The following is a 72,089-nucleotide window of genomic DNA, read 5'->3' on the forward strand; positions in this document are numbered from 1 at the left end:
TGTTCCTCTTCTGTTCTTCTTTAATACGTACTCTCTCCGTTCCTAAATACAAGTCTTTGTATAGATTCCACCATGGACTACATATGGAGCAAAATGAGTGAATCTACACTCTAAAATGTATCTGGATACATCTGTATGTGATTCATAGTGGAAATCTCTACCAAGACTTATATTTTGGAACGGAGGGAGTATGATAGTAGTACAATATGTTCCTTGTACTGAAGATGAGCAGGGACATTGGCAGTGTAGAGGTCTATACGGTCGGTTGTAATGGACACTTTGAGCCTCTTTGATTCGTAGGATTTTGTAAACATAGGAATAGGACTTGTAGTGGCCTGCCCGCTTGAATCCTATAAGAATAACAAGGAAATGCGGGGAGCTGTGTCGCCTTTGAGAGTTACACTGATATTAACAGTGCCACACCTTCACTTGAAGAGAGTTGGTATCCGAAGCATTTCTAGCCGTACCGGCAATACTTGCACATATATTCCAGCAAGTTCCATTTTGCTGATTTTACTCTGATGCGCAAGGTTTTCTGTTATATATATTCTATGATCTGTGTAGCTGCTTTATGTCGCACTAGCAACAGTCCACTCTTGAAGCTAAACACTACAATGACTTACAAAATTGGCACCAAGGCATTGAGTGCCATTCTGGATGTAATGAAACTCATACGCTCCCCACCTGTTGACTCTTGTTCAGAATATGATCCTAATGACTCTTGTTCAAAATTGCCACATATAGAGAGACAACATGGAATTGCATTTCTTTGGGCGCTGTGATTCATCATGAGTGGGCAACCAACATTGTATGCAATGAAGTGGAACCTCAAGAATATGCTTCCTCTTCTGCTCTTTAACATGTTCCTCTTTGTTTATTCTGTATTTAGTACGTACAGTATGTTCCTTGTCAGGAAGGGGCGCAGGGACATCTATAGTCAACAACTGATAGAGCTGGCATGTACGTGATCGATATGCTTTCAATTACTAGCGGAAATATAACACCATATTTTCAAGCCAGTTCCACTTTTTTGATTTATATATCTTGGTTATGGTGTACCCCTGTTATGTACACTATGATCTGCCTAGTTGCTGTGTGCTCTTGTTATCATGGTTTGGCAATAAACTCTCTATACAGTATATTATGAACCTATCATCTGCCAACTATCCTTACTTCTAGAGCCTATTTTTTGTGTACTTGTGCCATATTATATAAATGCACGCACCATATTACACCACACATGAGCTCTCTCATCAGAATCTAGTGATAGCACACAAGTGTTTACAGGGGCACCCCTATATTAGAATATCATCTGCATTACAAAGATAATCTCACAACTATTTATGTTTTCATGGTTCTCAGATATTGTACGTAATTACAGTGAATATCAGAATCCGTGCATCAGAAGAATATTGTGGAACACTGCAATGACTTACAAAATTGGCACCAAGGCATTGAGTGCCATTCTGGATGCAATGAAACTTATACGCTCCCCACCTATAGATTCTTGCTCAGAATATGATCCTAATGACTATTCTAACCTCGAGGAGTCAAAGGCAGATGGCCTGTCATGTTCACCCATCAAGGTGCTTGTTATAATTTGGAAAGCTTCTATTGATTGCACGTATCTTGCATATGTTGTATTGCATTTCTTCTACTTTGTTGCACCACCATCTGCTTAGTTTACTCATTATATATGCCGAGATGCCATGCCCATCCATTATCAATACATATTCCATCTGTCATTATACCATGTTTTTCCACTCAAATGTTGTTCTTGTGCATCAGACATCAAAAAGGAAGAGGGTGATTGCCGAACCTGAAGGAGCACCAACAAAGTCCTTGAAAAACGTGGTTGTGCCAAAGAAATCAGACAACACCCCACTTATATTGGCTGTACAACCAGTGACACAAAACGTAGGACCGACTCCAGCAGACTGTACCCATACTTCACTGGCCACACCACTAGCCCCACCACACAAGACCCGCACTCCAGCAAAAGGTATGCCAATTTCAGTTGCCATAGCACCAGCCGTACCACAAAAAAATCCCACTCCAGCAAAAAGTACAGCAAGTCCACTGGCCGAAGACCTATCCCAAGTGTAGAGATGGCCAATTCCTGCAGATTGGAACCCCGTTCCAGTTATTCCCAGTTTAAAAGACACTCCTTTCGATGTTGTTAGGGACTACGTGCATATATTCCCATCATGGGAAGATTATAGTGAAGACAAACACCATTTTCACATCTTCCTGTCCCACTTACGTGTAAGTGCTATTATTCATGGTGATTATTTTCCTGTTTTCTGCTGATTGAACACATCAATGATTTACATTGCATTGTTGTAAGTAGGTGAGGGTCAATCTGGATGGTCATGACGAGCAAAGTTTGCTTGCGCTTTTCAAGGAAGCATTGCAGTAGTATCGGTGTTACCTGAGGAAATCACACTTTGATGGCAAGTCTATAAACGAATTTCCGGTGAAGTCTCCTGTGCTAAATTTAGAAGACATTGAATGGAAAAACCTTGTTATGCACTGGTCTCGTTCCGAGGATGAGGTACTGTCTATGATATCGCATGACAATTTGAACTTCTACTTTTCCGCATGTGCCTTATGGATCTTTTTTGCAGGAAATCTCCTCGAAAGAAAATTCCGGTTTGAAAAGAACGACATGATATCGCAAATATGCTGCCCGCGGCTTTGCTCTTTTTAGTACCTGTTGTCCTGTATCACTGTACTTGCATACATACCTGGTTCATTATGTGACAGCAGTATGCATGATAGCTTGCTTATCAATTGTTCGCTCAAAATTATCTGATCTGTATGAATGGTTACATTAGTGTAGAATATATCCAATGCCAATGAATTTTTTTAGCTCTGCATTGTTCTTGTAAGTACCTGCTGTCCTTTATCAGTGTACTTATATTGACAGGTAGTTGTTCATGTACCATCACTCTGCAGCTTATTTTCCTTTGCCCTCCATTTTCTACACATCATATCTATATTTACTCTTACCATAAGGTTGGATAACACCGATGGTACTGAAGAAGTTTTGCTCTGCATTGCTCTTGGCTATACCTTTTGCCTGTATGGATGTACTTACATTTATAGCTACTTGGTTATGTAGAATAACACTTCATCTTATCTTAAATATTCTCCATTTTTTCTTATATTGTCACATCTATATTTACTCTTAACAAAATGTAGAATAAAGGCAATGCTTATGAAGAAGATTTTGTAGTAAACTTCTTGAATTGCCCCCCCCCATCAGAATGGATAAAGGCTTTATAGAGCCTGCCTTCACCAATAATGTAAGTTTGTCCTTCTCAAGCCTTCAAACTTTGTTGTGTATATTTGGTTAGGCATGACTGCAACAACTGTTTATTTTTGGTGTTTGCATAAAATTGCATGTTTAAAGTTTATTATGTAGTTCATAAACAAAAGTTTGTCCTTCTCAATTTAAGTTTTTAGTTGTACAACCAAGTTCCTTCTTCATGCCATGTAAATTAAACTATACGGAGCAAGTGATCTTATTTTGCCAATCTGAAATGGGTAAATTGGCATCACACTTACCATTGATACTTATGAGTTCTTGATCTGTAATCCAGTGGTGTCGTGAAGCTGCCAACTCCTTCACAATGTCATTTCCTGCCATGTCTTGTCCTGAACAATACCATATTGTGTTAATGCTATTTTAAATTGTGTCACTTTATTCGTTAGTAAGAAATGTGATGAATTGTCAGCACTGATACTTATATGTGCAAAACATGTCATCTCTCTGCTTGTTTATCTTTCAGAGTGAGGAGGATATAAGTGTCAAACAAGTGCAGTCTCATCATCTTGCTCAGCTGCTTGCGCTGCAACTTCCGAGTAGGGCTAACCTTTCCTGAACTCTATTGAAGTGTTGTCGGTTTTGTATATTATTTTGTCGGCGTGTTTAATTGCACTGGTGGCGATCTTTGATGCCCAGTGTATGTAATCTGCTGTCTGCTTGTCCTTTATTATCATAGAGGTAAACTTTGATGCCCAGTGGAGTCAATATGCCGTAATTTCATTATTGTATAGTCTAGGGTTTTTTCTTATTCATGATGTTGCAGTTATTTTACTGTATATATATATCCTATCTTCGCAGTAAACCGGCCAAACCGTAAAATTACGGTACATAATCGGGCCGTCATGCAAATCACTATGTATGATCTGCATCATGGGCCCGTCATCTTGGTCCGTTAACAGGCCTAAATGTAAACTAGCCCACTAGTAGATTCAGGCCTTTAATAGGCCGAGTAAACCGCCGGCCCTATTTTCCCAGGAAAATTCAATGGGCTTTTAGGAGGCTGAAAAGTAGGTTGGGCCTGAAACGTGCCGAATAGCTCACAGGCCAGCAGCAGGCCGAAATAGACCCCGACCCATGATTGTGCCAATCAAATCATGGGCTTATAACAGGCCAAAATTGTCTCGGTCCTTGTTTGGCCCAATCCGATTATCGGCTGTGAGCAGGCCGGATGCAAATGGGGCCGTGGTTAGGCCCAACTATATGACGGGCTTTTAACAGGCCGAAATACATATAGGGACGAAATGTTAAACGGGCCTTTAACATGCCAAAACTAATATCATGCCGAATTACTAAATGGCCCTTTATCAAGTGGGCACAAAAGCATAGCGTCCAGTTGATGGGTCGAATCTGATATGGGCCATAATTTAGCCCAAAGCCTCTCAAAGGGCCGAAGCTGATCTAGGCCGTAATTTGGCCTAGAACGTGGGAGGCTTTTAACGGGCCGGATCTCATATGGGCCTCTATTAGGCCCGAAACGTGGCAGGCTGTTAATGGACCGGATCAAATATGGGCCGACATTTGGCCCAAAACATGGCAGCCTGTTAATGGGCCGGCCTACTAGTGTCATCAAAATCTTTTGGGCCTTCAGCTGGGCCGGCCCATTATGGGCGGAGGAATCTCGTGGGCCTTTACCTGGGCCGACCCATTATGGTCCGCAAAGTCTTGGGGGCCTTTAGCTGGGCCGACCCATTATGGCCCACAAAATCTCGCGGGCCTTTAGCTGGGCCGTCCCATTATGGCCCGCAAAAACTTGTGGGTCTTTAGTTGGGCCGCCCCATTATGGCCTGCAAAATCTCGTGGGCCTTTTGCTGGGCCGGCCCATTATGGACCGCAAAATCTTGTGGCCCTTTAGTTGGTCCGGCCCATTTAAACTTTATGGGCCACTTTTGGGCCGGTCCACGTGTCAACATTTCATAAGCGCATCTCGGCCATTGGATGAGTGACACATGTGCCAACGGGGAGCTGACACGTGTTTCCTCCAGCCAATGATGATTTTACACGTGGAAAATCCCCATTGGTCCAGGCTGTTAATGGGTTATCGGATCCAAAACGGGACCCGATAGCTTAACGGTGTTCTGTTATGGTGGATGCCACGTGTCGGTCACCCTTGTCGAAAGCACTTCTGTGACGCGCGATTTTTCGTCATGGAAGTGGACACTTCCGTGATGATAATTTTGGTAATGTCATGGAACACTTCTATGACAGCATAGGTATGACTATCTTGATTCTGTCATAAAATTGTCATGGATGTACATGCATGACAAAAAACGCGACCTACTGTGACAAACACGTATCATCACGGAAGTGTATTTTTTTGTAGTGGTGGTTGCTCCACTGGAACTTGAAATACTTGATGGTGTGGTTTCGCGTGCGTCGTTCTACTTCATCCAAAATTTGGATGGGCCTCTCATGGTAGGTCAAATCAGGCTCAAGGTCAATGGCTTGGTGATCGACATCCTTGTAGAGATCAGGCTTGTCTGGAACTTGGAGACACTTCCGGAGTTGTGACACGTGGAATACGTTGTGCACATCGGATAGTTCAGGTGGTAGTTCCAACTGATAAGCCACTTCTCCTCGTCATGCGATGATCTTAAAGGGGCCAATAAATCTTGGTGAGAGCTTCCCCTTAACATGGAAACACTTGGTTCCCTTAAGGGGGGTTACCCATAGGTACACATGGTCCCCGACTAGGAAGTTCACCTGTCGGCGATGAGTGTCAGCATAGCTCTTCTATCTTGACTTGGCGGTCTTCTGACGCTCTCTGACTAGCTGCACTTGCTCTTCTGCTTCGCGGAGAACATCTGGTCCAAAGACTAGCACTTCTCCGGTCTCTGACCAATTGAGGGGTGTGCGACACTTGCGTCCATACAACACTTCAAATGGTGCCACATGGAGACTTGATTGATAACTATTGTTATAGGAGAACTCAGCGAACGGAAGACAATCTTCCCACTTAGCTCCATATGCTAGGACACAGGCTCGGAGCATGTCTTCGAGAATCTGATTCACTCATTATGTCTGGCCTCCGGTCTGTGGGTGGAAAGTAGTGCTGAAAGACAACTTGGTTCCATGGCCTCTTGGAACTTCTTCCAGAACCTCGAGGTAAACTGGGTTCCTCGATCTTACACAATCTCCTTAGGAACACCATGAAGACTTACGATTCTGTCGATGTATAGAGTTTCCAGCTGGTTGCCATCATAACTAGTCTTGACAGGAATGAAATGGGCCACTTTGGTCAAATGGTCGACTATAACCCAGATGGAGTCATGACCCTTATTTGACCTGGGTAACCCAATGATGAAATCCATTCCGACTTTATCCATTTCCACTCGAGAACATTGAGTGGTTGGAGCAATCCAGCAGGTCGCTGATGTTCAGCCTTGACCCTTTGGCATACATCACACTTTGCAACATAGGTGGCAATCTCCCTTTTCATCCCGTGCCACCAGAATCTTTCCTTCAAGTCTTGATACATCGTGGTTCCTCCAGGATGGATGGAATACAGGGTGTCATGAGCTTCTTGCAAGATTAGATTCTTGAGCTCGATCTTGTTGGGCACGCAAATGTGATTCCCAAATCACACAATTCCTTGCTCATCCTCTGAGAAACTTGGGGATTTGCCTGCCTTGATCTTCCTCTTGATGCCTTCAATACTCTCGTGTCCCTTCTGAGCTTCCTTAACATCATCCATCAGGGTAGGCTTGACTTCAAGGTTGGCTAAGAATCTTGGTGCAACTAGTTCCAATCCAAAGCCTTCAAGTTCTTCATATAAGGCGGGTAGCCTTTCCTTAAGCATAGCATTCAAGGAACAAGCCTTTCTGCTTAAGGCATCTGCTATCACATTAGCCTTTCCAGGGTGATATTGGACATTGAGGTCATAGTCCTTGATCAACTCTAGCCACCTTCTTTGCCTCATGTTCAATTCCTTTTGAGTAAAGATATACTTCAAACTCTTGTGGTCGGTGTATATCTCACATCGCTTCCCTAGAAGGTAATGTCGACAGGTCTTTAAGGCGTGAACTACATCTGCCAACTCGCGATCATGAGCAGCATAGTTCTCTTCGTGAGGACGTAGCTGTCTGGATAGATATGCTACGACTCTGCCTTCTTGCATTAGGACTCCACCGAGTCCGGTTCTTGATGCATCACAATATATCACAAATTCCTTGTGAATATCAGGTGTGGCCAGAACTGGGGTGGTGGCTAATCTCTTCTTCAGCTCCTGGAAGCTCTCTTCACACTTTGGTGTCCACTCAAACTTCTTGTCCTTCTTCAAGAGCTGGGTCATAGGTCGGGCAATGCTTGAGAATCCTTCAACGAACTTACGGTAATATCCCGCGAGTCCAAGGAAGCTTCTGACTTCCTTCACATTGCTCGGGGTTTTCCATTCAGTCACGGCTTGGATATTGGTGGGATCCTCTGACAACCCTTCGATATTCAATACATGACCCAAGAATCCAACCTCATGCAGCCAAAATTAGCACTTGCTGAACTTGGCATATAGTTGGTGCTCTAGAAGCTTGTCTAGGACCATCCTCAAGTGTTGCTCGTGCTCTTCTTCCATCTTCGAGAAGACAAGAATGTCATCAATGAAGACGACAACAAACTTGTACAAATATTCCATGAAGACCTTATTCATGAGGTACATGAAGTAAACTGGGGCATTGGTCAATCCAAAGGACATGACCGTGCACTCATACATGCCATATCTAGTTACAAATGTCGTCTGCGGAATATCTTGGGGTCTGATTTTCAGCTGGTAGTACCTAGATCTGAGGTCGATCATGGTGAACACCTTGGCCCCATTGAGTTGATCAAACAGATCTTCAATCTTGGGAAGTGGGTACTTGTTCTTGATTGTAACTTCATTGAGGGAGCGATAGTCAATGCACAAGCGGATGGTACCGTCCTTCTTTTCCACAAACAGAACATGTGATCCCCAAGGGGAGGCACTAGGGTAGATAAATCCCTTCCTCAACTGCTCTTCCAGTTGCTTCTTCAACTCTGCTAACTCTCCTGACCCCATTCTATAAGGCTTCTTATAGATGGGTCCTGCTCCGGGCATGAGCTCGATGATGAACTCAATGTCTCGGTCAGGAGGCATTCCCAATAGCTCATCAGGAAAGGCACCAAGGTATTCGCATACTACCGACACTTGCTCCAATCCAACTTTAGTCAGCCAGTTGACTTGGGTGGCTTGTGTAGAGGAGGGGTTGGAAGCAAATTTAACTTCGACTCCTTGGTCATTGATCACAGTGACAGTTCGGTTGGCACAATCTAACAAGCCTTGGTGCTTGCTGAGCCAATCCATTCCAAGATCACATCCAAGCCTTGTGATCTTAGGATGATAAGGTCTGCTAGGAAATCTACCCCATTAATGACAATCCCAACTCCTTTACATCCTATCTTTGCTCTCATCTCTGCTCTGGGGGTTTGTACCACCATAGGGTTATTCAGGGGTGTAGGGGTCATGCCACTTTTTAATGCAAACCTTTGGGTGACAAATGAATGTGTGGCTCCATAATCAAACAAGACAGTTGCAGGTGCTGAGTTGACAAGGAACATACCCAGCACGACATGCGGGTCTTCCTGAGCTTCTTCTGCAGTGACGTGGTTCACACGGCCCTTGACATTGTTGGGCGGGTTGCGGGGAGCTTGGTTCCTTGTGGGCATTGCACAAACTTGTCCTGGGTTCTATGCATTGGGGCATGGAGCATCGGGCTTCTTGTTGGGGCACACCCTTGAGATGTGTCATGACTAACCACATACAAAGCAAGTGACTTGGTTTGGGTTGTTGATCTTGTTTCCACCACTGTTATTAGGGTTGTTGAAAGCTGGCCTGGGGTTGGCATACTGCTGAGGCTGATAGTTGGTGCGGGGCAGAGGAGCTCTTGGCTGTTGATAGGTTGGCCTGACTGGGGCTGGCTGCCATTAGCGAGGCTTCTGGTTGCTGGAGCTACCCTTGCTGATCATCTTGCGCTTACGGGTATCATCCAAAGCACATCGCTTGTCTTCAAGCATGAGTGCCTTGTTCCAGGTCAGGAAAGGTTGGGCAGTCACACACGACAAGCGAGTACTGCAGGGTCTGATTGAGGCCTTCCATGAAGAGCTCTCTTTTGGCAGCATCACTGCTGAAATCTTTAGGAGCATACCTTGACAGAACACTGAACTTCTGCCAGTACTCCTTGACATTGCTAATCCCCTACTTCAGGGCCCGGAATTCACGCTTCTTGATGGCCATAATTCCATAAGGAATGTGGGCCTTGTAGAATTCTGCCTTGAAGTCATTCCAAGTGATGTTTTGCCCCGCATGCATGACCTTGAATCCATCCCACCAAGATCTGGCAGTTCCTCCGAGACAGTGGGCAGCATATGCCACCCCCTCACGGTCTTCAGTGCAGCCGAATAGTTCCAACAGATGCTCAATGGTGCGGACCCAGTCGTCTGCATCCAGGGGTTCAACATTCTCGATGAAGGTGGGTGGTGCATGCTTCTTGAACTCTGCCAACATGGAACGTCCATTGCCATTCCCCGCCTGCTGGCGGTTGTTGGTGACAGCTTGAGCAATCATCTAGAGGGCTGCAGTGTTGGCTTGGCGTTCCTCCCGAAAGGCTTGGAAAAGCTGGGCCATGTCCATGTTCGGAGGTGGGGGCGGTGGTGGAGTTTGTCCATGGGTTTGGTCCTGGCTGGCTCCTCCTTGGGTGGATCCTCCGACTTCTTGCTGCTGGGTAGAGGTACCAGTACGGGTTACAACAGGCATCCTGTTGGAGCAGTCAAGATCTCATGATTTTTGCTAAATGAGGGAAAACAAGATAGATGGGGAGCCTGGTAGGGGGTGGGTGTGACACAGTTTTAAGTTAAGCAAAGGCTGGAAGGGCCAAACTCATGCATTGAAACCAAATGGGTGATGTAGTCGTTTACATGTTCCCGAAAGGGAAAGTACGACTTTCATCAAAACAAGTCGAAAGCAAACACAACACAAAATGGTTTCATTTGAACCATTACATGGACTTGACTTCGCATAAGGGGTACACGACCTATCCTACTTTAAGGGTTACAGACTAGCCTATCCTAGTCCTGAACGGTGTCTAAGTGGTGGAATGCTCGGTCACGTATTCCGGCTCCTCTGGGTCTTCCTCCTCATATATATCTGTCTCAGTTTCTTCGTCACTTGAGGGAGTGGGGGAGTGGAGGAGGTGAACACGGTGCTGCTTCGTCGAGGGCACCGTGAAGAGGTTGCGATAGTCCTTCGCCATCATACGGCGTGGCTGAGATGATCCCTTGGCATGCGTGACCTATGGGGGTCGCCCGCCTCGATAGGAAACAACGGGCTGTCCAGGTGGTGCACCATCCTTCTTGATCCTGTCCGCCTTTGTCTGAGCTAGGTGGAGGAGTTCCTTGGTCTCGTGGAGTTCCTTCCGAAGCTCCATCGACTCGGAGGCCAGGTGATGTGCCAGGCTGTCAGCACACAAGCTGAAGTAGGTCTGGAAACGGAGGGGAAGTCCTTCGTCCATGGGCGGGGCTGGTGCGCTGCTCTCGTCATCACCCTCCATCCGATAAGGCAGGTAACGGGTGGCTGGCTCACTTGCCATCTCAAGTAGAAGATCCGGAGGCGAGTCAGTGTCTTGAGGGCAGCAGTCTCAACAGCGAAAAGCAGGGTCGCCATCTGGGGTCCCTCAAAGAACCAACTCATCGGGAGTTCGCCCTTACGACTACCTCCATGTGATACTCCTTCTTGGTGTTGTTGATCTAGTGATCGTGATAGGAGAAGGTGGGGGACCAAGTGAACTGGCACCTCTTGAGGCTGTCCTCAAGAAGCACGGGAAATCCGGTGCTCAGGGTACGACAGCCATCTACAAAAGTGGAAGGGGAAGGGTTAATAGAGGAGTTATGACCCATGCTTGGGATATTCTTAGAAAAAGATGGTATATAGGTAGTTTTGGTAGAGAGTCCTGTCGGTGTCAAAACCGGCGGATCTCGGGTAGGGGTTTCCGATCTGTGCGTCTTAGGCTAATGGTAACAGGAGGCAAGGGACACAATGTTTACCCAGGTTCGGGCCCTCTCGATGGAGGTAAAACCCTACTTCCTTCTTGATTGATATTGATGATATGAGTAGTACAAGAGTTGATCTAGCATGAGATCGTAGAGGCTAAACCCTAGAAGTTAGCCTATGATGATTATGATTGTGATCGTCCCTCTAAGGACCAAACTCTCCAGTTTATATAGACATCGGAGAGGGCTAGGGTTTACATGGAGTTGGTTACAAGGAAGGAAATATAATATCCGGATCACCAAGCTTGTCTTCCACGCAAAGGAGAGTCCCATCCGGACACGGGACAGAGTCTTGAGTCTTGTATCTTCACGCTCCAATAGTCTGGACAAAGTATACAGTCTGGCTGTCCAGATACCCCCTAATCCAGGACTCCCTCAGTAGCCCCTGAACCAGGCTTCAATGACGACGAGTCCGGTGCGCAGTCTTGTCTTCGGCATTGCAAGGCGGGTTCCATCTTCGAATACTCCAAAGTACTTATCGAACACTTAGATCGTGTCCGGAGCTGCAAGATGATCTTCACATACAAGTGTAGAGAGGATGATATTTAAAAAAATATAACCCGCTGACAACTTTTAGACAAAGTGACATGATACTACGGTCGAGTCATTATTCGAACCGTTTTCCCACAACCAGCCTCAGCGCATATCGTGAGGTGGCTTCCTCTGCATGCCTTGCCGAAGTAGAGATCGTGTGCCCTTATTGCGGGATTCTCATCAATACGGGTACGGGTAACCCAAACGCACCGCTAATTACGGCGAGTGGAGAACGAGTGGGTTCCACTAGGCAAGTGGGGAGGCGTAAAAGCTTTACCGCCCCTATAAAGAGATAAGATCTCTCCTTCTCTACCCACGCCTTTCCCCCCTGCTAGTCCATACCCCTCTGCTCGAGCCCTAGCGCCCAAGCACTCTTCTTCTCCACCGAAGAGAGGTTCTCCGAAGATGTCCGGATCTGGAGCAGAAGGCAAATGGATGGCCTCTACCGTCCAGGAGAAGGATATCAAGAGGCTCCGAGAGGCCGGGTACCTGGCCAAGAAGATCGTCCACCGTCTTCCGCCGGCGGGACAAATCGTCCCTACTCCGGAGCCCAACGAGAGGGTCGTGTTTCTTCCTCATTTTGTCCGCGGGTTCGGGTTTCCCCTCCACCCATTCGTTTCAGGTATTATGTATTATTACGGGATTGACTTTCATGATCTGTCTCCCAATTCTTTCCTCAACATCTCGACGTTCATCGTCGTGTGTGAGGCTTTTCTCCAAGTTTAGCCTCACTTCGGCCTATGGCTGAAGGTTTTCAATGTGAATCCCAAGGTGGTGAGTGGCGAGCACACCGAGTGCGGCGGCGCCATGGTGAGCAAGATGCCCAAGGTTATATGGCTGACGGGCGCCTTCAATGACTCCATCAAGAAGTGGCAGCAGCAGTGGTTCTATATCACCGAACCACGCGGCAAAAAGTGGACTGCGGCTCCTGAGTTCAGATCCGGAGCCGCACTGCGGCTCACGTCCTGGCCCAAGAAGGGCCTGAACTGGTCCTCGTCCGATGAGCTGTCACTGCTCCTGACGCGCGTCTAGAGTATGGTCGACAAGGACGTCAAACTCGTTGACGAATTCCAGGTGATGTTAGTTCGCTTGGTTCTCCCTTGCTAGCATCGAGCCTGCAATTTGTGGGAATACGACCCAACCGAGCACTAGACCCTTCGGGAGCTCTATGATTCCTCCCACAAGAATATCTGGAAGGTGTTCTTTAAGTCCGGCAAATCATGGCCGGGCTCCGCCCGAGGACCGTGGGTATCAATTATCCCATTCTGCAAGTTCGGTAAGTTACTGCTATGCTCTTGTCCATCCATGCTTCAGTTGGCATGTCCTTAGGGGGACACTTTTATCATGCTTTACCATAACCCCAAGGATGAATAAAAAAGGTGGAACGGATACATTGTCCTACCCCTCTGCCAGAGGTACCGGCCGGACCTCTTCTGACGAAGATGCTGGTCCCGGCGCCTTACGAGGCGCCAAAGAAAGAGGCCTCCAAGAAGGTCAAAAAGACCCGGAGTGGCCTCCGTCGCCGTGATGCTTCGGACGCAAAATCCGAAGACTCCATCGACCATCCTTCTTCTGAAGACGAAGAGGAGGAGGCGGAGGAAGACGACCCTCCCGTTGGGGATGGGAAGAAAAGTACGGCTTCCTCATCCCTGGAGGCCGAATCGCCGAAGAGGGGGAAAGGTTCCCTCCCGGAGGCATCCACCACGGCTGCTGATAGCAGCCCAGAGTGGGATCCCAGGGTCCAGCCCCTGGAAAAGTCGTAAGTATACGAAATCCGAACACGCATATGCGTCCGGGGTTGCTTGGGTATAATAGTTTTAACTGTCGCCATATTTCGTACAACCCGGCGAGGTCCCACGCCGGACGATCCCCAATGGAGGATTCGCTGAGCTCAAATGCCCTGGCGAGCGAGCCGCCTCCAGAGGCCCCTTCCCCGAAGCCTAGGCGCGACACCGAGGTGTCGTCTCAGCGGGACCTGGACCAGGGGGGCATGTCTCTAGGGCCGGACACACGGGAGCACCGACTCCTATGCGTGTCGATGGCGGGGGTGATCTTCAGTCCGGACCCCAGTCGGACACAGTCCTGGAGATCTTTAAAGCTCCGGGATCGGGTAAGCAGCCGCCTTTGGGGGGCTTGCCTATTTCGCCAGCGGCCTGTGCCCAAGCAGGGCTGCCGGGCAGCCTATCGACAACGCTAAGAAGCGCGTCTATCGTCGATGAACATCGTGCCCTCATGGGCGCGGTGATTGAAAAGATTTAGTCCGCTGAGAGCGGACTGAACGAATCCTGCCTTAGTCTTATAAAGGGCTTTGAGGTATGTTTTCTAAGAAACCTTTAAGGAATTGTCATAATATGAGTAGTAGCCCCTAATACACTGTTCGGCGAAACAGAGCCGAACAGGGGATCAAAATCTTCCGTTTTTGCAGGAGACTCGGCTAATGATGTGTATCCCTTGTTTGAAAACAGGTGTCTGCAGGAACATCCGCCGCTCATAGTGAGGAGGTGTCCAAACTAAATCAGCGTCTGGAATGGGCCGAAGGGGAACTTGGCCACGTGAAGAAGCAGTTGGAGGACAAGCAAGGTATGCCGGAACCCTGTGCTAAGTAGAGCACAAATTAGAAGTTGTGCCTGATTGAGATATTTGCATTGTATGCTCTAGGGGCGAGTGCCGAAATTGAGGCACTGAAGAAGGCTGTGACCGAGGCCGATAATAAGGCCGCCGCCGAACAGGTTCTTCGTGAGAAGCACGAGGCCAGGTTCGTTGAAGCTGAGCGAGAGCTCCTGGAGGCTATGAAGAAAAGCGAGGGCTTGGAGCAGAGTCTAGTAGGGAAAGAATTCGAACTCGTCCAAGCTCTCCAAGCTGCGGAGGATGCTCGAGAAGAAGCCCGAGGTGCTTTGCGGAACATTCAGGAGGCCCAGAAGGTTGTGGCTGGTAAGGCCTTTTGTATTCATGACCATTTTTACATGATAATGGAGGAACTCTAAGCGATAAGCTGAATTCTTGTTTTTCCAGGGGCGTTTGCGGATCTGCCTCACAGCATATCAGATGCCTCCCAATTCTTCCGGATCGAGGAGAAGAAGTCTGCGGAGAGGGATTTCTGGTCGCAGTATTTGGTGTCGAATTATCTGGTGCCCTTTATCAATCAACTGAAGCAGCTGGTCGAACTGCACCAGGCGGCCGAACTAGCCATGAAGGACTTGGTTGTCCGGCTGTGGCCCGCGGAGCTAATTCCAAGCAGTTACTTCAGACTCGTGAAGCGGGTTGTTAGCGCCTGCCCTCGACTTGATGTCATTAAGCAATCGGTATGTATAGAGGGTGCGCGCATGGCGTTTGCCCGTGCGAAGGTGCATTGGGGGAAGCTTGATGCTGAGAAGCTGATGACTGGGGGGCCGCCGGAGGGTAAGCAGCACCGCAAGCCCGAGCTGTACTATGGAGGTGTACTAAAAGGAGCCCGCCTTGTGGCGGATAAGTGTACCAAAGACCTTATATTTCCCTGAAGGTAGTCATGCCGTTCTTTGTAATGTGGGATAATGGCACTTTTATTATTTATTGCCTTTTTTGTTTGAACATTGTTCTTCCTGTGCAGCTGTTTAGTGTATGTAAATCCTGAGAGTTGGCCAGTCGTCGGCTTTTGCCCCCACGTAAACAGTACAGGGGTGTTCGGGACATACCTGAACACTCTTTATCCCATGGTTGGGTCCTTTTAAGGAGGTGTTCCTCACCATGAACCAGGCAATCGGACTATAGGGCTTTATCACTCTCACTTAGCCATAGGAACTCGAGTATGGTGGGCGCAACCCCTAGTGTTCGGAAGGCCAAACTAGGGGCTCTATCGGCGCCTGATCGAAAGACCGATCCGTCGCACTCTGCATTTATAATGGCATTATGCGAAATAAATCTTTAAAGATTTTACAAACTCTCGAACAGCTGACCAGCTCTCGCTGTATCATGACAGTCAGTTTTCGGCTTTCTCTACTGAGGTGCTCGTCCGGAAGAACCGGGACACAATCATAGTAGTTCTCCCAGCGCTACCTTAGCCGATGGGGCAGAACGTAAGGTACCAAAACATGGGAGCCGGGCAAACCCAACCAATGACCCAAGACATGTTTCGGAGCTGATGCATATAGTGCCATAAGTATGGGGTGCCGAGCGACCGAAAAGGTGGTCATACTTTATTGTCGTACTATGAAGCCCCTAACATAATCGGGCATAACACAAGGCGTGGGTGCCGTTTGTGAAAAAGAGGCGTAGATAAAAAATGACGGCCGGTAAGTGTTATTTAAGTCTACGCATTGTAGTAAAATGACATGTCTATGCATATAAGTGCGGTTTATGCTTATGAAGAGGAGTATTTTGGGCGGAACCTGTCATGGCCGGACTGGAGGAGGCTATGTGTGGATCTGAGGCACATTCGGACCACCTGCCTTGTGCGTCCGAGCTGATTCCGTGTCGCTAGTCCTGTTCTGCGCCAAAGTTAGTCTATAAAGACAAATGCTTTAAAGGCAACTGCATATACCGTTGTGGTTGAACCGCAGGTGCTTGAGCGGAGCCTGGTTGAACCACGCCATAAAGTAGTTCAGATTCCTCAATTGGTGTCCGGGTGTTCAGCTGCCAAATCAGAATTTGATAAACGGGCACCACTCGCTATTTCAGTGGCGGTATGATTTCCACTCTAGTGGTGGGGTTCGACCTTGCCCATAGTTGTGACTATGTCACGTGGGGCTGGCCTGATGTTGTACCTCGTTGAATCTAGCCAATGTGGTTCGTCCCGGTAGTATATGGTAATTACTATATAAAGGGATAATACCGAAGACTTATTCTTTGGTGTGGTACTTGTTTGGTGATCCGAAGACAACCATTAGTATGGTGGGTCTGTTAAAACTTGGCCTTTGCACCTTGCATCTTTGAGGAGATGTTATTGATAGTTGTATGCCTGTGGGGGCTTGTGTAAAATGGAGCCCCCAGGCTACTGGGTAGATAGTAAGCGCAATAGAATTGCTATGGCTGGCGTTGTCTGGAAGGTCGATGTGATTAGAGACGATCGGCCGTGTTTTTGTACTGTGAGGGGATCGTCCTTGCCATGTTTGACTGGTCCAATGTTGTTCAAGACCTCCCTTCATTGTTTTCGGCACGAGATCGACTGTTTTGTTTAGAAGATCCTGCATTCTCTATTGGTATGCTTGGCCGCCCTTCTAGGGGTACCATGAATTTCACATGGTTGATCGAGTGTGCTACCTGAGCCAGGTGGGCCTGGGCTGTTCTTTTTCCGCTGACCGGACTGGGGACCGCTGAATTCGGCACCAACTTCCCTGACTTGACGTTTGTGACGATTGCGCCGAGGCTTGAGGATGCCTCCTCGTGTATCCTTCGTATTGTCTTGGACCGTGGTGGTATGTGGACGTCGTGGTATGTGCCTTAGGTTCTTCTTCTTAGGTTGAGGTAGAAAATAATGCCGTGTGTGCCCTTTGTCGGGGCGGTCGAATCCATATTCCTCGGTGTCCAGGACCTTGGTCCATCTGTCCACGAGCAAATCTTGGTCAGCTTTGAGCTGTTGTTGCTTCCTTTACAGGCTCCTCGCGGTGGCCATGAGCCGTCGCTTGAAGCGAACTTGTTCCACGGGATCCTCAGGCATGCCGAATTCAGCATCGCCGAGGATTACCTCATCCTCGGAGGGGGGCATATAGTTGTTCCTCTCCAAGTATCCGACTGTGGCCAGTCCGTCCTGCTTGAAGGCAGGCTGATCAGGGTTGTATTCATCGTTGGCACCATCCGGATTGTTTTTGTCTCCTGTGCCGGTATTGTTGTGGCAGGGCTTGGAGCGGCGTTGACGACGTCCATGCTTAGCTTTCTTCCATGAGGGGTTATCCTCCATTGCCTCATTGCCATTGGTTTTCTTTGGATTGTCCACCATATATATATCGTATGAGGAGGTGGTTGTCCACTGCCCCTTGAGCAGTGGTTCATGTTCTTCTCCTGCATCGTCATCCATACCGTCGATGTCTTCGGAGTCAAAGTCAAGCACATCGGTTAAGTCCTTGACCGTGGCAATGAAGTGGGTGGTGCGTGGGCAACGAATTCCTTCATCGCTCGCTTCCCACTCGAGCCGGACATAGTTCGGCCAAGAGTCTCCTGACAAAGAGAGAGACTTTAACGAGTTTAGCACATAGCCAAAGGGAGAGTGTTGGAAGATATCTGCTGTGGTGAACTCCATTACAGGAGCCCAACCAGGTTCGGCAGGCTCAGGAGCGCACGGACTGGAACCTACAGCCGGATACGAGTCGGGGGTCCAGTGTCATAGGCTTCTTTGTGGGTGAGGCATGTGTTCGTCTCTACCGCCGAGGAGTGTGCGGCCTGCGGGGCGGGGTCCATCCACCCATCCTTAGGCAACGCAGTCTGCTCCAGATTTAGGTCTGGGGTTACCGCAGAGGCGACATCCAGAGCATTGTCCGACAGCAGGTCTAAGCCGTGCTCATCACGACTGTCCGGCGGTCCTGGCACAGGCCCGAATCTGTTGAAGATCAAGTCTCGGCGGATATTAGCCGTGTAGTTCAGGTTTCTGAACCTGACCTGGTGGCCAGGGGCGTAGCTGTCGATCTGCTCCAGTTGGCCAAGCGAATTGGCCTGCGGTGCGAAGCCACCAAACACGAAGATCTGTCCGGGGAGAGAAGTCTCACCCTGGACCGTGTTGTTGATGATTGAAGGAGCCATCAAGCCTTGCAGCGATGACATAGAGGAACTCTCAATGAAAGCACCAATGTCGGTGTCAAAATCGGCGGATCTCGGGTAGGGGGTCCCGATCTGTGCGTCTTAGGCTAATTGTAACATGAGGCAAGGGACACAATGTTTACCCAGGTTCGGGCCCTCTCGATGGAGGTAAAACCCTACTTCCTGCTTGATTGATATTGATGATATGAGTAGTACAAGAGTTCATCTACCACGAGATCATAGAGGCTAAACCCTAGAAGCTAGCCTATGATGATTATGATTGTGATCGTCCCTCTAAGGACCAAACTCTCCGGTTTATATAGACACCAGAGAGGGCTAGGGTTTACATGGAGTCGGTTACAAGGAAGGAAATATAATATCCAGATCGCCAAGCTTGTCTTCCACGCAAAGGAGAGTCCCATCCGGACACGGGACGAAGTCTTGAGTTTTGTATCTTCACGCTCCAATAGTCCTGACAAAGTATACAGTCTGGCTGTCCGGATACACTCTAATCCAGGACTCCCTCAAGTCTCGTTCTATATAACGTCCATGATAACTAAGGCTTCCTACAATCAGGATGGCTCTAATACCAGCTCTATGGGGACCCCAACTCATAGGTCGAGATCACCGAATGCACGTGTACAGTGATCCCAGAGATCAATGCTCATTGAACACACAGAAGCTGAATAACAAGTCTTACATCCATACATACCATCTTACACAAATTATGACCATTATGGTCAAGTCTTACATTGATAAAGCCTTACGGGCTGAACATCAAATGAAACACAAGCAGCGGAAATCTTCGTTGATAAGTAGAACCCATGCCACCTGCCTTAACCCTACAGGCATACTGACTGGGAAGCGCCCTAGTTCGCGTGTTCGTCACCAAAGAACTCTTCCTCAAACTCCTGCTCTTCCATGCCTGGTCAATTAAATAACCAGTGGAAAGCCAATGAGTACTTTGAATGTACTCGCAAGCAACCCATGATTTGGTTCAAAGTAACAATGCAATTGTACAACAAGTAAGCTACCTAGCTTCATGCTAGTTGAGAAGTCCTATCGATTCGTGAGATATGCATCAATGGACATGGGTAACCTTGAGAACAGGTTACAGATATCAACATAAATAGAGTTTGGATCAATGCCATTTCATTCAACACGTCAAGTCACCACCTTTACACAAATAGTTCTCTTCCACACACACATGCACCGGGATTGTAAAATTTCTGGACATAGTTTAAGTAGCACCTCCCAACTGTCCATGACCATGGACACGGCTATTCAAATAGTTCGACACTCTGCAGAGGTTGCCCACTTTACCCACAAGATCCGGGAAGCTTTCGTGTCATCCAAGATCCCGCAGTACCTCAAGTACTCGGGGGAAGCACCTGATCATTACCTTTCCCTAGACGACACTAACATAGGGCTACTCATTGTTACACGGCCCTCGTGTATAAGCAAAAGATCGTGCGACTCTGCCCTTTTCACATTATAACGCATACACGAAGGGACCAACGGTGTGTCCGGTGACCTATGAAAACAGTCATGGCCACCTATCCAAGCATGACCCTGTCGCAGGAGTGACCTCAAGTCACGTCTGTCACTAGTAATGTGGGCACCATGCTAGTATCAGTCTAAGTAGTCAATAATGACTCGTCCCATAAAGGGGTAGAGTGGTTGCACATGTTTGGTTGGGACAGTAATCACACATAAATCTAATCCATCATTTTACACACACCAAAAGCTCTCTTTGGTACACCACTTCTTCCTCAAGTGGTGACCTTAGTTCAAAATCTCCCAAGGGCATTAGGGCCACCCGATGGGGTTTTCGAAAGAATGTAACTACGAAGAGTTCATGGTACACATGCATCATTATGCATCAACTAGACCCTTGACATTGCAATCATGAACAAGGTAAAGTCATGAGTAGGGGTATGCATCCTGTGGTGGTTCACAACAAGTTTACCACCGTCATATTTCATCATCATGCAACCGGAAAAGGGTACCGATGAACAAGAGGAGTGTCATGGTCAAAGAGCTCCTTGCCTTGATTGGCTTGTTCTTCGAGGTCTTCAAATCCTTCTCCTTCTTCTTCTTCAGCAACTTCGTCAAATATGGGATGGGCGACGCTATGTAACAGCCTGGATTTTGGCCCTTTTATTTTTCTTTTGATTTATTTGGTTTTTGCTCTATTTTTCTTTTTGGAGTGGTTATGTGGCCTTGCCACATGGGAAATCATCCTCATTCCCCCTCCCAAGTGGCTCATTATTCTCAAAACCTTGCTAAGTTCATGTCACTTCACTCCTTGACGAAACTCTAAACTCTTTTTCTAGGGAATATTCCTTTTCTATTAAAGGAACAACCCTATCTGCCCTAGGTTGTGAAGCAACCTATATTTTTGTCCAGCCAAAAATTCCCAATTAATTATCATAATTCCTTTGGGTCATATATAGCTCAAATATGCCCAATCATTTCCTTGGCCAGTTCAAAAATAATTCCCCAATAATTATTCTTCCTTTCTGCCCTGAATGGCACTTTGTGAGGGAAGTGTCATTTATATTTTTCCTAGTGGATCCCAACCTTTTTGGGCATGCTTATATGTTCAAATAATTGCCCCATGCACAAGTTTAACTTTATTTTCCTAGCCAATCTTCCTTAGTGAATTTTCAAAGTTTCTGTCAGACAGAAGGCTTTGTGAAGAAAGTTCTAGCTAGGAGTATCCAAATGAATTGAGCTTTTGCACACTCCTTAATGTGCTCATATTAACCCCCTCCATCCATTTGCAGCCCCATCCAATCATCTATGTGAGCACATGAGCAAATCTTTGATTCTGGCAATATTTTTAGGTTGTGAATCAAGTGCATTTTATATTGCTTCAAAAATCCTGATAAATTACCAGATCATTCTTATACCCATAAAACATCTCTCCACCGAATTTGGCATCATTTCATTGATCCATTTGATCACCAAAATTATTCCAAGTTTCTGGACAGAGATGATGTTTGTGAATCAAGTGCCATTTTGGCTTGTCCATTTGGCATGAGCTTTTTACAGCATCTTCATATGTCCAAATAATAAAGCTTTGCCCAATCTTAGCCCAAGTTGCTTCTCCAGGTGAGTGCATCATCCAAATTTAGTTTTTGACCAGATAGCAACTAATTTAAATCTTGGTCCATTTCTTCCCAAATTCCCCAGGACTGTAGTTCTTCCTAGCCTAAACACCCCAGACATAACATTTGACCCATATCATCTCTCTGTTGATCACACTTAGTTGATCAAGTTTACTACAGTAAACTTCAGAGCTCATTTACCATTTAACCACTGCACCTTTAACCGAGCTACCATCACAGTTGAAACCCCCTTCGAAGGACTTTCCCCTAGACAACAATTGCCAGCCATTTGGCTCTTCTTGATGCAAGTCTGCGCGGTGACCACCGCTTTGGCGTGCAATGCCCGCGTCTAGAATGGCTTCTTGCCCGGGCCCCTCCTCTGCTCGGCGTCTCAGCGGGCACGGACCTGTCCAGCATGTTCCCCGTGTCGTCGCCGTCCTCCTGGAGCCGTCTTCCTCCTCTGTAAGCCCTCCGTCAGCGCTCGTCGCCGCGTGCCCCCGAGCGATTTGTAGCCGATCGGCTCTGTTCGCACCGCGGCATCTTCCTCCTCTTGTCCCCGAGCTCTGCTTGTTCCCATGCACCTCTATAGCTTGTCCGCACCTCCCCGTCGCCTTCCCCGAGCTCATGCGCGAGCACACACGTCCATGGCGACGCCAGCTCGGCCATGACCTCGCGCGGCTATATAAGCCCCTCCCCGCGCAGCCCAAGCACTCCAATCGCCTCACCACTCTCCCAGGACCCCGCCCCACTCTTTCCTCGAGTCGGAGCTGCTCTCCTTGCTGCTCTCTGCTGACATGGTTGCCGCCCCCTACAGCCTAAATCAGACCGAAGCCGAGCCCTCCTCCATCTCTAACCACCACCACCAGAAGCACCTCACTCCGGCGAGTCTCCCCAGCCCATCCCCTCATCGTCGGAGCCCCTCTAGGGTCGTGCCCTGAAGGTCACCGCCGCCTTTGTCCCCTTATCCCACCAACCGTCTCCACCTCCCCACTCCTCCCCGGGGGCTTGTTTTCCTCCTCGATGGATGCGGTGGGCCGCGCCACGCGCTCCGATGGCCTTCCCTTGGCAGGAGTTAGCCGGAGCCGCGAGGCCAGTGCTGGCGCCGGCGCACCTCCCTCTGTTCTACGCCTGCATCGGGAGGAAGAAGAGGTGGAGCGGGGGGAGGGAGTTGACCAGGCCAGGCGGGCCCCATCTCCACGCGGCCCCACCTGTCGGCGGGTGGGCGTTGACCCCGCCTGCCCAGCTGGATAAGTGACGGGCCCCACAGCCCATGGGACCCGCCCGTCAGCGACCTAGAGGCCGGCCCCACCCCCTGCTGACATGGATAAGTGGACACGGCTTTTGCCCTGTACTCTTTCATCCACCAAAAGCGTATTTCCCCAAGTGTGCGTTCAGTTTTTCTGTTAAGGGCCTGTTTGTGATGATTTTTATTACAAAGAGGTCCGTCGCAGAAAAACAACTATAACTTTTCACCAGTAGCTCGAAATGAGGTGAATCCAAAGCCCACTTCTTCGTTTCGTCGAGCCCATTCTGATGGAACCATTTTCACAATGTTTTAACATTCTGAAAATGACCATTATGCCCTTGCCCTTATTCAGCCCCCTCCGAGAGAGTACGATTTCCGGCGATTCTTCCGCGAGTTTCTCGCACTTTCTCCTAGTGATTTCTTCCACCCCAGGCAGGCCACACCCTCCATTTGCATCACTGTAATGCAGTGACATGGTTTAAATTTTTTGAACTTGTTTAAAACATTGCTTTAGCTACATGACTTTGTGCATGGCATTTTCTCGGAAGTATTATTTGGATCTTGCTGTTGCCACGCTATTGTTTGGCATACTAGGAGTGATGCTTGTAGTTGATGAGTATCATGTTGTCATTGGAGTATTAGTGGTTGGTATTATGATTATTTTCATGATGGTATCTGTTATTATGTTTTGGAGTATTATTTTGGATATCATGCTGCCTTTGGATTATTAGTGGTTAGTATGATTATTTTCATGATGCTAGTTGATGTTCTGTTGCTTGGAGTATTATTTTCGGAGATGATGTTTACATGTGGATCTTAGCTGGATAGCTTTATTATTGTTATTGGAGTAGTAGGATCATTGTTTTCGGATTCATCATGATAGTAGTGTTGTGCTACCCTTAGATTAATTTGAGAGGATGATATTATGCTTGGATTATTTGTTGGATATTGCTATGACTTGGTTATAGTTTGATAGTTGACATCGGAGTATCTATTATCACAGTTATATTTTTGGGGTTCAATTCCGTCATTAAGTTGGTCAGGTGCCACCGAACCGGGCTTTTGCAGTGCAACCACATTTTCCTTTTATGGGAAGGCCCTAATGCGATGCTATTGTCATGCCTCTCACCGGTGCCTCCAACGAGAGAAGGTTATGGGCGTGCGGTACCCTGGCCCAGTAAGCAGACATAACCTTGTGTGCCCATAGTTGGTTTGAGATCTCTTGTCCCTGTTTGGGACCGTTTTGCCACGACGGTGGCGTTGGTGTCTGGGGTAGATACGGGGCCACCCATGACTTATCCCAGTGGGGAGTTAGTCGGAGTGGCCGGGAGAGTGTCATGGAAGTAGATCGGTTTTGTCGGAACGTCGTTGGTCCACCCGAATGGGAGTGCGAGGCCATGGGTTCTGTGGTGTGGGTAAAGTGCGCTACCTCTGCAGAGTGTGTGTATTTAATCTATCGATAGCCGCGTCCTCGGTCATGGACATGAGTTCGTACTAGGTCACACCGTTCGATCAACACTCACATGACAGAATGACTTATAGGTGATGTATATGTTGATATTGTGAGCTGTAACAGTTGGCTGGATGATGATGATGATGTTGGGATGATTTTGAGAAGGATCATTCAGTTTGTGATGTGGGCACGAGGTGATCATGTGGATGTTCCATTTGTGATCCATGAGTGATCACCGTTTTGTTTTGATCACAAGGTGATCGAGGTGATATATTGCTTGGCCAGTTAGTCAAGTGTGAGATGGTTCACGTGGTACTTGAGATCTAAGATGGTGGCTTATGAGTATTCTAGTAGTTCATATCGTGATTCTTAGTTGCTTCATCATGGTAGGTGTTAATTTAATTAACCTGCTAAGAGCTATGTTGTTGTCTTCCCTTGATGTTTTTGGTTGTTGCGACCTTGCAAGTACATTCAATGTACTGACTTGGCGTGTCATGACAGATTGCAGGTGATGCCGTGATTGCTTGATTGCTTGTCGTGGTTTCCATTCATGTGAGCTAGATCGTGTCCCAGCCAGAGTCCCTGCTGAGTGGAGTTCACTACCTTCGTCGCTGTTCCGCTGCTAGAAGTATTCCGCTGCTACGAGTTGTTCTGCTGCTAGCATAGAGCAAGTGTAGTATCGCAGGCGTAGTGTCGCCATGCTGATGTGCTTATTTGTAACATCAAACCCTTATAATATAATTCTTGTAATAAGAGCTGATTTTTTCTATGTCAAGCAGTGCCGTATTCCAGAGACTTCTCCTTGATCTCTGGGCTGGAATACAGGGCATTCCGGTTTCTTTGAGCCGGGATGCCACAAGCTTGGTATCAGAGTAGTCTGGCTGTAGGACGCCCTAGTTAGTGCGAGCGGTAGAAGACGGTAGAAATCTGTAGTATGGAGTCTGGCTTGATGATTGTATTTGGTTGCTGCATTTGTTTGTTGCATAGCGTGCATATAGCCTTAGTATTTGTACTAACGGTTTATCTGGTGAGTGTAGCTGGCATCGGTTCAGATCCACTACAGCTCAACCTTTTCATTTCTCTAGTTCCTTTTTTCTTTCGGTGTTTGGTGTCATTTCAGTCCCAACAGAGTGATGCCAAGTGATCCCGACACTGTTTGCAAAAATGGTGCTCAAGTATCGCACCGATGTATTTCTTTCAGACCCGTCTATCGTTTCGGTGATAGACATGCTTCTATCTCGGATCATTCTTTTTTTTTGTCGTGTTGGAAACCCTTAATGATCTTAGTTATCAAGAAAGGGCAATGTCAGCAGCCTTATTTTTTCCCTGCTATCCTATTTCTTGGACGAGTACGGATCTCTTCTGTCCGCTTGATAATAATGTGGTTGCGACCTTCGTGTCCCACTAAATACTTGCCGAGTGTGTCCTCGCCTCCGAGCTAGTCCAGGTTGCTACCTGGCTAAGCTAGCACTTGGTGTAGTGTTGTTTACACCAACTCATCCACACTATTATTCGTCCTCGTGCACATCGTCACAGCATGCTAAATCATAGTACCGGAGATCCCGCGAGATTTGTGTGCTTAAGTAGGCATGCATATTGTGTGATTAGCAGTAGTATGTGACATTGATTGTGTGAATTGATTGTTGTTGTGTGTTTTTGTTTAGTTGAGTTTTCTTTTGATTCTTTCTTTTTCGGCCCCGTTGTTACATTATTTTTCCCCTATAAAGAGTTGCTCATCCACCGACACTGGACTCGGAGAAGTAATAAGGATTTCAAATATTTGGAAGAAACTCAGCTAAACAGTTTGGGTCTACCCAGTCAACCATATTATAACATTAATATCTGTTCAAAATACCAATGGTGTATTGGATTGACTATCAGCATCGAGTCTACATAAGTACAAACTCATCACAACATTTATGATCCGGCCAGCAGAAAAACAATTCAGGTACAAGGTCAATGGTATATTTTCAGACAGAGGTATGGATCATATACAAAGTTTTGGCTCAATAATGCATGATGCTTGAAATATGTATCATCCGAAATAAAGTCAGAATGTGATATTCTCAAGGAAGACAGTCAAACTATTTTTATCATGCAAATAATCAGCCTCAGAATATTATGGGCGTGTGTATGGATTTCAGTCTACATATCAGTATGAAGTTTTGGATATAAGAAACCCAGTATTCGTCCACACGATATTGGAGGAAATTTATGATGCAAGTCTCCTCAAACTTTTCTCAGCATGATACGTGAACAAATTCCGGTCCACGATACCCAGTCTTTCACAGCAAGACACCTCAGTAAAGGCTTCTAACAGACAGAAATGAATTTTTCTCAACAAGCAAACCTCAGGAGAAGCTTCTTAAGTACGAAACTCTACAATAATCAGACCAAGCTTCGTGTGTAAGCTGTAGAGCCTTCCTCTGCATGATACCTAGACAAAATATTTGAGCAAGAGTTAACAAGTCTTCCTCAGCAAGCTACTCAGATGGCTTCTCTCGTAAGCCACCTAGTCTGCGTCAGTACCACAATATTGCACCATCCTTAGAGGTTATATGAAGAGTTGCCAATGTATGGCAATACCGTTCAAGAATCAGACTCGCGACATTTTTGCCAAAAGCAAAATCAGTTAAGGCATATGTCTTCTTTAGAAATCGAGTGTTCGGTGGCATATCCTTCTTATATATGGTGAGCATGCATCCCCAGTCATATCATTCACTCATACGAGATGCGGCAAGGATCCAACAAATATACCTAAGGAAAGTAAGGATCCCACAACCTCACGAGTCAGGCAAAGGAAAATAAGCAGAAATACATCTCATGTAATACAAGGATAGACAATATTTGGAGATGACAACGCAAAATCAACAATCTTGGCAATGGTCATCAAGGTCATTATTCCCGCAACTGACAAGGACCAGGTCGGAAAAACAAGCACAAGGAATAATGTCAAAAATATTAATCACATCCATGGCCATACGAAGAATCAAGGACAAGTATGGCCAAGTTATTTCAGTAAGGTACCCTGACAAAGAAAATCATGACCGTAAAAAGGATGAGGCTAACAACAAAGTATGATGATTTTTGCACGACCATCAGGGTCCGGATACCCAATTCAGTTGGAGGCCATTATTCCATATGGATCCCCAAAGGCATACTCTCAAGGGTCTACTCTATTTACAAGGATTTTCATATCCCGCTGACCCGCTTGACATGGTTAGTGTGGAATATCCAAGTCTGTCCTGTCAGATCCAAAATTACTTTGCAACCTCAGTAGTTTAACCTCAGCGGCAGTGTTAGAGCATATCACAGCCTATTACCACAGATGGGTATATCAACCACATGAGAAAAACGAAAAGCCGAACAATCAGCTCAGACTAGGTATACTCACCGACGAAATCAAGTACATGGTCAGTCTGTCAGGAAAATCGTTTGTCCGTCAGCCCCCTGTCAGACGAGTCTCAAGATGTAAATAATTGAGGTATGACACAACTATAACTCCATACACCATTATATTACTCCCAATAGAAGGCAGTCAAATCTCTGGTATATGTCACATGCTTGAGCCAAAGGAATAAATCAAAATAAATCAGTGCCACTTGTGAGCATTCAGATCCCATTACGAGGAAGTCCATGATTCTCAGCATTTATTGAAACCAGAAGGCCTGCATTTATTTGAAGCAACCCCAAGACAGAAGTAAAAAAGGTTTCATGACCAAAGGAAAAATTTATGCTCAAGTCCATTGGATATCACCGCAGATATGAGAAAATTTACGTCAGTTAAAGGATTTGGTATGTGAGCAAAAACCCATCAGAATTTGGGGAAAGGTGAAGCAAGACCACCCCAGAGCAAGGTAAGTTGATCATCTGAAATTCTTGGGGGAACAATAACTAAAGGAAAAAGGATACCCGAGTTGGAAATAGTGTCCTCAAGTCATGCTTGTTCCCAGAGAATACTATATCTCAAGGACGAGATTTCTTTAAGGGGGTAAGGATTGTAACAGCCTGGATTTTGGCCCTTTTCTTTTTCTTTTGATTTATTTGGTTTTTGCTCTGTTTTTCTTTTTGGAGTGGTTCTGTGGCCTTGCCACCTAGGAAATCATCCTCATCCCCCCTCCCAAGTGGCTCATCATTCTCAAAACCTTGCCAAGTTCATGTCACTTCACTCCTTGACCAAACCCTAAACTCTTTTTCTAGGGAATATTCCTTTTTCTATTAAAGGAATAACCCTATCTACCCTAGGTTGTGAAGCAACCTATATTTCTGTCCATCCAAAAATTCCCAATTAATTCTCATAATTCCTTTGGGTCATATATAGCTCAAATATGCCCAAGAATTTCCTTGGCCAGTTAAAAAATAATTCCCCAATAATTATTCTTCCTTTTTGCCTTGAATGGCACTTTGTGAAAGAAGAGTCATTTATATTTTTCCTAGTGGCTCCCAACCTCTTTGGGCATACTTATATGTTCAAATAATAGCCCCATGCCCAAGTATAACTTTACTTGCCTAGCCAATCTTCCTTACTGAATTTTCAAATTTTCTGTCACACATAAGGCTTTGCGAAGGAAGTACTAGCTAGGAGTATCGAAATGAGTTGAGGTTTTGCACACTCCTTAATGTGCTCATATTAACCCCCTCCACCCATTTGCAGACCCATCCAATCATCTATGTGAGCACAGGAGCAAATCTTTGATTCTGGCAATAATTTCAGGTGTGAATCAAGTGCATTTTATATTGCTTCAAAAATCTTGATAAATTACCAGATCATTCTTATACCCATAAAACATCTCTCCACCCAATTTGGCATCATTTCATTGATCCGTATGATCACCAAAATTATTCCAAGTTTCTGGACAGAGATGATGTTTGTGAAGCAAGTGCCATTTTGGCTTGTCCATTTGGCATGAGCTTTTTACATGATCTTCATATGTCCAAATAATAAAGCTTTGCCCAATGTTAGCCCAAGTTGCTTCTCCAGGTGAGTGCATCATCCAAATTTAGTTTCTGACCAGATTTGGCAGTTGCAAAGCAACTAATTTAAATCTTGGTCCATTTCTGCTCAAACTCCCCAGGACTGTAGTTCTTCCTAGCCTAAACACCCCAGACATAACATTTGACACATAGAATCTCTCTATTGATCACACTTAGTTGATCAAGTTTACTATAGTAAAGTTCAGAGCTCATTTACCATTTAACCACTGCACCTTTAACCAAGCTACCACCGCAGTTGAAACCCCCTTCGAAGGACTTACCCCTAGACAACAATTGCCAGCCATTTGGATCTTATTGATGCAAGTCTGCGGGGTGACCATCGCTTTGGCGTGCAATGGTCGCGTCTAGAATGGCTTCTGCTCGGCCCCCTCCTCTGGTTGGCGTCTCAGCGGGCACAGACCTTTCCAGCGTGTTCCTCGCGTCGTCGCGTCCTCCTGGAGCTGTCTTCCCCCTCCGTAAGCCCTCCGTCCGTGCTCGTCGCCGCGCGCCCAGGGGCGATCTGTAGCCGACCGGCTCTGTTCGCACCGTGGCATCTTCCTCCTCTTGTCCCAGAGCTCTGCTCGTTCCTGTGCACCTTTGTAGCTTGTCCGCACCTCCCCGTCGCCTTCCCCGAGCTCATGCACGAGCACACGCGTCCGCGGCACCGTCCACGCGTCCGCGGTGACGCCAGCTCGGCCATGACCTCACGGGCTATATAAGCCCCTCCCCGCTGAGGGAGTCCTAGATTAGGGGGTATCCGGACAGCCGGACTATATACTTTGTCCGGACTGTTGGAGCGTGAAGATACAAGACTCAAAACTCCGTCCCGTGTCCGGATGGGACTCTCCTTTGCGTGGAAGACAAGCATAGCAATTCGGACATTATGTTTCCTTCCTTGTAACCGACTCCATGTAAACCCTAGCCCTCTCAGGTGTCTATATAAACCGGAGAGTTCGGTCCTTAGAGGGACGATCACAATCATAGTCATCATACGCTAGCTTCTAGGGTTTAGCCTCTACGATCTCGTGCTAGATCAACTCTTGTACTACTCATATCATCAATATCAATCAAGTAGGAAGTAGGGTTTTACCTCCATCGAGAGGGCCCAAACCTGGGTAAACATTGTGTCCCTTGCCTCCTGTTACCTTCAGCCTAAGACGCATAGATCGGGACCCCCTACCCGAGATCCGCCGGTTTTGACACCGACATTGGTGCTTTCATTGAGAGTTCCTCTGTGTCGTCGCTGCAAGGCTCGATGGCCCATCTCGTTGTCAAGGACAACAACACTTTTGGGGCAGCACTGGTTGTAGGCCAAACTCTCCGACTAGGCGGCTTCATCATGGCTGCCCCATCGGCTGTCGTGCCGACGATGAGCTCTCGGGTCATCAAGCATAGCCTCCACGTTGATTCGGAACTCGTCGAACAGATGGATCCGATGGAGCTTTCCTATCTTAATGAGCTCTTGGACCGCATCGCCGCTTTGGGAGTCTCCACAGACTATGACTGGATTGGGCTTAAACCCGACCAAAGGGACATTAAATCCCCGCCGGTCACCCACGAGATAGCGGTAGTGGAGGAGCCACATACGGATTACCCCTCTATCTTGAGGACGAGTTATGTCCGGATCACCTGCTCAAGGGAAGACATGACCCAGACCCCGGACTTAGAATCGGGTATTGGGCCGGAGAAATTGGGCAGCATGCCGGATCCCGAGCTATCAAGCCCGGAAGCTTCCCTGCCCCAGGGCGTTAGATCGGATCAGAATCCAGATTCAGCTACACCCACCCACCCATACTTAAACCCTCTCTCCCATATCAGACAAGAGCCCCAAGAGACAGTACATCGCTACTGGGCCAGATTCCTCCTTGTGCTAAACAAGGTCAAGGACTGTCGCGAGGAGGACGCAGTCTCACTTTTCTGCAAAAACTGCACGAACAAAGGAATCCTTAATGCCATAAGTCGTCGTGACATAGCACACTTTGCTGACTTGGCAACCATAGTACAGAAGTACTGCGCGATGGAAAGCGCCTGGAAAACCCAACAGAATTTTGGGATAGTCCGGGTGTCACTAAAGCCTCTGTCCGAGATAAACGGGCGAACTCTCATAAGTCAGCCGATCCAATCCCCAAAAAACCAAAGCCCACCCCAGGGCGTGGAACCATATTGGAAAACTGGCTCCACGGGCCATGTAAACTCCACAGCACGCCGGACACTACACCAACGCATAGCCTTAGAGCATGTTGGATACTCCGGAAGGTAGCAAAAAGTGGTGAGGATCTTCTCGAAAGCCATAAAGCAGAACAAAGTCCCACCAATGAAAACAACGCGGTACTAACAGTCTTCGAGACCTTCGCCTCAAATAATAGGTGCAAGTGAGCTCATCGAAGCTCCGCTGAAATCTGCCACGTGGCAAAAATAAATCCATGGAGTGACACTGCTATAACTTTCAGCACCAGTGATGAACCTCAATTCCAGACAGTCCGGGCACCAGCCGCTTTGCTCCTTAGCCCAATCATGGACGGCTTCCGGCTCACCAAAGTACTCATGGACGGCAGAAGCGAATTAAACTTAATCTACGAAGAAACACTCAGCAAGACGGGAATGGATAAAAGCCGCATCGAGCAAAGCGGCACAACCTTCAGGGGAATCGTCCCTAGACGGGAAGCGCGGTGTGCGGGAAAAATCACACTCGATGTGGTATTCGGCACCCCGAAAGATTATAGGTCCGAAGAAATCACATTCCAAGTGGCTCCTTTCAGCAGCGGATACCACGCCCTTTTATGGCGGGACACGTTTACAAGCTTTCAAGCTATACCCCATTACGGGTACATGAAGCTTAAAATGCCCAGACCCAACGGAATCATCACTCTAGCCAGTGATCCGGACGTCGCACTTCGTGCCGAAAACAAAACCACATCACTAGCCTTGGAAGCATTATCCAAAGCCCTAGCAGCCGAAGAACTAACAACGCTGCGTGCCACCGTGGATGGGGACGACGTGATACTCGACAAGCGACCCAGGTCCACCTCATTTAAACCCGCAGACGAGATAGTCAAATTCCAGGTTCATCCAACGGACCCCACGAAGACAGCTTCCATCGGGACACAGTTGAACCCCACAATGGACGCCGCACTGCGAGACTTCCTACGCGAGAATTGGGACATTTTTTCCTGGCACCCATCGGACATGCCGAACATCCCATGCAGACTGGCCGAACACAGCCTCAATATACTAAAAGGATACAAGCCTATCAAGGAGACTCTAAGGCGGTTTTTAGAGCCCAAACGACAAGCCATGGGGGAAGAGCTAACCAAACTACTCGAGGCCGGATTCATCAGAGATATCAAGCATCCGGATTGGCTGGCAAATCTGGTAATGGTACCAAAGAAGGACAAATCCTGGCGCCTATACGTCGACTTCAAAGACCTCAATAAGGCTTGCCCCAAGGATCCCTTCCCCTCCCTCGCATCAACCAAATCATCGACGCCACTGCAGGACACGACTAGCTGTGTTTCCTTGACGCATACTCTGGATACCATCAAATAAAGATGGCAAAGTCCGACCAAGCTGCAACAGCTTTCATAACTCCATATGGTCCTTTCTGCTTCAACACTATGCCTTTCGGGCTTAGAAATGCCGGCGCAACCTATCAACGCATGATTAAAACATGCCTGGAAAGCAAATCGGCAAAACAGTGGAGGCATATGTGGACGACGTAGTCATAAAAACAAGACACATCGAAACACTAATAGACGACTTGAGGCTTATGTTTGATAACCTCCGAACATACGGCATCAAGCTGAACCCGGAAAAATGTGTTTTGGGCGTCCCCTCTGGGAAACTGCTGGGCTTCATTGTTTCCAATAGAGGAATTGAAGCGAATCCGGGAAAAATCCGAGCTCTGTCGCAGTTGGCTATACGAACAGACCTCAAGCACATCCAAAAACTAGCTAGATGCGTGGCTGCCTTAAGCAGCTTCATCTCTAGGTTAGCAGAAAAGGCATTACCTCTTTACCACCTTCTTCGGTGCACCGAACACTTTGTGTGGACGGATGCAGCCGCGGCCGAACTGGACGAAATAAAAACCTTATTGGCCAGTAATCCAGTCCTAACAACGCCAAATATTGGCGAACCGATGCTGTTGTACATAGCTGCAGCACATCAAGTTGTAAGCGCAGTGCTTGTCGTCGAACGAGAGGTTCACGGATACAAATTCCCGTTGCAGAAGCCGGTTTACTACGTATCCACGGTCCTCACCCCATGCAAATCCCGATACCCACACTATAAAAAAATAGCATACACGGTCTTCATGGCATCCCAGAAGCTACGACACTACTTTCAAGAGTGTTCGATTACGGTGGCCTTCGAAATACCACTCAACGACATAATAAATAACCGCGACGCTACAGGCCAGATTGCTAAATGGTCCATCGAGCTCCTTCCGTTCGACATAACATACAAGCCACGGCGGGCCATCAAGTCGCAAGTACTGGCTGACTTTGTCACCGAATGGACAGAAGCCGAACTCCCTAAAGAGTACGACACGTACTCTAACTGGATCATGCACTTCGACGGCTCTAAAATGCTGGCTGGATTGGGAGCACGTGTAGTCCCGACGTCTCCAACCGGAGACACGGTCCAGTACGTACTCCAAATATTATACGCAAACTCCAACGATGTAGCCGAATACGAGGCTCTGTTGCACGGTCTTCGGATGGCAGTCTCTATGGGCATTCAACGCCTGGAGGTGCGCCGGGATTCAAACCTTGCAATATCACAAATAAACGGAGACTTTGATGCCAAGGATCCAAAAATGAAGGTCTATCGTAATGCCGTCCTCAGAAATGTTAGCTCGGTTTGAGGGGCTCGAATTCCACCATGTGGCTCAAGAAAACAATCAAGCGACGGATATCCTCGTCCGCATCGGTGCTAAACGCGACCCTATCCCACCTAACATATTCCTCGAAAGGATGTTCAAGCCATCTGTGGTATGGGAAGGGGAGTCCGGCGGCACTAGCACAGATCCGAATACACCCCTAGATTTCGAACCATCAGACATAATCGGAGGCTCCACCACCGAAATAACATCTTCGGCCCACGAAATCATGGCTGTAATTGCCTCGTGGACTGAACCTTTCTTGGCCTACCTAAATAGGCAGGAGCTCCCTGAAGACCAGAATGAAGTATGTTGCATCGTGGGGCATTCTAAAGCTTACAAAGTTCATGAAGGGGAACTCTGTAAGAAAAGTGCGACTGGAGTGATCCAAAGGTGGATCTCCGAAGACGAAGGGTGGCAGCTCTTGGCTGAAATCCATGCCGGACTGGGCGGGCACCACGCCGCGGCTCGAGCACTAGTCAGCAAGGCCTTCCGTACATGCTTTTATTGGCCGACAGCCCGAGCAGACGCACATGATCTAGTCCAACACTGTGTCGGTTGCCAGCTCTATGCCAATCAGAGTCATATGCCCCCTACCGCTCTCCAAATAATCCCCATCACTTGGCCCTTTGCGGTCTGGGGGCTGGATATGGTCGGACCCCTTAAAGGGGAAAGCCATAAGAAAAAATACTTATTGGTCATGGTGGATAAGTTCACCAAATGGATAGAAGCTAAGCCAGTCAAAACGGCCGAATCTGGACCAGTGATAGACTTCATATCCGGGGTTGTACACCGATATGGCGTCCCCCACAGCATCATCACTGATAACGGCTCAAACTTCACAGCCGATGAAGTGAAAACCTGGTGCGGCAACATGGGCATTAAGCTCGATTACACCTCCGTCTACCATCCCCAAACAAATGGCCGGGTCGAACATGCAAATGGTCTCATTATGAGCGGCATCCAACCCAGACTAGTGCGATCCTTGACAGAGTCGGACACGAACTGGGTCGAAGAGCTCGACTCCGTACTCTGGGGGCTGCGGACCACGCCGAATCGCACCACCGGATATAGACCATTTTTTATGGTGTACGGAGCAGTAGCGGTACTACCCTGCGACATAATACATGATTCGCCTCGCGTACACATGTACGAAGAGAAGGAAGCCGAGTTAGATCGGCAGGATAACTTAGATGCCCTGGAGGAAGAGCACGATGTCGCAAAAGTCCGTTCCGCATTCTATCAGCAGCAGGCTCGACGGTACCAAAGCAGAGAAGTGCGGGCCAAAACTTATAATATTGGTAAACTTGTTCTACGCCTACCGGAGAAGAAGAAGGACAAGCTCAAACCCAAGTGGGTGGGTCCCTTCGTCATTGATAAAGTTCTCATCGGAGGAGCGTACTGCTTATGTAATGCATCCGATAACAGACTCGAGCCGAACCCATGGAACGCGGCCAGACTCTGGAGATTCTACGCGTAGCGCCAAACTCAGTGTTCGTCTCCCTACCCCTCCTTTTAAATTATGTCCCCCCCTTTTTTTTCCTTTCTCAACCTTTTTCCTCTTCACACAAAATACTTAATACAGTGCGGACGCCCGGATCACTCCGGCCGCACTACGTGTCTAAGCAATACCTGGGGGCTTCCTATATGGAAGCTAAATACAGTTACTTTAAACGCTTTTTACCCATCACATATGCGTTCTTTTTCCATATGTGCCTTTATTCACCATTATATGCATCGATATGACTTAAGATGTGGCCATGCTGGGTTGCCTGGCTCTTGTGTTTATGCCCTACATCCCATTAATTCGGCTAGGGCATATGGGGAGCACCTCTGCGGTTGTTACTGCCGGTTCAGCCGGATGTGTACCTCAGACTGGGTGAAGCCGAAAGCTAGCGTCCTTAAGGGAATATTTGGTCGATGAACAAAAGATGTTTTCGTTTATTACAACATAAATCCCCAGAAGTTTTTTTATCCTGCGTCCTTGTTCGCAGTTCGGACATGTGCATCGCTGCATGCATACCCAGGGAAAGGAACCCCTAACGGAACTATTCTCCCTAGAAGATGTTTCTTACTATCCATGTAATATAACATAACTAGTTGGGTACTTGTCTTTTCAAGCACTTATGACCCCTATGCCTGGTTTCCACGCATACCCCGGTTCTGTATAACTGAGCGGGTATTCGGATACACCCTGGACTGTAGGATCCAAGGGCTGAAGCGAAAAGGTCCGCCATGACAAATGATTTTAATCCGTCTAGGGACTACTTATGTCCATTGAATTACACAGTCACTTGGACTGACTATATTCCTCCTCTATACCATCCAACATGCTATCTAGCTTACAATCCTATTGGGAATACTTCACGACTAACGCTACCTGGTCATACACCAGACTCACGGGAATTTCTTGCCCATCTGGCCCCGCCGGTCCGACTTCGGCCATATGGTTCGGGTCCAGCTTGGTGTAGCGCGTCTTCACCATAGCCCAGGCTTCTCTTGCACCTTGTCGGCAGGCTGACATCTTCCACAATCGGAAGCGCCACCGTGCTCCTTGAAGCATATCCACAAGCTCCCCCATGCCCTTCGGCAGGAAGCTTGATGGCCACAAGGCCTGAGCAAGGCCCTGCATCACCTAGCGAGCTCGCTCGTGCAGTTGTAATAGGTCTTGCAGTAAATCTCCTGCAGACGCGGGCTTCTCCTCCTCAGGGCGTCCCGTCAACATACCTACAAATAAAAATTCTTTCAATATGCTTCCTCGCCGAGCTGTTCTACAGTTCGTCTAGGCACTTACCATAAATGCCATGACGAAGCATTTTGTTCTCCTTTACGGAGTCCGCCAGCTGAGCGCGAACATCTTTTAATTCGATGTCCAGCCGGACATTGGCATCTTGAAGATTGTTCTTCTCCTGCCTTACTTGCATAAGAATACGCTCGCCAGCTTTCAGCTGCCTTTGGAGATGTGACTCGTTATCTCCTAGCAACTCCGGATACACCCCGAGATTGTCTGCGGAATTTTCTGTTAGACTTATCATACGAGCCACTTGATAACTGGTACATCTTCATACAATTGAGACAAATGTTATCAGATGAGGCCTTCTGGGATTCCTCTAACTTGGCAACCGTGGCCCTCAGCTGGGTCTTGCACTCCTCTAGCTCCCGAGACAATTGCTCATTCTTATCTACAAGGACCTATGCATAAATTGATCCTCAAGACAGTTGTTCCAACTGTTTCAAATATCTGGGGCTACTGCTATACATGCTTATCAAATTTTCTTACCCGTATATCTTTGGTATACTGGTCCGTCGCTCGGGCAAGCCCTCCTTGAGCAGCTCGGATGTATGCATCTCCCGAATTGAAAGCATTAAATGCCTCTTCGGAAAAGATGTTGTTGCAAAGTACGGCTCGTCGGTGCCGGTGATTCATGGCGCTCTCTACTTCGAAATTTGTGGCGGAGAGCATATCCGCGTCCTCTGTCGGAGGACAATGCGGCATCGGCCCCACGTCCGCCTCCTCTCTCGAAGCCGGTTCTGGAATCTGGCTGGTGGAGGCGTGATTAGCAAGATCCCCGAATATAGTCCGGCTTCTCCTCTTCCTGCCAGGACATGAAGGGCACTATTACATTTCAAATACGATAATCACAGAACAGGTTTTTACCTTACCTCTGTAGCGGCGTTTCGGCCCTAACCGCCTTCCTCTTAAGCCTGCCCGACCCGGACACCCGTGGCCGACGGGTCCCTAGGGGCTCGGCCCCACGCTCTGACCGTCGTCTCTGCAAAAACATGGCACTTCAGGTGTAAGGCATGACATCAGAAGGGAGTCCTCTTCGGAGGATAGGGTTTTCGGCTTGGCTTACACGCGACGTAGGTAGCAGTCCGGGATAGTCGGCGATAATAGCCACTGAGGTGCCATCGCAGCTCGCCTGATAAAATATCCCGTTGACGAGCTCCACAGTAATGTTTGGATCTTCTTCGAGTCCTGGATCGAGGGCCCTTCCAGGGTCCTCTGGCTGCGGGGAAGGGCTGCAGATTCCTTCTACGACCCTTCTTAGTTCCTGCTCGGAAATATCGAGGCAGATAATCTTAGCAAAGAACGCCACGATAAGTGAAGCGGGGAAAAGAACGATGTCTTACCTAGCTTGGGGAATTGTACATGGAGAATCCATCCCGCGGTTTAATGTGAAGGAATTCTTCCTCTTCTCCTTTGTATAAATCGGACAATATCCTCGCCAGAGCCGTGGCAGAGTCCGACCCTTTACGGCCACAGCGGGTGGCATCATATTCCCTGTTGAAATGCCACATGGGCTTCCCCCGATATTGAAGCGGCTGCACTCCCTGCATTATACATATTGCCATGGCCTTGACTATCGTCATCCCGGATTTGGCCAGTAACTTTATCCTGCTCATCGGAAAGTGTATTTCTCTGGTATCCTCCTCCTGGGGGCCCCAAGGGCGCCAGCTTCGACGTGCCTTCGGCGGGTCGTTATTGAACTTAGGGAGACCTGTCCGGACTGGATTCGGCAGGGGAACATCATCGGCATAAAACCACTCTAAAGGCCAGTTCCCGGTGCCTTCTTGGGAGTATTGGATAGGTATCCGGTCTCGGCGATGCGCCATACTTCGGCTCCGCCCACTTGACATAGGGATTCTCCCTAGTTGCGGGGGATAAGGCAGAACAGCTTCTTCCATAACCCAAAGTGAGACTCGCAGCCTAGAAATAGCTCACAAAGGGCGACATATCCTGCTATATGCAGCACGGAAGCTGGGGTGAAGTTGTGCAACTAGAGGCCGTAGAACTCTAGGAGCCCGCAAAGAAATGGGTGGATAGGAAACCCGACGCCCCTTAGCAGATGCGGGATGAGGCATACTCGTTCCTCTGGGGAAGGATTAGGAGATGCCTCCGCTTGCTCCCCGCCATTATAGGTGGCTATTCCGGCTCGGACGGGGACCATGAACGCCGGCGGGAGAAACCCTTGGGTCTGTAACTCTACCAAACGGCTGTGAGAAACTGAACACTCTTCCCAGTCACCCGACTTGGAGCGAGGAGAGCTGGAAGAAGAGCTGCGGCAACCGGCCATGTTGGAATGGTTTTTCCGGAGAACTCTGTTGGATGCTTGCTCGAGGGGAGAGGATGAGGTTTGGATCTGAGAATCCCCGTCTCTTCAAATAGACGGTTAACCTGCCAGAACGGGGGATGGCAAATGCAAAAATGCCTCGGCTCCTCGCATTTGCTCGACATGTGGAGATGGTCATTATTGAGGCACAGAAGCTGAGGAGTGCAACATTGATAGGAAGTCGGACACTATTCGCCGTAACAGGTACTTTGGAGTATTCGAAGATGGAAGCCGCCTTGCAATGCCGAAGACAAAACTGCACGCCGGACTCATCGTCATTGAAGCCTGGCTTAGGGTCTACTGAGGGAGTCCTGGATTAGGGGGTATCCGGACAGCCGGACTATATACTTTGTCCGGACTGTTGGAGCGTGAAGTTACAAGACTCAATACTTCATCCCGTGTACATATGGGACTCTCCTTTGCGTGGAGGAAAAGCTTGGCGATCCGGATATTATGTTTCCTTCCTTGTAACTGACTCCATGTAAACCCTAGCCCTCTCCGGTGTCTATATAAACTGGAGAGTTCGGTCCTTAGAGGGACGATCACAATCATAATCATCACAGGCTAGCTTCTAGGGTTTAGCCTCTATGATCTCGTGGTAGATCAACTCTTGTACTACTCATATCATCAATATCAATCAAGCAGGAAGTAGGGTTTTACCTCCATCGAGAGGGCCCGAACCTGGGTAAACATTGTGTCCCTTGCCTCCTGTTACCATCAGCCTAAGACGCACAGATCGGGACCCCCTACCCGAGATCCGCCGGTTTTGACACCGACACCCGCGCAGCCCGAGCACTCCACTCGCCTCACCACTCTCCCAGGACCCCACCCCACTGTTTCCCCGAGCCAGAGCTGCTCTCCTCGATGCTCTCCGCTGCCATGGCCGCCGCCCCCTACGGCCTAAATCCGGCGAAGCCGAGCCCTCCTCCATCTCAAATCACCACCACCAGAAGCCCCTCACTCCAGCGAGTCTCCCCCGCCCATCCCCTCGTCAACGGAGCCCCTCTAGGGTCGTGCCCCGAAAGTCACCGTCGCCTCTGTCCCCTTCTCCTACCAACCATCGCCGCCTCCCTACTCCTCCCCGTGGGCTTGTTTTCCTCCTGGGTGGATGTGGTGCGCAGTGTCGCGCGCTCCGGTGGCCTCCTCTTGGCCGGAGTTGGCTGGAGCCGTGAGGCCAGTGCTGGCGCCGACGCCCCTTCCTCTGTTCTGCGCCCATGTCGGGAGGAAGAAGAGGAGGAGCGGGGGAGGGAGTTGACCAGGCCAGGCGGGCCCCATCTCCACGTGGCCCCACCTGTCGGTGGGTGGGCGTTGACCCTGCCTGCCCAGCTGAATAAGTGTCGGGCCCCACAGCCCATGGGACCCGCCTGTCAGCGACACAGAGGCTGGCCCTGCCCCCTGCTGATGTGGATAAGTGGACACGGCTTTTGCCGTGTACACTCTCATCCACCAAAAGTGTATTTCCCCGAGTGCGCGTTCCGTTTTTCTATTAAGGGCCTGTTTGTGATGATTTTTATTACAAAGAGGTCCCTGGCAGAAAAACAACTATAACTTTTCACCCGTAGCTCCAAATCAGGTGAATCCAAAGCCCACTTCTTTGTTTCGTCGAGCCCTTTGTGATGTAAGCATTTTCACCATGTTTTAACATTCTGAAAATGACCATTATGCCCTTGCCCTTATTCAGCCCCCTTCGAGAGAGTATGATTTTCGGCGATTCGTTCCGCAAGTTTCTCGCACTTTCTCCCGGTGATTTCTTCCACCCCAAGCAAGCCACACCCTCCATTTGCATCACTGTAATGCAGTGACATGGTTTAAATTATTTGTACTTGTTTAAAATATTTCTTTAGCTACATGACTTTGTGCATGGCATTTTCTCGGAGTATTATTTGGATCTTGCTATTGCCATCCTATTGTTTGGATTACTAGGAGTTATGCTTGCAGTTGATGAGTATCATGTTGTCATTGGAGTATTAGTGGTTGGTATTATGATTTTTTTCATGATGGTGTCTGTTATTATGTTTTGGAGTATTATTTTAGATATCATGCTGCCTTTGGATTATTAGTGGTTAGTATGATTATTTTCATGATGCTAGTTGATGTTCTGTTGCTTGGAGTATTATTTTTGGAGATGATGTTTACATGTGGATGTTAGCTGGATAGCTTTATTATTGTTATTGGAGTAGTAGGATCATTGTTTTCGGATTCATCATGATAGTAGTGTTGTGCTACCCTTGGAGTATTTTGAGCGGATGATATTATGCTTGGATTATTTGTTGGATATTGTTATGACTTGGTTATAGTTTCATAGTTGACATCGGAGTATCAGTTATCACAGTTATATTTTTGGGGTTAAATTCCGTCATTAAGTTGGTCAGGTGCCACCGAACTGGGCTTTTGCAGTGCAACCACATTTGCCTTTTATGGGAAGGCCCTAATGCGATGCTATTGTCATGCCTCTCGCCGGTGCCTCCAACGAGGGAAGGTTATGGGCATGCGGTACCCTGGCCCGGTAAGCAGACATAACCTTGTGTGCCTGTAGTTGGTATTGAGATCTCTTGTCCCTGTTTGGGACCGTTTTGCCATGACGGTGGCTGTTGGTGTCTGGGGTAGACACGGGGCCACCCATGACTTAGCCCAGTGGGGAGTTAGTCGGAGTGGGCGGGAGAGTGTCATGGCAGTAGATCAGTTTTGTCGGAACGCTGTTGGTCCACCCGAATGGGAGTGCGAGGCCATGGGTTCTGTGGTGTGGGTAAAGTGCGCTACCTCTGCAGAGTGTGTGTGTTTAATCTAACGATAGCCGCGTTCTCGGTCATGGGTATGAGTTCGTACTAGGTCACACCGTTCGATCAACAGTCACATGACGGAATGACTTACATGTGATGTATATGTTGATATTATGAGCTGTAACAGTTGGCAGGATGATGATGATGATGTTGGGATGATTTTGAGAAGGATCATTCAGTTTGTGATGTGGTCATGAGGTGATCATGTGGATGTTCCGTTTGTGATCCGTGAGTGATCACCGTTTTGTTTTGATCACGAGGTGATCGAGGTGGTATATTGCTTGGCCGATTAGTCAAGTGTGAGATGATTCATGTGGTACATGAGATCTGAGATGGTGGCTTATTAGTATTCTAGTAGTTCATATCATGATTATTAGTTGCTTCATCATGGTAGTCGTTAATTTAATTAACCGGCTTAGAGCTATGTTGTTGTCTTGCCTTGATGTTTGTTGTTGTTGTGAGCTTGCATGTACATTCAAGGTACTGACCTGGCGTGTCATGCCAGATTGCAGGTGATGCCGTGATTGCTTGATTGCTTGTCATGGTTTCCGTTTGTGTGAGTTAGATCATGTCCCAGCCAGAGTCCCTGCGGAGTGGAGTTCACTACCTTCATCGTTGTTCCGCTGCTACGAGTTGTTCTGCTACTAGCATAGGCCGAGTGTAGTATCACATGCGTAGTGTCGCTGAGGGAGTCCTGGATTAGGGGTATCCGGACAGCCGGACTGTGTACAACGTCCGGACTATTGAAACGTGAAGATTCAAGACTCAAGACTTTGGCCCGTGTCCGGATGGGACTCTCCTTTGCGTGGGAGGCAAGCTTGGCGATCCGGATATTATCTTTCCTTCCTTGTAACCGACTCCATGTAAACCCTAGCCCTCTCCGGTGTCTATATAAACCGTAGAGGTTGGTCCTTAGAAGGCCGATCACAATTACATTCAAACCATAATAGGCTAGCTTTTAGGGTTTAGCCTCTACGATCTCGTGGTAGATCTACTCTTGTACTACCCATATCATCAATATTAATCAAACAGGAAGTAGGGTTTTATCTCCATCGAGAGTGCCCAAACCTGGGTAAACATCTGTGTCCCTTGCTTCCTGTTACCATCAGCCTTGACGCACATATCGGGATCCCCTACCCAAGATCCACCGATTTTGACACCGACATTGGTTGTTTCATTGATAGTTCCTCCGTGTCGTCGCTGTCAGGCTCGATGGCTCGTCTCATCGTCAAGGACGACATTACTTCGGAGGGAGCTCTGGCTGTAGGCCAGACGCTCCGACTCGGCGGCTTTATTATGGCCGCCCCATCGGCGGTTGCGCCGATGATGGCCTCTCGTGTCATCAATCATAACCTTCGCGTCAGTTCGGAACTTGCCGAACAGATGGACCCAATGGAGCTCTCCTCTTTTAATGAACTCTTGGATCGCATCGCCGCTCTGGGAGTCGCTACAAACAATGACTGGATTGGGCTTAAATCCGACCAAAGGGACATCAGGTCACCGCCTGCCACCCATGAGGTAGCAATAGTGGAGGAACCACTCGTAGATTGTCCCTCAACTTTGAGGACGAAATATGTTTGGATTGCCAAATTCCTTGAGCCGGAAACCTGCTCAAAGGAAAACATGACCCAGGCCCCGGACTTAGAATTGGGCACCGGGCCAAAGGAACTGGGCGGTATCCCGGATTCCGAGCTGTTAAGCTCGCAACCGCCCGCGCCCTTGGGTGTTAGATCGGATCAAAAGCCGGATTCCTCTAGCAACACCTACCTGGACTTAAACTGTCTCTCCCGCATCAGGCAAGAGCCCTAGGAGATGGTGCACCATTACTGGGCCAGATTCCTCCTTGCACTTAACAAGGTCAAGGACTGCCGTGAGGAGAACATGGTCTCACTCTTCTGCAAAAACTGCACGGACGAAGGGCTCCTTAATGCTATAAGCCGCCGCGACATAGTACGCTTCTTGGACTTAACAAACATATTACGGAAATACTGTGCAATGGAGAGCGCTTGGAAGACCAGAACGGAATTTTGGGATAGTACTCCTCTGACCAAGACCTTTGTCCGAACTAAACGGACGAACTCCCGTAAGTCGTCCGATCCAATCCCTAAGAAACCAAGGCCCGCCCCAGGGCGGGGATCCGTATTGGAGGAATGGCTCGACGGGCCATGTAAGCTCCACAGTACTCTGGATATAATGCCAACTCATAGCCTTAGGGCATGTTGGATACTCCGGAAGGTGGCAAAAAGTGGCGAGGATCTTCTTGTAAGCCATAAAGCGGAACAACATCCTGCCAACGGACACAATACGGTACTAACAGTCTTTGAGACTTTTGCCTCGAACAACAGGCGCAAGCGGGCTCATCGAAGCTCTGCAGAAATTTGCCATGTGGCAAAGATAAACCCCTGGAACGACACTGCCATAACATTCAATGCCAGTGATGAACCTCGATTCCAGACTGTCCGGGCACCGACCGCTCTGGTCCTCAGCCCAATCATGGACGGCTTTTGGCTCACCAAAGTACTCATGGACGACGGAAGCGGGTTAAACCTGATCTATGAAGAAACGCTTAATAAAATGGAAATTGATAAGGGCCGCATTGAGCAAAGTGATACCACCTTCAGGGGAATCATCCCTACTCGGGAAGCGCGGTGCACGGGAAAAATCACACTCGATGTAGTATTCGGCGCCCCAGAGAATTACAGGTCCGAAGAAATCTCATTCCAAGTGGCTCCATTTAGCAGCGGATACCACGCCCTTCTAGGGCGAGACGCGTTTGCAAGCTTTCAAGCTGTGCCCAACAGAATCATCACTCTAGCCAGTGATCCGGACGTCACACTTCGCGCTGAAAACAAAACCGCAGAACTAGCCCTGCAAGCACTATCTGAAGCCCTAGTGGCCGAAGAGTTAACGACACTGCGGGCCACCGTAGACAGGGACGATGTGATACTCGACAAACGACCCAAGTCCACCTCATTTAAACCTGCAGACAATATAGTCAAGTTCCAAGTCCACCCAACGGACCCTGCCAAGACAACATCCATCGAGACACAGTTGAGCCCCGTTATGGATGCCGCACTGCGAGATTTCTTATGCGAGAATTGGGACATTTTCGCCTGGCACCCTTCGGACATGCCAGGCATCCCACGTTGGCTGGCCGAACATAGCCTTAATATACTGAAGGGATACAAACCGGTCAAACAAACCATAAGGCGGTTTTCAGAACCCAAACAACAAGCCATGGGGGAAGAGCTAGCCAAGCTACTTGAGGCCGGATTCATCAGAGATATTAAACATCCGGATTGGCTGGCAAATTTGGTAATGGTACCAAAAAAGGACAAATCTTGGCGCTTATGCGTAGACTTCAAAGACCTCAACAAGGCCTGCCCCAAGGATCCCTTTCCTCTCCATCGCATCCATCAAATCATCGACGCCACAGCTAGACACGACTCACTGTGTTTTCTTGACGCATACTCCGGATACCATCAAATAAAGATGACAGAGTCTGACCAAGCTGCAACAGCTTTTATAACGCCATATGGCCCTTTTTGCTTCAGTACTATGCCTTTCGGGCTAAAGAATGCTGGCGCAACCTATCAATGCATGATTCAAACATGCCTAGAAAAACAAATTGGCAAAACAGTGGAAGCATATGTGGACGACGTAGTCATAAAAACTAGACACGCCGAAACCCTAATAGATGATTTGAGGCTTACATTCGATAACCTCCGGACATACCACATCAAGTTAAATCCAGAAAAATGCGTTTGTTTCCCCTCGGGGAAGCTGTTGGGCTTCATTGTTTCCCATAGAGGAATTGAAGCGAATCCAGCAAAAATCCGAGCTCTGTCATAGTTGGCTATACCAACAGACCTCAAGCACATCCAGAAGCTAGCTGGATGCATGGCCGCTTTGAGCCGCTTTATATCCAGGCTAGGAGAAAAGGCATTGCCTCTTTACCGCCTTCTTCAGCGCACCGAACACTTTGTATGGACGGATGCAGCCGCGGCCGGACTCGATGAGATAAAGACCTTATTGGCCAGTAATCCAGTCCTAACAACGCCAAACATAGGCGAACCTATGCTACTATACATAGCTGCAACACATCAAGTGGTAAGTGTAGTGCTTGTTGTCGAATGAGAGGTGAACGAATATAAATTCCCGCTTCAAAAGCTGGTTTATTACGTATCCATGGTCCTCACCAATGCATATCCCGATACCCACACTATCAAAAACTAGCATACGCGGTCTTCATGGCATCTCAGAAGCTAAGGCACTACTTTCAAGAGTGTTCGATTACCGCGGCCTCCAAAGTACCACTCAATGACATAATTAACAACCGCGGCGCCACGGGCCAGATCGCTAAATGGGCTATCGAGCTCCTCCCGTTCGACATAATATACAAACCACGGCGAGCCATTAGGTCGCAAGTACTAGCTGACTATGTCGCCGAATGGACAGAAGCCGAACTCCCTAAAGAGTACGGCGCATACTCTAACTGGATCATGCACTTTGAAGGCTCCAAAATGCTGGCCGAATCGGGAGCAGGGGTAGTCCTGACATCTCCCACCGGGGACACGGTCCAATACGTCCTACAAATATTGTACACAGACTCCAACAATGCAGCCGAATACGAGGCTCTGTTGCATGGTCTTTGGATGGCAGTCTCTATGGGCATCCAACGCCTGGAAGTGCGCGGGGATTCGAACCTCGCAATATCACAAATAAATGGAGACTTTGATGCCAAGGAGCTGAAAATGGCAGCCTATCGTAATGCCGTCCTCAAAATGTCAGCTCGGTTCAAGGGGCTCGAATTCCACCATGTGGCTCGATAAAACAACCAAGCGGCGCACGTCCTCGCTCGCATCGGCGCTAAACGCAACCCTGTCCCACCCAATATATTCCTGGAAAGGCTATTCAAGCCATCCTAGTATTGGAAGGGGAGTCCGGCAATACCAGCACGGATCCGAATACACCCCCAGACTCCGAATCATCAGACACAATCAGAGGCTCTGCCACCGAAATAACATCTTCGGCCCATGAAATCATGGTCATAATCGCCCCGTGGACCGAGCCTTTCTTGGCCTACCTAAATAGGCAGGAGCTCCCCGAAGACCAAAACGAAGCATGCTGCATAGTCCGGCGTTCTAAAGCTTTCAAAGTCCACGAAGGGGAACTCTACAAGAAAAGCGCGACCGGTGTGCTCCAAAGGTGCATCTCCGAAGAGGAAGGGCGGCAACTCCTGGCTGAAATCCATGCCGGACTGGGCGGACACCATGCCGCAGCTCGAGCACTAGTCAGCAAAGACTTCCGTACACGCTTCTATTGGCCGACGGCCCGAGCAAACGCACAAGACCTTGTCCAACATTGCGTCGGCTGCCAGCTCTTCGCCAATCAGAGTCATATGCCCCCCACTGCTCTCCAAACAATCCCCATAACCTGGCCCTTCGCGGTCTGGGGGCTGGATATGGTCGGACCTCTTAAAGGGGGGATCCATAAGAAAAAATACTTGCTGGTCATGGTGGACAAATTCACCAAATGGATGGAAGCCAAACCAGTTAAAACGGCCGAATCCGGACCAGTAATAGACTTCATATCTGGGGTCATACATCGGTACAGTGTCCCCATAGCATCATCACTGACAATGGCTCAAATTTCACAGCCGATGAAGTGAAAACTTGGTGCGGCAAAATGTGCATTAAGCTCGACTATGCTTTCGTCTACCACCCCCAAACAAACGGGCAGGTCGAACGTGCAAATGGTCTCATCATGAGAGGCATAAAACCCAGACTAGTGCGATCTTTAACAGAATCGGATACGCACTGGGTAGAGGAGCTAGACTTCGTACTCTGGGGGCTGCGGACCACATCGAATCGAACCACCGGATATACACCATTTTTTATGGTGTACGGTGCGGAAGCAGTACTACCCTGCGACATAATACATGATTCGCCACGCGTACGCATGTACGAAGAGAAGGAAGCCGAGTTAGATCGGCAGGATAACTTGGATGCCCTGGAGGAGGAACGCGATGTCGCAAAAGCCCGTTCCACATTTTATTAGCAACAGGCTCGACGATATCAAAGCAGAGAAGTGCGGGCCAAAACTTACAATATTGGTGAACTCATTCTACGCCTACCGAAGAAGAAGGACAAACTCAAACCCAAGTGGGAAGGTCCCTTCATCATTGACAAAGTTCTCACCGGAGGAGCGTACCATCTACGTAATGCATCCGATAACAGACTCGAGCCGAACCCATGGAATACGGCAAGACTCTGGAGATTCTACGCCTAATGCCGAACTCAGTGTTCGTCTCCTCACCCCTCCTTTTTAATTATGCTCCACCTCTTTTCCTCTCCTTTCTCAACTTTTTCTTTTTTTCTTTTTCCTTCTCTCCTCACACAAAGTATTTAATACAGTGTGGGTTACCGGATCATTCCGGCCATACTATGTGTGTAAGCTATACCTGGGGCTTCCTATTCGGAAGCTAGACATAATTACTTTAAATGGCTTTTTGCCCATCGCATATGCGTTCCTTTTCCATATGTGCCTTTCTTCACTATTTTATGCATCGATATGACTTAAGATGTGGCCAAGATGGGTTGCCTGGCTCTTGTGTTTATGCCCTATATTCCCGTTAATTCGTCTAGGGCATAAGGGGAGCACCTCTGCGATTGTTACTACCGGTTAAGCCGGATGTGTAACTCAGACTGGGTGAAGCCGAAAGCTAGTTTCCTTAAGGGAATATTCGATCAGTGAACAAAGGATGTATTTGTTGGTTACAAGAAAAACCCCAGAAGCTTTTTATCCTGCGCCATAGTTCGCAGTCCGGACATGTGTATTGACATATGCATACCCAGGGAAAGGAACCCCTAACGGAACTATTCTCCCTGGAAGATGTTTCTTGCTATCCATGCAATATAACATAACTAGTTGGGTACTTGTCTGTTCAAGCACTTATGACCCCTACGCCTGGTCTCCATGCATACCCCGGTTCTTGTATAACCGAGCGGGTATTCGGACACACCCCGGACTATAGGGTCCGGGGGCTGAAGTGAAAAGGTCCGCCATGACAAATGATTTCAATCCGGCTAGGGGGTGTTTATGCCAACTAAATTACAAAGTCATTGAGACTGACTATACTCCTCCTCCATACCATCTAACAGGCTATCTAGCCCACAATCTTGCTGAGAACACTTAGCGGCTAGCGCTACCTGGTCATATACCAGACTCACGGGAATTTCTTGCCCATCCGGCCCCGCCGGTCCTACTTCGGCCATATGGTTCGAGTCCAGCTTGGTGTAGCACGTCTTCACCATTGCCCAGGCTTCTCTTGCTCCTTGTCGGCATGCTGATATCTTCCACAGACGGAAGCGCCGCCGGGCTCCTTGAAGCAGGTCCGCAAGCTCCCCCATGCCATTCGGCAGGAGGCTCGATGGCCACAAGGCCTGAGCAACTCCGTGCATCACCTGCCGAGCACGCTCGTGCAACTGCGAAAGTTCTTGCAACAAATCACCTGCAGACATGGGCATCTCCTCTTCAGCGCGACCCGTTAACATTCCTGTAGGCAAAAAATTTCATTGAGACTTCCTCGCAGAACTATCACACAGTTTGCTTGAGCTCTTACCATAAATGCCGCGTCGAAGCTTTTTGTTCTCCTTCACGGAGTCCGCGAGTTGAGCGCGGACGTCCTTTAATTCCACGTCCAGATGGATATTGGCATCTTGTAGCTTATTCTTCTCTCGGTTCACCTGTGTAAGAACGCGCTCGCCTGCCTTTAGCTGCCGTTGGAGATGTGAATCGTCACCCATTACGCCCTCCGGATTCACCCTGGGATTGTCTGCAGAATCTTCTATTGGACTAACCGCACCAGCCATTTACTAACTGATAGGTCTGCGTATAATGGAAACAATTATTACCGGAGGGGGCCCTTCGGGATCCCTCTAACTTGGCCACCGCATCAGTCAACTGGGCTTTGCATGCCTCCAGCTCCCGCGCCAATTGTTCGTTCTTGTCCACAAGGACCTGTGCATATATTGATCCTTCAAACAGTTGTCCCAACTATTCCAAGTCTCAGGGGCTACTACTATATATACTTATCAAAATTTCTTACCCGTATGTCTTTGGTATACTGGTTTGTCGCTTGAGCAAGCCCGCCTCGAGCAGCTCGGACATACACGTTCGCCGAATTGAAGGCATTAAAAGCCTCTTCGGAAAAGATGTTGTTCCGAAGGACGGCCCTCCGGCGCCAGTGATTCATGGCACTCTCCACTTCGGAGTTCGTGGCCGAACACATATCCGCACACTCCGTCGGTGGGCTATGCGGTGTTGGCCCCGTGTTCGCCTCCGCTCCCGAAGCCAGTTCTAGAACCCGGCTGGTGGAGGCGTGATTGATGGGGTCCCCGGATATAGTCCGGTTATTCCTCTTCCCGCCAGACACAAAGGGCGCAGTCATATTTCTTACTCTGTAAATTGCAGGGCAGGTCATTACTTTACCTCTGTAGCGGTGTGTCAACCCTCACCGCCTTCCTCTTGAGCCTGCCCGATCCGGACGCCCGTGGTTGACGAGTCCCTAGGGGCTCGGCCCTTCGCTCCGGCCGTCGTTTTTGCAAATAGAACGACGCCTCAATGGTAAATTACAATACCTGGGGGGAATCCTCTTCGGAGGATAGGGTTTTTAGCCTAGCTTACACGCGATGCAGGGAGTAGTCCGGGGTAGTCAGCCGTAATGGCCACTAGGGCGCCATCCCAGCTTGCCTGATAAAATAACCCGTTGACAAGCTCCACTGTAATATCCGGGTCTACCATGAGTCCCAGATCTAGGGCCCTTCCAGGGTCCTCTGGTTGCGGGGAGGGGCTGAAGATTCCCTCTACGGCCCTCCTTAGTTCCTGCTCAGAAGTATTGATGCACGTAATCTCAGCGGAAGGACGCTAGAGTAAGCAAAGCTGGGAAAATAATGGCAACTTACCCACTCTGGGGGGTTGTACATGGAGAATCCGTCCCGCGTTTTTATGTGGAGGAATTCCTCCTCTTCCCCTTTGTACAAATCGGACAATATCCTCGCCAAAGCAGCAGCGGAATCCAGACCCTTACGGCCACAACGGGTGGCGTCGTCTTCCCCGTTGAAATGCCACATGGGCTTCCCTCGATATTGGAGCAGTTGCACTCCTCGCCTTATGCATATCGCCATGACCTCGACTATCGTCAGTCCGGATTTGGCCAGCGACTTTATCCTGTTCATCAGGAGGTATACCTCCTTTGTGTCCTCTTCTTGAGGACCTCGAGGGCGCCAGCTTAAGCGTTCCCTCGGCGGGGTGTTGCTGAACTTGGCGAGATCTATCCGGACTGGATCCGGAAGGGGAACGCCATTTATATAGAACCACTCTGAAGGCCAGTTTTCTGGTGCCTTCTCAGGAGTGCCGAACAGGTATCCGGTTTCGGCGATGCACCATACTTCGGCCCCGCCCACTTGACATAGGGACTCTCCCTGGGTGCGGGGGACAAGACAGAACAGCTTCCTCCATAATCCGAAGTGTGGTTTGCAGCCTAAAAATAGCTCGCAAAGGGCGACATACCCCACTATGTGCAAAATAGAGGCTAGGGTAAGATTGTGTAACTGGAGGCTGTAAAACTCTAGGAGCCCACAAAGAAACAGGTGGATAGGAAACCCGACGCCCCTCAGCAGATGCGAGATGAGGCATATCCACTCGTCCGGAGATGGGTTAGGAGATCCTTCAGCCTGTTCCCTTCCGTCATAAGTGGCTATTCCAGCTCGGACGGAGACCATGAACGCCGGCGGGAGAAACCCTTGGGTCTGTAGCTTTACCAAACGACTGTGAGGAACTGAGCACTCTCCCCATCCCCTGACTTAGAGTGAGGGGGCAAGCAGAAGAGTTGCGGCGACCGACCATGCTGGGATGGTTTTTTGTGAAGCACTCTAGGATGCTAGCTCAACAAAGAAGAGTGAGGCTTGGATCTGAGAATCCCTGCCCCTTCAAATAGACGATTGGCCCGGAGGATCGAGGGTGGAAAATGAAAAAATGACTCGACTCCTCGCATTTGCTCGACACGTGGAGATGGTCATTACTGAGGCGCTGAAGCCGAGGAGCACAACATTGATTGGAGGTCGGACACAAATCGTCGTAACATGTACTTTGGAGTATTCGAAGAAGGAACCCGCCTTGCAATGCCGTAGACAATACTGCGCGCCGGACTCATCGTCATTAAAGCCTGGTTCAGGGGCTACTGAGGGAGTCCTGGATTAGGGGTATCCGAACAGCCGGACTGTGTACAATGTCCGGACTATTGAAGCATGAAGATACAAGACTCAAGACTTCGGCCCGTGTCCGGATGGGACTCTCCTTTGCGTGGGAGGCAAGCTTGGCAATCCGGATATTATCTTTCCTTCCTTGTAACCGACTCCATGTAAACCCTAGCCTTCTCCGGTGTCTATATAAACCGGAGAGGTTGGTCCTTAGAAGGCTGATCACAATTACATTCATACCATCATAGGCTAGCTTTTAGGGTTTAGCCTCTACGATCTCGTGGTAGATCTACTCTTGTACTACCCATATCATCAATATTAATCAAGCAGGAAGTAGGGTTTACCTCAATCGAGAGGGCCCGAACCCGGGTAAACATCTGTGTCCCTTGCCTTGACGCACAGATCGAGACCCCCTACCCGAGATCCGCCGGTTTTGACACTGACAATCACCGTGCTGATGTGCTTCTTTGTAACATCAGACCCTTGTAATATTATTCTTGTAATAAGAGCTGATTTGTTCTATGTCAAGCAGTGTCGTATTCTAGAGACTTCTCCTTGATCTCTGGGCTGGAATACGGGGCATTCTGATTTCTCTGAGCCAGGATGCCACAGGCTACATGGCATAGCAGGTCGAGCAGGTGGCACCGTTTGAGTCAGGGGGACGTCGCCGTTCAGGAGGTGCTGGAGGTGGTCGCCAGAGCAGCCTGGTTCGCCGGCGAAGAGGACACACGGCGGAGGTGCTTCGGGCGTCGGTGGTTCCGGCGGTTTCCGGCGCGTGGGCGCCGACAACCCGAGGTGGCGGAGCTAGAGCTCGATCTCGAGCTCGGGATTCTCTAGGGTCAAATGGGTGGAGCGGGAGGTAGATTGGGGGTGCGGGTGAGCGACATGAAGTGAGAGAGGGGCTCGGCGTCGCCTTATATAGGCTCGTCGAGGTCTACCATAGGCGCGGCCTACTGCCGCTCGCGGGATCGCCTTGGGTGGCCATTAGAGAGGGAATGGAGGGCTCGGGGTGTTCGTGGGAGTGGTCTAGGGTGCCAGGGAGAGAGAGGAGGGGAGGGACAAGCTGCGGGCGGGCCACAAGAGCGGTGCGAGCAGCAGGAGAGAGAGGAGGGCGCATGAGCAAGTGGGCGGCCTGCTGGCGTGGAGCGAACGTCGAGGGGCATCGACTGGCAAGCGGGGGAGGCTCGAGGTGGTTGGGAGCGCGGAGTAACGGTCGGGTGCCCTGCCAGGCGCTCCAGAGCGCGACTTTGGCCGGCATCCGCAGTTTTCCCGTGTCCTCGCACGTCCACTTGCGTCTGGCAGCTGAAGGGGGCATGGGCAAAAGCTGGGGATAGCCTTGGATCCTCTGGAAAGCTGAGGGAAGAGAAGGAGGCCGAGAGAGAGGGAGGAATCCACCGTCCAGAGAAGAAAAATGGGGTTCTCCCCCCCTTCATCATTGCTTCCTCAGGTAGAAAAGAATCCAGGTTCTAGAGGGGAACTAGGAGGGGTTGTGGTAAAAAGTAGAGCTCATGGAGATTACTGGAAGAGGCCAAAACAAGGTTTTTAGTTAACATGCAGAAGGTGTTTAATATGATTTTGGGGTACTTGCACTAAGTTCCTTCTTGTGCCACTTGGCAGGGGTGTTTTTCATGACAAAATGACAGGGTAGAAGGAAGATGAGCTCATTTGGGAGAGTTTGCTAATGTAACTTTGGCAAATCCTAGAAATTAGCAGAAATGAACTTGTGTAGATCTAGTTGAGCAAATCACTTCCCCTTAATGCACCACTTGGTGTAGTAGCCTCATTTGGTCCTGTGAACATGCTCACAAAAGTTGGGGCCAAGGAGATAAAGTTGGTAGTACAAAGTTGTTCGAATTTGATTCTAGTCAGAGAGGGTTTGGGGACATTTTGGTGAACCAAAATGACCTTAATTGAGATGAGGCTTTGCAAGGTGATCACCATATGCATTTGTGACTCGTTGGATTTTCCTTCGATTTATTGGAAAATACTTTTTGTAGAAATATTTCAAATAATTGAAATGGACAGAAATGGTTTTGGAGGGTTTTTCCCAATATTTTGAACATGATCATGTGTTGAAACCCTTATATAAATGAAAATATATGTCCACTGAGTTTCCCTGATTTTATCAATTATTTTGACACACATAACTAATTTTAACCTGTTAAAGACCATTTCTGGCCTTAAAAAAAGCCTTTAAATAAAATAGGAAAACTACTTCTAAAATTATATTTTTGTGGTTTATGGGAGTCCTATATCTAATAGATTTCAAATATACCCTTTGAAATATTTTTCATACCCCAAATCAGTCACTTGCAGTGCAAACCTCAGTTCAGGGTTTTTTGGAAAACTAATTCTTGAAAATTCTATTTGACCAAATTATTTTTGTAAGAAAATACTATACTACACTATACACATGGCATGATCATTGGGCAGAGGTTTGGGGCAAGGAGATGAAGTATACAAGGTGGAGTTGTGTTGACTTTAAAGAGCAGTTGAAAATCCAGAGAGAGAAAACCAACTCCAAATAAAAAGCCAAATAATGCAAAAGTTTTTGTTGGTCCAAATTTTCATGCTTTACTAATGCAAATGACATGTTACAAAATGCAGGATGTGACAAAGTCCTTCGTGCGTGATGACCATGATGGGATAGACATGGTTGCTTCTTCATGCACCCTTCATGGGTGGAGCCCTCCGTGGACTCGTGCAGCCGTTACCCTTGGTGGGTTCAAGTCTGCATCAACGTGGAAGTATGATAGCACCACCTATCGGTACCACGCCAAAAATCTCCGTGTCAACAATGCGTTTGCTCCCTCCAAACTCCTCCCATTTACTTTCTTGCAAGTTGCATGCTTTACTTTCCACTGCCCATATACTCTTGCATGCTTGCTTTAATTGTATTGAGATTGCTTGACTTGTGCTAATTTGCTAAAATCTGCCAAGAACTAAAACTGGGAAAAGGTTAAGTTTTTATTTGGTCAAGTAGTCTAATCACCCCCCTCTAGACATACTTTTGATCCTACAAGTGGTATCAGAGCTTTGGTCTCCATTTGCCTTGATTTCCATACCTTTGGTGATCATAGACTTGGTTTCACATCCTAGGAGAGTATGGCGTCTAGCAAGGGAAATTACCACCGAAGAGGTCCTTACTTTGATGGTACTAATTTTGCTAGTTGGAAACATAAGATGAAAATGCATATTCTTGGACATAACCCCACCGTTTGGGATATTGTGTGTATTGGTTTGCAAGGTGAATTCTTTGATAGGAGAGAGCCAAACTGTGAAGCTACCGCGGAAGAATTGAAGATGTTGCAATACAATGCTCAAGCTTGCGATATCCCCTTCAACGGATTGTGCCCTGAAGAATTCAACAAAATCAGCCGTCTTGAGAATGCAAAGGAAATTCAGGATACTTTGATTGATATGCACGAAGGTACCGACTCCGTCAAGGAATACAAGCTGGATGTGCTTCAAAGTCAATTTGACAAGTTCAAAATGAAGGATGGTGAAGGTGTCGCTGAAATGTACTCTAGGCTTGCTCCCATCACAAATGAGATTGCCGGCTTAGGAAGTGAAGAGATGACCAACAAATTCATCATTAAGAAGATCTTGAGAGCCTTGGATGTAAAATATGATACCATGTGCACATTGATCCAAATGATGCCAAATTACAAAGATCTCAAGCCAACCAAAGTCATTGGATGAATTGTTGCTCATGAGATGTCACTGAAGGACAAAGAAGAACTTCACAACAAGTCTAGTGGTGCTTAGAAAGCCTCATGTGATGCTCCTACATCATCAAATGAGAAACAAGCCTTCAGTGAAGAATTGAGCTTAATGTTGAAGAACTTCAACAAATTCTACAAGAGTATAAGCAAGGAAAGAAGTTCCAAGTCAAGGTCCTACAATGACAAAAGAACTTCTAGTCGTGAGAGAAATTGCTACAATTATGGAAGACCCGGACACTACTCCAATGAGTGTACAACTCCCTACAAAAGAAGAGAAGACTCACCTAAAAGGAGAAGCAAAAGGGAAGAATCACCTCCAAGAGAGAGAAGGAGTAGAGATCATTGCTATGAACGAAGAACCTCTCGAAGAAGCAAGGATTCGGAAAGGAAGGACAAATCATTAAGGATCTAAACAAAACAAAGACATCAAGATCATGTTGCTGAATGGGTATCCGTTTCCGACTCCGACCACCACTCCGAGAGAAGTTATCACTCTGACTCCGAATATACTCAAGATGAAGGTATTGTCGGTCTAGCAGTTGTGTCAACCAACTCCAATGACAAATTTGACACACCAAATGAAGGAATTGGGAGATGCTTCATGGCTAAAGGCCCCAAGGTAACACACCCCAAGTATGTTGATTTCAATAGTGATGAAGATGACTTTCTAGGTGATGATGATTTACTTGTTGACAACTCTAGTGATGAATATTATGATGAAACGTCAATTAATCATGTTAATCAAGAAAAAATGAATGACAATGATAAGAAGGAGATTGAGCATCTAACTAAAGAACTAAACACTCTTAAGTTAGGTCATGAAACTACTTTAGAAGATTATCGAGAACTTTTAAAAACTCATGAGAAGTTACGCTTCGAAAATCTCAATCTTGAGCAAGATCATGGGTTCTTAAAGGCCGTCAAAGTTCTTCTTACATTGCTAAGCATTTACTCTTGTCTACTTACATGCCACAAGTAAAATCTAGCAACAAGAACAAGAAATATTCTTGTTCTAGTAGTAACAATAATCATGCTAAATCCAATATTGTTGCTACTAGTAATTCTCTTGATTCCACTAATGACTCTCTTAGCCAAGTTACACTTGAGCAAGAAAATAGCTTATTGAAGGGAATTATAGAGAAAGGTGTTTAAAAAAGCCTTGCCGGAAGTAAGAAATTTGAGGAAATTGTACACAAGCAAGGGAGGCACCAGAAGAATCAAGGTGTTGGTTTTGAACGAAAGTTCAATGCCAATGGAGTTGAGTGGGAAGAAGATCAATACCCCAAGAAAAAGTTTGTTCCTCAACAAGAGAAGTATGACCCTACTTCCTTCAAGGGGACACAAGCTCAAGATGATCTTCCACCACAAGACCACAAGCTAAAAGGCAAGGACAAGCTTCAAGAGGAGATTGATGCATTTGAAGATGCTCCGAAGGCCTTGGTCAAGTGGGTTCCCAAGACTACATCAAGTTCTACTTCATCAAGTACATCTACAACCCCAAGAATTCCCATCAAGATGATGTGGATCCCGAAGAAGAAGAATTAGAGAGTTATTGAGGGTGACTCTGCCAGCATACTCCACTCATATTCATTTTGGTAAGGACAAGTGCAAACAAGTTCCACTTCTTGCACTAGTTCAGGGAGTCACAAACCCTCTTGTTGGTAAGACAAGGGACAAGATAACCTAATGCTATCATGGACATCATCACGCGTGTGCTTCACGCTATGTCTATGGATATCCTTGTTTGTTCCTTGTGGGACTAACCCATGTAGGTATTGAAACTGCAACTCACTCCAATGGATTGCTTCAAATGATCTACATCAACAATGAGCATCCATATCTTTGATATCTACATGAAGTCATCATCGACAAAACCCAAGGTTAGTTCATCCCTCTTAGCGGGGATATCACATCTAGGGGGAGCTTTACTCTAAGAATTGAGCTAAAGCAACTCTAATGGTGTGAACACAACAATGCATTATGTAAAAGTGGTAACCCCACTTGTGCTTAAATGATGAGTATGACCTATGATCAAATGTTCTCATTCGACTCCTAAGTCAATATACTCATATATAGATGACCTAGTCATCGCCAATTGCTTGATAGATGCTAGAGTGATTGTGCATGCTTTTCCACATATTTCATTTGCTATTTTATCGTGTGAGCATGTTGGTTGCATACTTTTCTCATTCGAGGACATCCATTTGTTTCTTTGATTGTTTGGATTTTCTTCTTTTTGCCAAATGGATGGACAAGAATGCCTAATAACCCCCTCTAGCCATCTACACTTTTCTCTTCTCTAACACTATTCATGCTACATCATAAAGTTTGATCTAAGTCAAATTCAAACCCTTGGTGTGAGGAGCACTCGGAGTCCTGTTTTGTCATAGACTTAAAACTTACAAAACATCTCTGTGTATTTCGGTCTGACCGACTCCTCCACTTCGGTCACACCAAGTTCAGTGGGTTGATCAAGTTTTCAATCTCGGTGCAACCGATTAGAAGTTTTCGATCTCACAGAGTTGCAGTAATCGCTTGCGATTCTGCATCTCGGTGCCACCAAGTTGTTCCACTCGGTCACACAAACAGTGCTAGGATATATATACTGACGGGTCAGAATTTGGAAATTTCTCCAAAACCTCTTCGCCTGCGCGTGTCCTGCTCTGCCGCCTGGGTCTCCGGATCGTCTTCTCATCGCCAGCGACCTCCCGCCATTGGTCTTCACCGCTGTCAAAGGAAACCCTCTGTTGGTGCCATACCGAGCTCATCGCCAAGCTAGGGTATGAGGTCATCTCCTTGCGCTTTCTTTTAACTCCGATTCCTAGCACAAGGGCAATGCCAAGTTTCTTTCCAAGTATGAGATTAATCTATCCATAGAAAACATCCTCTAGATTAGATTTGAGTTGAAAATTTAGGGTTAGGTTTCCGCCGGACTCATCTCGGACCGACCGAATTGTAGGAATTGGTCCCACCGATTTGGCTTAGGCCAGTGCACTAGTGATTTTCGGTCTGACCGAAAGTTGCATATCAGTGTGACAGATACCAGGACTTTGTGAAACCCTAGCAAACTCGGAGTCACCGAACCGTGTCTTAGTCTGACCGTTTCCACATGTTTAGACTCCAAAGTTTCTTTAGTGCCACCGAGCTTTACAAATCGGTAGCTCCGAAATGCTTCCTGCAGAAAATTAAAACTAAGTTTTTGACTCATTCTTTTTGCAAAAACTCTGCACTTTGTGATGCTCATCCACTCTATCTCATATACAACTATTCACAGGGTCAGTTCTCAGCTTGATGTGTATAATGCCTAATCAAAGTGATACTCAAAACAAGTCAGAGGAGAAGATGGACTTAAGTGAGGGCACTAGTCCCTCTAGAAGCTATGATGAAGGTAGGAAGAGCACTCCAAGCAACCTGCCTAAGGCTCAGACTAGGCAAAGAAAGAAGAAAATATTAGACTCTAAAGATGAGGACTTTGAGTTTGAGGAAGTCAACTCAAAGAAGGAAGTTCTAAAGAAAGAATATGGTGATGCTGCTTCCACCAAGCCAGGAAAGAATGTGAAGGCCCCTGCCAGGACAGTACCTATGTGTAAGGCTAGGGGAGCAACTCAAAAGACCATGACACTCTCACTTGAGCAAAGATCAGGTGAAGAAGGGAAGAAGAGAGTCAGAAAAACCACAGCTAGAGTTCTTGGAAACCCATCTATGAGGAGAGACTCAGCCAGTGAGGAGGAAGAGGAAGAAGAAGATGTTGCACAAGAACCTCCAGCTAAGTCTTAGAAGCTGATAGGGGATGCCATCAAGTCTGGGGCAGCTCCTTCAAAGCCCAAGACAGCCCCCAAAGCTCTAGCTCAAGCTCCAAAGAGAAGCACCAAGAACATACCTGCTGCAGAGAAGAACAAGTGCCCAGTGCCTGAAACTGCAGAAGATGCTGAAGCTCCAGTGCTTAGGAAGCTTGAACCTAAGATTCCAGACCATAATGACAGTCACCCAGTTGCTGAAAACATGAAGGAGAGAAAGGATGCAGGTCTGAGAAGATGGAGACAAGCAGGTCCATATGTTGTGAGAAGGAGGACTGTAGTAGATTACAGATTCCACACCTAAGAGCAACAAGATTTTTATGAGACAGTTTTGCTGGACAAGAAGCCCATTGTAAGTGACATGAGATGGGTTGATTGGAAATACTTTGATGCAAATGCAGATCACTTCCCAGGAGTGCATGAAAGCTTTAAGGCCAATGGTGTTGATGACTTTGTTGGTCAAGAAATGACAAAGTGGAATGATGAGCTCATTATGCAATTCTACTCAACAGCTCATTTTTATCCTGATGGAAGGATTGTGTAGATGACTGAAGGTCAAAGGCACCAATCTACAATTGATGAGTGGTCCAAGCTCATAAATGCACCTGAAGAAGAAGAGAATGGCATTGATGTCTATGCTGACAAGAAGGATCATAACTCCATGGCCAATATGTATAAGGAAATTCCAGATAAGGTCTTTTGGAAACACATAAGTTTGGGTCAGCCTACTACTTGTTGTCTGGTTTGCCCACATAAACACCATATTTAGGCACACTCTCTTGCCCAAATCTAGAGATCACAGGATGATCAGAGGCCATTCCATCAACTTGGTACAGCTGTTTGATGTTGTGCCACAAAAGGTCAAGGTTATGAGCTTGATTGTTGAGACAATCAAGAGGAAAGCAGCCGGACAGAAAAGATCATGTGGGTATGCACCACACATTCAAATGCTGATCAATTCCAAGATGAAGAAGGGAGTGTATCTGTTGGATGAAGAACATCTCCCTTTGTGGCCTGACTTTGAGGACAACACAGTTGTCATGGATGCTGAAGATCCCACTTCAGTTGAAGCTCATGAGAAGAAGGAGAAAGCCAAAGCAGAGAAAGCAACAAAGATGCCCACTGCTCCAGAAGCTTCAGAAGTGTTTCTCAAATCAAAGCAAGACCAGCTTGGATATCTGATTCAAGCAACCTTGAAGATTGAGAAAGGACTGGCCACCCTGACTCAGAACCAGGAGAGCTTGGAGAGGATCATCGAGACAAAATTCTATGATCTGTACTTGAAAGTGACTGAGATACAGACAACAGTTGAAGAGCTCCAATAAACAGAGGAGAGGAAGAGCAAAGCAACTACACAGGTGTTCCATAGAGTACCTAGAGGACAGACGTCTGCAGTAGTGCCAGTGCCAGACACAAGAGCAACAGCTTCAGCACCTGTAGACATAGCTCTAGTTTCCCCTCCAGTGCCAACCCCTCCAGCTCTAACATCTTCAACTGATTCTTTCGTCCTTGGAGTCATCTGAACACCTCCTTCCGAAGATCAACCTAGAGATACACATATCACTATGCATTTTCAAGCTTTTTAGTAACTTGTTGCCAAGGGGGGGGGGAGTGTATAGATCATAGGCTTCGGAGAGAGAGATTTGTCTCTTCTTGCTACTCATTTGTTTTGCTTGCTTGGTTGAGATACTTTTATGCCTCTGTGTGAGATACCTTGTATGATCGATCATATCATACTTTATGCTTATGCCTGAACGATGACACTATCTATCTCTTGTATGATCATTCACTTTGCCTTGGTGATGAGTGCTTGTTCTTATCTCTTATTATTTTGAGCTCTCCACCAAGTTGTATGTGACATGGAAGAGTAACCCATGATCCTAACAGATTGTGCATTTGTAGTCCAAAGAAAATTTTAAACAATGCACAAATTTAGGGGGATCTCTTACTTATCACATACTTCTCAAAGCAACAATGTACTTCATTATTATTATCTTTTGTCGAAGCTTTGATCTATATGTTGTCATCAATTACCAAAAGGGGGTGTCGGTGTCAAAACCGGTGGATCTCGGGTAGGGGGTCCCGAACTGTGTGTCTAAGGATAATGGTAACCGGACGCAGGGGACATAATGTTTACCCAGGTTTGGGACCTCTCCATGGAGGTAATACCCTACTTCCTGCTTGACTGATGTTGATGAATATGAGTATTACAAGAGTTGATCTACAATGAGATCGTAATGGCTAAACCCTAGAAGTCTAGCCTATGAGGTTATGATTGTTGTGGCTAAACCCTAGAAGTATAAACCCTCCGGTTTATATAGACACCGGGGGGACTAGGGTTGTACAAAGTCGGTTACAGAGAATCTACTTATCCGAATCGCCAAGCTTGCCTTCCACGCAAAGGAGAGTCCCATCCGGACACGTGACAAAGTCTTCTATCTTGTATCTTCATAGTCCAACTGTCCGGCTGTCCGAGGACCCCTTAGTCCAGGACTCCCTTAGTAGGCCCTGAACCAGGCTTCATTGACGATGAGTCCGGCGCGCAGATTATCTATGACATTGCAAGGCGGGTTCCTTCTCCGAATACTCCAACATAGTCTTCCAAACACAAGAAACGTGTCCGGCTCTGCAAAACAAGTACCATACACAACCGTAGAGAGTATAATATTTCACGAGTCTAATCCGCTGACAACTTTTTTATAGCGTGACATCACGCCACTGCCTGATCATCATTCGAACCGTTTTTTAGCCTGCCCTGTATTTCAAGGTGCATTTTCACTGGCACGTCTTGTCGAAGCAGAGATGATGTCCCCTTATCACGGGATTCTCATCAATACGGGCATGGGTAACCCAACCGTGCCATCTGCACGGCGCTTGGGGAATAGGCGGATTTTAAGGCGAGCTGGGAGGCGCATGACTTTTACTGCCTTTATAAAGGGATAAGGAGTCATCCTTGTTCACCCACGCCTTCTCCTTCTTCTGCCCATCCATTCTCGAGCTCTAGCGCACAAGCTCTCGTCTTCTTGGCCCAAAAAAGCACTCCAATCATGTTCGGATCAGGAGCTGGAGGCAAGTAGATGGCCTCCTCCGTCAAATAAGGACATCAAGGAGCTCCGAGAAGCCGGGCACCTGGCCCAGGAGATTGTTCACTAACTTCCGTCCAAGGGACAAATTGTCCCTACCCCAGAGCCCCATGAGAGGGTAGGTTTTCTCACACAGTTCGTCCGCGGGCTGGGATTCCCTCTCCACTCGTTTGTCCGCGGACTGATGTTTTACTACGGGCTGGACTTCCATCATTTGGCCCCCAACTCTATCCTCAACATCTCGGCATTTATTGTCATGTGCGAGGCCTTCCTCTGCATCCCACCTCACTTCGGATTATGGCTTAAGACTTTCAACGTGAAGCCCAAGGTGGTGAGCGACCAACAAGCGGAGTGCGGAGGCGCCATGGTGGGCAATATGCCAAATGTCACCTGGCCCGAAGGCTCCTTTGTGGAGACTATAAAGGGGTGGCAATCTGGGTGGTTCTACATCACCGAGCCGCATGACACCAACTGGGCGGCGACCCTCGAATTACGATCTAGAGTCCCAATGCAGCTCACCTCCTGGCAAGAGAAGAGCCTGGCCTGGGGCTCTTTGTACGAGCTGACGGGGCTCCATACATGTGTCCAGAACATGATAAGCAAGAGAATCAAACTTTTCATCGTGGTCCAGGTTATGCTCGTCCGCCGGATCCTTCCGTGCCAGCGCCGGACATGCAATTTCTGGGAGTTCGACCTGGCTAAGCACCAGACGTGGCTGGAGCTCTTCGGCATGATGCACAAAGACGTCTGGAAGGTGCTCTTCAAGGCCGGAGAGGTACCACCACACACAACCCAGGATCGTGGGCTTAGCTCAAAACGTTGGGCTAATTCGGTAAGTTCTTTCATGTTTTCAAGGTATACCCTTTACTAGCATATTTGAGGGAGGAATCTAAGCCTCCCTACCAATTTTTTCAAGCATGGATAGAGATAGCGGAGCGGATTAACTGTCCGGCTCCGCTTCTCGAAGATCCAGAAACCCCTCTTCTAACGAAGATGCTGTTTCCGGCGCCTTATGAGGTGCTAGAGAAGAAGGCCAAAAAGAAGGCCCCGGGTACCAGAAGTGGTCTCCATCGCAAGGGCACTTCGGACGTGACGTCCAAAAACGTCGAGACGCACTCCTCGACCAAAGACGACGAGGAAGAGGAGAAGGAAGAAGAAATCCATTCCCCCCTACTGGGGGGAGAAAGAAGAGGACGGCCTCCACACATGGGGAGGCCGAGGCGTCCAAGAAGGGGAAAACTTCCCTTTCGCACAACTCCGCAGCGGCCACCAACAGCGGCGGGGAGCGGGAGCCCAGGGTCAAGCCGCTAGCCAACTCGTAAGTGTCTGGACACAATAATATATCCGACATTTTTACTTTATTGTTTTTAATGAGATGGATCGTGCACTTGCAGCCCAGCCCAGTCCAACATCGCGCTGTCCTCCTCTTCGGAGGGATCGCTAGACCCGTCCGCGATGAACAACACGTCCCTTCCGACGGCCTCCTCCCCCAAGGCTGCGGACAAACACCAAGGTGTTGTCTCGAAGGATCCCAGGCCAGGGGAGGATCAAGAGGCCGTCCCGGTGGTTCCGGAGGGTAAAACCCCAGTTGCCGAAGTCATGGGGGGATAGACCCCTAAGGACACCAGCGATGGGGGCCGTATCTAATTCGGCCTGCAGCCGAATACAACTCCGGAGACCCATGTGGCTCCGGATTCTGGCATGCCGCCTCTTTTGAACGAGGGGGGTGCACCAAATCCACCCTTGACCTCTATCCATCCAGAGACACCGGATAGATTGCTGGAAGCACTGCGAGGTGCTTCCATTGTTGAAGAACACCGTACTCTTATGAGTACGGTGATTGAGAAGATTCAGTCCGCCAAAAGCGGACTGGCCGAAGCCTGCACTAGCCTTCTAACAGGCTTTGAGGTAAGCAATGTAATTGGAAAAAGAATGTCATAGCTTAGACAGTAGCCCCTGATACTCTGTCCGGTGTTTGGAAAGAAAAGCCGAATAGAGGATCAAATAATTTTCGCAGGAGTCTAATCTAATATGTCTATGTGAATAAGTAGGCACGCTGCTGGCTGCGACCGTTCACATTGCGGAAGTCTCAGAATCTGGAGCGGGCCGAGGAAGAGCTCGGCCATGTGAAGAAGCAGTTGGAGGACAGCCAAGGTATGCTATAACCTGTGCATATGTTTAGGAAGGATGAATGGTTCATGCTAACTAAAGTGTCATGAACTTTATTAGGGAGCCACGACCGAGGTGGCGGCCCTCAAGAAGGCGTTAGCCGAGGCCGAGGACAAAGCGGCCAAGGAACACGCCGCGCGTGAAAAGCAGGAGGCCCGGGTCAGCGAGGTCCACCAAGAGCTCTAGGATACCGTCAAGAAGTATGAGTCCTTTGAGTGTGATTTTATGGATCAAGAGTCCGAACTAGCCCAGGCCTGCCAAAGCGCGCTAGATGCCCGAGCCGAAGCCCATAGCGCCCTCCAGGAAATCCAGGCAGGCAAGAAAATCGTGGCGGGTAAGGCTTTTATAATGCAGAGCAAATATGTGAAGGAAAGGTTCCGCTTACTTACTTGGATTTGGAGTTCTCCTGGGGTGTTTGCGGATCTTCCGCACAACATATCAAATGCTGCAGAGTTCTATCGAGACGAAGAAGGGAGCTCTACGGATAAGTTGTTCTGGTCCCAATATCTTGGACTAGAACATCCAGTGCCCTTTAGCGACCAGCTGAAACAGCTGGTCGAGCTGCATAAAGCGGCCGAACTAGCCATGAAGGACCTAATAGTCTGCCTATGGCCTGTCGAGCCCTTTCCCAGCAGCTACTTCAGACTCCCACGGCTTGAAGCCATCAAGCGGTTGGTCTGTATCGAAGGCGCACGGATGGCCTTTGCCCGTGCTAAGACGCATTGGGCGAAGATGGACGCCACGAAGCTGATGACCGAGGGGCCGCCTGATGAGAAGGAGCACCACTAGCCCGAACTGTACTTTGAGAGTGTCCTGGAGGGATCCCGCCTTGTGGCAGAGCAATGTTCTAAGGATATCATATTCCCATGAATACATTCATTTTATCCTGTCCTGTAATATGAAACAAGATCTTTATGTAATATAATGGTTGTTTATTTAAAATTTTACCTCATGTGCGACCGTTTATGAAATCTGAGGGTTGGCCAGTCGTCGGCTTCTGCCCCCACGTAGATAATACGGGGGTGTTCGGGATAAATCTAAACACTCTTTACTCCACCTTTTGGTCCTTAAAGGAGGTGTTTAGCGCAACGTACAAGGCAATCAGACTATACAACTTTATCACCCTCACTTAGCCATAGGAGTTTGACAATGAAAATTTTGGTGCAGCCCCTGGTGTTCGGAAGGCCGAACTTGAGGCTATACACGCCTAATCGGATAAGAACCGATTTCTCGCATAATGCGGAAAAAATCTCTAAAGATTTGAAAACCTCTGGAACAACTGACCAGCTCTCGCCGCATCATGACTGTCAGTTTTCGGCTTTCTCTACTAAGGTGCTTGTCTGGAAGAACCGGGACACAATCGCAGTAGTTCTCCCTTTACTACTCTAGCCGATATAGCAGAACGTAAGGTAGTAAGCACAGCAGCCGGGCAACCCAACTATTGACCAAAGACATGATTCAGAGCCGATGCATATAATGCTATAAGTTCGGGGTGTCGAACTGTACCGTAAAAGTGTTCGGACTTTATTGTTGTATTGCGGGGCGTGATGAAGCCCTTGACGAAGTAACACATACCAGGGTGTACGGGTGCAAATAAGTAATAAATACAAAGACAAGGAAAGAATCAAGTAATAAGCAGACGCCACAAATATTGAGCCATGAACTATTTTTCATTGTAATTTGATTGATACGTCAAGGCGTATTTGTACAAGTAATGCGATAAGCAAAGTAGGCTATTTGACATGCCATGACCAAGAGCGAGCTGCGTGCGGGTATGTAAAACAGGTATAACGATCATTCGCAGAGACCACCTGGGGATTCCCTTGTATGACAAAGCTCCTCGACTTCTTGGTATATCCGTTCCGCTATAGGTCCGATGATCAGGTTATCAGAAAAGCCTCGAGGAGAGAGAAACCTGAATGAAAATGAAAATGTGAAGGTATACGGGTCCGGGAGCGGTTGAGCCGCATTGTAGACCTTGGTCTAGCTGTGCCTCCGTCCATGCCCATGGTATTTTGAGTGCGTAGTTATGTATGCGCGACACAAATTTCAACGCTTGATTGGGACTCGGACAGAGGCTGATTGCTAGTCGAGCTCTGGACGAGCTGGGCGGTCCTGCTGCAGAGTAGTTCGGACTCACTTAACGGTGTCTGGGGCTTTACTGCCGAATGGAGGTTCTGCCTAAAAAGGCTACTCTGTACTTCTGCTGCAAGGGCGGCGATGTGCTACTCAGTACGGAGGGAGTGCTCCGTATTTCCGTTGACCGTTATTACACCGCGTGGTTCAGGCATCTTGAGCTTGAGGTATGCGTAGTGCAGCACCGCATTGAATCGAGCCAATGCGGTTCGTCCGAGCAGTGCATGGTAGTCACTTCGGAAGGGGATGATATCGAAGATTAACTCTTCGCTTCGGAAATTATCCGGGGATCCAAAGACCACTTCTAGTGTGATTGAGCCCATACAACATGCCTCTACACCTGGTATGACACCCTTAAAGGTGGTTTTGTGGGCTTGATCCTTGAGGGATCGATACCCATTTTGCGCACTGTATCCTGATAGAGCAGGTTCAGGCTGCTGCCACCATCCATGAGGACTCGCGTGAGGTGGAATCGGTCGATAATTGGGTCAAGGACCAGTGCGGCTGAACCACCATGACGAATACTAGTCAGATGGTCCCTTCGATCGAAGGTGATCGTACAGGAGGACCATGGGTTGAACTTTGGGGCGATTGGCTCCATCGCGTAGACGTCCCTAAGTGCATGCTTTGCACTCATTCTTGGGGATATGGGTGGTGTATATCATGTTCACCGTTTTAACTTGGGGGGGATTTCTTTTGTCACCATGTGTTCGGTGGTCGGGGTTCCTCGTCATCGTCATCGCTTTGCGACCCTTTCTCCTTATTCTCGGCATTTAGCTTGCCGGCCTGTTTGAAAACCCAACATTCTTTGGTTGTATGATTGGCTGGTTTATCAGGAGTGCCATGGATTTGGCATGGTCGGTCTAGTATGCGGTCTAGACTGGACGAGCCCAGATTGTTTCTCTTAAATGGCTTTTTCCACTGACCGGACTTAGAGCCGCTGAATCCGGTGTTGACCACCGTGTCTTCGGTGTTATCACCATTGTTTCGACGCTTATGTCTATTTTGTTGGGGCTTGCCGTTGATGTTTCTGGATTTAGAAGTGCCATGTTCGCTTGTATTGTTGTTGCTACGGGCTAGCCAGCTGTCTTCGCCCGCACAGAAGCGGGTCATGAGTGCCGTAAGGGCTAACATGGACTTCGGTTTTTCCTGGCCAAGGTGTCTGGCCAACCATTCATCACGGATTCTGTGTTTAAAGGCCACTACGGCTTCGGCGGCTAGACAGTCGATGATCTGGTTCATTTTAGTTAAGAACCAAGTCCAGAATTTCCTTGCTGACTTTCCGGGCTATTGGATTATGTGACTTAAGTCATCGGCATCCGGAGGTCGGACATATGTGCCTTGGAAGTTGTCGAGGAAGGCGTCTTCCAAGTCCTCCCAGCTGCCAATGGAGTTTTCGGGCAGACTGTTCAACCAGTACCGAGGTGATCCTTTGAGTTTGAGTGGGAGGTACTTGATGGCATGAAGATCATTGCCGTGGGCCATATGAATATGGAGAAGAAAGTCCTCAATCCATGCCGCGGGGTCTGTTGTGACATCGTATGATTCGATGTTAACGGGTTTAAACCCTTTTGGGAAATCATGTCCCATTACTTCATCAGTGAAGCAAAGGGGGTGTGCGGCGCCTCTATATCGGGCCAAGTCATGACGTAGCTCGGATGGAGCTCGTCTGCGGTTTTTGGCCTAGACGTGGTTATGTTTGTCACGTTCAGCCGGATGGGCATCATCTGCGTTGAGGCACGCCCCTTGATCCGTAGATTGATCTTGTCTGACCTGCTCTCTTTTCCAAATCGTGTCGGAGGAGATATCCCTGAGCTGTTGTATTTATGTTTGTTCGACGAGGTAGTGCGGGCTGGTGTTCGGCTTGAGGTGCCGCTTTGTCCCGGCCACGTGGTGGTCGGTCAGCCGTATTGTACCTTGGCAGGAAGGGCTCCAGCTCCTCGTCATCGAACTGTGGTAACACTTTACGCTTCAGGTAGCTTTTGGTTGGGCGCTTGAGGCCATATTGCTCGGCTGCCAGGACATCACTCCATCTTTCATTGAGCAAATCTTGATCAGCTTGAAGCTGCTGCTGCTTCTTTTTCAGGCTTCTTGCAGTGGCAATTAGCTGATGCTTAAACCATTCCTGTTCGGCGGGCTCCTCAGGCATGATGAACTCTTCATCGCCGAGGCTCACCTCGTCCTCGGAGAGCGGATGGTAGTTGCTATCCTCCAAGTCTTCATTCATGGCCTGTTCGCCGGGGCTGAGTCGCCCATCCCCCCGTTCTTCCTACTCGGAGTTTGGCTGAATGGGGTCTTCGTTGTTTTCGGCACCGTCCGCAGTGTTATCCTCTTCTATGACGGTATTGCTGTTTTTACTATGGCGTGGCCTGGAGCGGCGCCGCTAACGTCGGCGCTTTTGCTGTATCTCAGGAGGTTTATCCTCGACAGGATTTTCATCGTTGCCGTTATTTTCTTTGGGTGCATCCACCATGTATATGTCGTACGAGGAGGTGGATGTCCAACGCCCTGTAGGCAGTGGTTCCTGATCCTCCCCAACATCGTCATCCATACCGTCGATGTCTTCGGAGTCATAGTCAAGCATGTCGGTTAAGTCATCGACAGTGGCTATAAATTGGGTGGTGGGTGGGACACAAAATTCTTCATCGTCCGCTTCCCACTCGAGCCGGACATAGTTCGGCCGAGAGTCCCCGGGCAAGGAGAGGGATTTTAATGAGCTTAACACGTCGCCAAAAGGCGAGTGCTAGAAGATGTCCACAGAGCTGAACTTCAACACCGGCGCCCAATCAGGTTCGATGGACGTGAATGCACGTGGTCCAAAACCCATGGCCGGAGATGAGTCCGAGGTTCCGGTGACACAAGCCTAGCTCGATGTTGGGTCTGTGTGCGGCTCGAGCGCCGCTTAGGCTATAGCCTCCGCGGCGGGGTTGAGCTTCCCGTCTTCGGACAACGCAGCCTGTTCCGGCACTAGGGCCAGGGCGGTTATAGGCGCTATCTCCTGTGTGCGGCCAGATGACAAATCTAGGTCATGTTCATCGTGGTGGCCGAGGACAACCGTCACGGGCTCAAATATGTCAAAGATCAAGTCTCTGCGGGTATCAGCCACAAAATTTATGCTTCCAAATCTGACCTGATGGCCAGGGGCGTAGCTATTGATCTCCTCTATATGGCCAAGCGAGTTGGCCCGTAGTGCGAAGCCGCCGAATACGAAGATCTGTCCGGGGAGGAAGATGTCCCCCTGGACTGCATTGTTGTCGATGATTGATGGAGCCATCAAGCCTATCACCAACGTCACAGAGGAACTCTCAATGAAAGCACCAATGTCGGTGTTAAAATCGACGGATCTTGGGTAGGGGTCCTGAACTGTGCGTCTAAGGCTAATGGTAACAGGAGGCGGGGGACACAATGTTTACCCAGGTTTGGGCCCTCTCCATGGAGGTAATACCCTACTTCCTGCTTGATTGATCTTGATGAGTATGAGTATTACAATAGTTGATCTACCACGAGATCGTAATGGCTAAACGGTAGAAGTCTAGCCTATGAGGTTATGATTGTTGTGGCTAAACCCTAGAAGTCTAAACCCTTCGGTTTATATAGACACCGGGGGGACTAGGGTTGTACAAAGTCGGTTACAGAGAAAGGAATCTACATATCCGAATCGCCAAGCATGTCTTCCACACAAAGGAGAGTCCCATTCGGACACGGGACGAAGTCTTCTATCTTGTATCTTTATAGTCCAACAGTCCGGCTAAAGTATATAGTCCGGCTGTCCGAGGATACCTTAGTTCAGGACTCCATCAGGGGGAGATTGAAAGTGCAACTAATCCCTGGGTGGTTTTGGTAATTCTTAACAACATATAGTTCATTGAACTAATGCTCTTTCAAGATGATCATTTCAGAAAGTTCAATGATTGGCATGGCATGGACTAGAGATGTGGACCCCTCAAAATGCAAAGGACGCATATTGGCAACAAGCTCAAAACTCTACATTTTCATTTTAGTGATCCAAGATCACATTCAGTCCATAGGAAAGCTAATACTATTAAAAAGGGATGAGGTGTTGCTTAATGGCTTGCTTGCTCAAAATGCTTAGTGAGATGCTCCAAAACCCTCAACCACTTTCTCACATCCACAAATGTCCTAAACCTAAAAGTCAAATTCGGCCCACACCGATTTGATCTATCCTACGCCATCGAGTTTCATTTGACATAGCCACTGCCACAAACCCTAGTTACTTCGGTCTCACCGATAGGGATCTCGGTCTCACCGAGATGGGATTGCAAACTCCCTATTTCCTGTATGTAACATATCGGTCTCACTGAAATGAGCAAATCGGTCCCACCGAGTGTGCATTGCAAACTCCCTGTTTCCTTTTCGTAACACTTTGGTTTCACTGAAGTGAGCGAATCGGTCCCACTGAGTTTATGCGATAAGTTACACCGAGATTACGTTATGCCCTAACCCTAGCATATCGGTCTCTCCGAGATGACTATATCGGTCCCATCGGAAACTCTAACATTCATATTTTTACGTGGATCGGTCTGACTGAGTTTGCTGATTCGGTCCCATCGAGTTTGGGAATCTGTATGTAACGGTTAGATTTTGTGTGGAGGATATATATACCCCTCCACCCATTCTTCATTCATAGAGGAGAGCCATCAGAACATACTTACACTTCCACCATTCATTTTCTCAGAGAGAACCACCTACTCATGTGTTGAGACAAAGATATTCCAATC

The sequence above is a fragment of the Triticum dicoccoides genome, chromosome 2B (assembly GCF_002162155.2).
Source record: "Triticum dicoccoides isolate Atlit2015 ecotype Zavitan chromosome 2B, WEW_v2.0, whole genome shotgun sequence".
In the NCBI taxonomy this organism is placed as follows: Eukaryota; Viridiplantae; Streptophyta; class Magnoliopsida; order Poales; family Poaceae; genus Triticum; species Triticum dicoccoides.